The sequence below is a fragment of the Molothrus aeneus genome, chromosome 14 (genome assembly GCF_037042795.1).
Source record: "Molothrus aeneus isolate 106 chromosome 14, BPBGC_Maene_1.0, whole genome shotgun sequence".
NCBI classification, from domain to species: domain Eukaryota; kingdom Metazoa; phylum Chordata; class Aves; order Passeriformes; family Icteridae; genus Molothrus; species Molothrus aeneus.
The window spans coordinates 12,984,239-13,054,822 of NC_089659.1; the positions used below are offsets into that span (position 1 = coordinate 12,984,239).

Below are 70,584 nucleotides of genomic sequence, written 5' to 3' on the forward strand. Positions count from 1 at the left end.
TGCAAAGGGTATATAGAGAAAACAAGATTTAAAACCAATGCACCATTGATCTGCATCAACTCTTTTCAGGCTCTTCCCCCACCTGCAGGCAGGGAAGTTCTGAGAAATACTTTGACCTCCTGCTCAGAAGAGCACCCCAACTCCAAACCAGTTCTGGTTTTGCCTCCTAGCCAGCCCAGCATACCTTGCCCTCCTCAGGAGCTTTCCCCATCAGCTGGAGACATCTCCCTGGGACAATGTCTCTCCTGCTCATGGGGTCACAGTGTGTAGGGACAGGAATTATTGAACTGCTGACTCTGGGACATGGTTGTGTGCTCCAGGAGAAACAGAAGAAGATAGGAAATAAATACTCTGTTTTAATGATTGGTTATGGAGACAGAGGTCATCACCACAGCAAACAGAGTCTCCTCTGGGGAAAGATGAGGGTTGCTGAGCCAAGCTGGGTTGTTCCCACGTGCTGTGTGCTCACCGAGATGTTTGGGAAGTGCTTTGTGCCAGTGAGCTCTGCTGTGTGTGCGTGTGTCTGGTGGGGCACAGGGCAGCTCTTCCTGTGCCTGGGCTGGAAACATTTTAAACAGGACACTGAAGAGTAGCAAATAATAAAAACCACACTCAATCTGAGATTACTGGATGAATAATCAGTGGTGTTGAAATACATGAAACTCTGTGAGTCTGGGCTCTCAGTGCTTTGTCTGGGCTCTCAGTGCTTTCACCAGTACCCAGTGGATGTCCAAACACAAACAATGAGCAACCACAGCAAAGCAGTGGGGTGAAGGGCAGTGACAGTTTGTTCTGTCACTGGGCGAGGGGACAGGGACTTGCCAGTCTCAGGGGTGCTGTGGCCTCTGTGTGTCTGGGCTGCAAAAAGGAGGTTTTGTGCCCAGACCCCCTCGCCAGTTCCTGGTTCCCTCTCTCTGTGCCTGCCTCTTCTGCTGCTGGTGGGCTGCAAACCTGGGTGAGCTGGCTCTGGGGGGCTCCCAGCCACACACAGCTGCCCCATCTGTGCCCAAGTGCTGTGTCTAGAACTCACCCAGAGCTTTTTCCATGAAGCAATTGGTCTGGGACCCCAAGGCCATGGCAAGATGGTTCACACTCCCTCCAGTAACCTTTGGAAAAGGCCCATAGCCTGCTGAGCCATTGAGCTGCCAGCTCCAACCAGAGAAGCAGGTTACAAAACAGAGACAGATGGTCCGGGTTTAACTTGGGCACTTTTTCATTACTTCTATCACGACACAGCCATCAGGGGTGTCTCTGCTGCCTTTGCTGTGACTGAAGGGCTGGGCTCCCTCTCACCCCCAGCTCAGTGGCACCCTGTGCCCTTGCTGAGATCTGGGGGCAGACCTGATTCTCCCTGCCAGGACTGGAACCAGTCTCTGTATACACAGCCAGACTGGGAGCAGTGGTGCAGGGGCTGCTGTGTTCAAAGGGGAGGGGAGGGCAGGGGCTCCAATCTGCAGGGTGAGAGCAGTGTCCTACAGGGATGAGGAAGGAGGTAGGTCAGGCAGGGAGGGATGCAGGGAGCTGCTGGAGCTGCTGGGGATGAGGACACATCAGTCTAAGGCCACCATCTGTGGCCACATCATGGTAGCAAATCTGCCATTCCCCAGACCCCTGGCATCAGCACTGACTACACAGGTGCCCTGAAGGACTTGGCTGCCAGATTGCACAAAAACCCCACCCCAGGCTGGTGTCTGGGTTTAGGGTGGGCAGCAAAGGTTCCTGGGCCTTGTGCAGCACCCTCAGTGTGCAGTCCCACATGCTGCAGGGGATAACTGCACTGGCCATCCCATTGTCCTGCAAACTGGGAGCTGCAGTTCCTGGAGCTGCCCTTGGCCATGGCTGGCTGGATCCCCCCACCCTCAGTCTGTGCAGGGCAAATCTGCAGGGGGGAGCTGTGCCACTCGTTCTTCAAACCTCACTGGTCCAGGCCAATGTCCCCTCAGTCACAGCTGGAGTCAGTTGGACCCTGATTCCAAATCCAAATCATTGTTAAATAAAACCAAGAGGGATGTATCAGTAACAACTGAGAGAGATTAATTCCTTGCACGGGTGGAGAGAAAATACATGCCAGGCAATGTCTGTTTTCTATCAGCAATTTAAATGGCTCTCTGGATGTAAGATGAGTATGTCCCCTTACTGGGGAGCACCACACTGCACTTGCAGGGCTTTTCCCTCTCTCAAGCCCAGCTGCTGCAGAAATACAGGCAGGCAAAATTGTCTGGGATCAGGAGTCACCAGCCCTTAATTTTTAAATAGTTTAGCTATTTTAAATGCTGACAGTGTTGTTTTTTTGACCACAAACTTTGCCCAGCCTCCCGCTCCAACTCCACCTGAAGCAGACCAGCTGGCCACTGGCACATTGCTGCTGTGGTGGCACCATGGTGTGACACATCTGCCCAGGGACACAGCATCACAGAAAATCCTTGTCCAGAGCCCTCCCAAGTGCTGGCTGCTCTCGTGCCCCTATTGTTGGTGGCTCTGAGTGACACCTGGCCGTGGGTGTTCCTGGCTGGCATTGGAGCTGCTGCTTTGTGCTGGTCATGGTGCCTGTGCTGGAGTTTTGCCCGCAAATTTCTTGTTCAAACATCGGCTGTACTAAATTTGTACAAACCATTTCTCATGCTGTCCAGATGCCACTGCTTCTAAAAATAGTCCAGTCTAGTCTGTTTTCCCAGATTCTTGCCTTTTATCAGCAATAGTTTTAATAGTCCTTGCAATATTTGTCATTTGTCCATGTCAGGCCAGCAACTCCTGGGAATAGGAGCCAATCTCAGTTGTCCCATACTCCCATTCACGCCCTATACAAAAAAAAAAAAAAAGAAAGAAAAAAAAAAGGCCATGAACAAACTTTTTTCATTGGAAAGCAGAAGTTTTTTATGCACACTCAACTGGAGCTGGGTGGCAGAGGGTCAAATCTCAGCTTTCCCTGCAGAGCTCCCCAGCACAAAAAAGCTGCTGTGGGTCCTTCCCTTAGCACTGGTGCAGCACCTGAAGTGGGAGCAGGACATTCCTGAGGATCCCATGGTGAGCTGTGCTGTGTTACCAGGACAAGGAGAGCCATAGGATGGGATGGGATAGGGTGGGAGGAGATGAGAGAACATGACACGACATGAGATTGAGTGGGCTGGGGGTGAGCTGGCGTGGAGATGAGGCTGGGGTAGGAGGGGGCACAATGGGGTGCCAGGCCAGCATCTGGGGACAGTTTTGTCCTGCTGCCAGTTTGGTGGGAAAAGCCGGTGCGGGCTCAGGCGCGGAGCGGGGGCTGTGTGCGGGCAGGGCTGCTCCTGCAGGCTCAGCCGGGGCACTCGGTCCGGTTCGCCGGGTCCCTCCGCAGGAGCTGCTCCCGTACTCTGCCCTTTATTCTGCTTCTTCCCGGCGCGGAACAAACAAGCACGGGAACAATGCTTCCCAGGAACCCCGCACTTCCTGCGGGAGCGCCGGCTCAGCGCTGCGAGCGCCGCAGAACCGCTCTGGGCTCTGCCCGTGGAGAGAGCCCGAGGGGGAGCGGCCCGCCCGGCCATCCTGACAGTGGTTTTGGTTAAAAAAAAAAAAAATTAAAAAAAAATTGTGACTTATCCTCCATCCCCCAAAAGAGCGTTTGGATTCCCGGTGCGAGGGCAGGAATGCATCGGTGTTTCAGGGAAGGCTCAGAAAGTGCTGATGGAGCATTTGGACTTGGGGACTTGCAGAGTGGAGGGAACACGCGTGGTGAGAGGCTCGTTCCCACAGCTCCTCTAAAAAACTAAAACCCGTGCATTTTGTACATTTGTGGAATAGGCTGCATATAAATTATCCATAAATAAGCTTAACATTAGTGAGCAGGTGGAACAGGGCAGGGTTCAGGAAATTATACAAAGAGAGTAGACAAAGAGCCAGGCTGAGATTGCTCTTTGTGTTGAGGAGCTGGGCTTACTTCGTGCAGTCACAACGAGTTAGTGCAAGGCACAAAGGCGACAATTTTGGGTTTGATTAAACTCTCTGACAGCATTCATATGTTAAATGATTATGTGCTGCTATCTGCTGCTACAGCATGCATATCACAGGAGAATCCCAAACGAATCCGTTGAGGCCGGACTGCAGTGTCACAGGAGATGTAATTAATAAGCCAAACAAGAACAGGGTAAAAAAGCAAATTTGTTGTGGTTCTTACTCAATGACCAGGCACATCAAGTCAGGAAGAAATTACTAACATGGAGCAACACAGATGTACATTCTGGCATTTGAAATTCTAACCCAGATGCAAATGTTGTAGTCAGGATCCTGTCTCCCACCTTCAAAACTTCAGACACACAAGAGCCACGTGGCATCCCCGGTGCCAGCCAGAGCCTGCGGGGGCAGGCCAGGGCTGTTCAAAGGCATTCTCAGCATAACCATTATCCTGCCCTTATGCTTGCTGTCCATTCAGCCTTTTGTGAGGTGCCACGGGGAATTGAGTGACATTTGAAACAGGAGCAAGGATTAGACATGTCCCCCCTCCCCTGTGGGTCACACAATGCCTGGCAGAGAAGCCCCCAAAGATGCTGCCAGACAGAGCTGCTGCACACCTGGATCACCTCCAGCAGGAGGGGAGAGCACCCACATGTGCTGCCTTCAGCCCCTGCCTCCACCCACCAGGGAAAAGATGTCTCTAGAACCCTCGATGGTGGGCAGCAGGAGGGGAGTGGGCAGGTGATGGGCTGCAGAGCCCCAGGTGTCCCTGTCCCTGCCATGGCCCATCCTGACTGGCATTGGCACAGATGTTGGAGCCATCTCATTTACATTGGCACAGCCATAGCACGTGAAACAGCCACATCCATGCAGGCTGGGGATGCCCAAATCTCTAGAGGGCAGCCAAAATTGGGTTATGGGGGCTGTGGAGGAATTGCCCCAGCTCCCAGGGCCCTGGAGCACAGCTGGGTGGCTGCCCAGGGACACAGAAATTCATGCACCAGTCTTGTTCTGCTGGTTGGCATCTACCAGGTTTAGACTGTGGAGGGATTCACCCAGGGCTGGCTTAGAACCATCTGTGTCCTGATCCCCAGCAAGGTGCACAGGGTCCTGCAATGTCACCCTGCCACCACTCCTGCCCCCCAGGATAGAATCACAGAGTGGTTTAGGATGGAAAAGCCCTCTAAAATCATCCAATCCAACCATTAACCCAGCACCACTGCGTTCACTGCTAAACCACGTCCCCAGGTGCCACATCCACACACCTTTTGAATGTTCAGGACAAACACTCCCCCAAAATCTTTTCATTCCCATTCCACTCTTGCCAACTTTCTTCTTGTAAAGCATTTTCACCTCCCCTCAAAGGAGCAAAATGGAAATGAAGAGTGCATAAAGATTTTTATCTGGAGCCAGAGGGCTTTGGGAGCGTGTCTGCCTGCCTGGTGGCAGGGAGGGCAGGCTCCATGGGGAGGACAGGCTCTGTGGGAAGGGCTGGTTCCTTGGGGAGGGCTGGCTCTATGGGACCCCCAGCTCTGCAGGGAGCCCTGTCCAACTGCAGAGCTCGGCACAGGGCTGGCCAGTGCAGCAGATTGCAGTGCAAGGTTTTATTGCCCAGTCAGCTCACTGGTATCAGTCAGCTATTTGGCTGAAGGGGAGGCATCCATTCAAAGCCAGTTTACAGCAGAGGCTTTATTTTTATTTTTAAAGCATCTGGAAATTAAAAATCCCCTTTGGCACTCATCCACTTTGGAGAGAGAGCCAGGCCTGTTGTCTGGCCAAGCAGCCCTGCTCTGGCTGAGCTGGGTGGATCCAGGGCTGGGACATTTTTCTATCTCGAGCAGGAGTGGGGTGTTGGCTTTCTTCCAGCAGCCCCACAAACTCCCCACGCCGAGTGCTGGTTTGGTGCTCACACCATGTGTGTCCCACAGTGGGATGTCACCCAGAGGCATTCAGGGTGTGCTGTGCCCTTCCCCAGCCCAGGGACACCTTTGAGGAGGTGCCTTGGCCAGGACAAGAGTGATGGGATGGGTGGTGTGTGTAGGGTTCACCTCAGGTGAAGGGCAGCCATGCAAAACATGGGTTGTTTATTTCCATCGTGGGATGGCTGCAGGTCTGACAGGTGACTCTGCCCAGAACTGGCTCAACCTGGTGGCACAGGTGTGCTGAGTTTATAGCAGAGCCCTGGCAGTTCTCCATGAGCAGGGTACGCCCTCCAAATCCACAACATTTTATTGAATTTTTCCTTGGCAGGGTGGCAAACCCAAGGCAGGGTCGCAAACCCAAGGCAGGGTCATCCCTTGGGTCAAGGGATAGTTTGGAGAATAAAAAACCAAGGTAAGTAAATCTAATGCCTGCATGCAGTTATAGTTACACAGACCTGGTTTGCATCCTGCAGGCAAACAGCAGGCACTGGAATTGTCCAGCCTGCTCTGGCAGCTGGCACCTCTGGCTGCCCAGCCCGTGTCCCTTCACCACTCCTCAGCAGGAAGGCTGGTTAGTCTGGAACAAGGCAGAGAACAGAGTGATGACATGGATTTATCCATTCTGTGTCACAGAAAATTAAGAAGCCCCTGTCCAGCAGCTTGGGATTGCCACTGTGGAGACTGAACCTGCTGAGTGCATCGGCTGCAAGCCAGAGCAGCTTCTTTTATCCAAAAAGTGAGTGAGGTGAGCAAAATGGTGTGTTCAGCAAAGAGCTGAGGGTCTCCAGACTCAGCTTTCACCTCCATCCCAGGAGGGCCTGGGCTGCCCTCCTGCCCTTGAGGTGGGAGCTCCACAGCCTGGGGCAGCTGCAGCCAGAGAGGTGTTCCCTGCCTGATCCACACCTGGAGGGAAATGAGGATTATTGCTTGTGAGTGTCCTTTCTGGCAGGAGAAGAAGGGAATACCCATCAGGCTGGGAGAGGGGATCAAACAGGCAGAGAACCAAAGAACCTCTCAGCCTATCCTTCCCAAGCTGCCCTGTCCCCCTGGCTCCTTGTTCCAGGCACAGCCCCCATCTCTGCTCCATCCCTCAGCACTGCAGTGCCTGGGCTGCCCCTGGTCCCTCCCCAGGTCCTGCTGCACAGGAGATGAGGAAGATCAATTCCACCAGTGGCAGAGGCCAGTGAGGGCCAGGCACCAGGAGACACGAGCAGAGACTCTTCTCTAATCTTAGCTAAGCCCTTGCAAAGCCCTGCTGCACAGACACAAACTAGACTTCTTCAGAGCCTCATAAAACTGAAGAAACTGTGGCCAGACCCTTATGGCAATGGCAACACGCCCTCTTTAGCACAAAGCCTATCTTCCCACATTGGATTGCAAGTCCCCCTTTCAAAGTATGGAAGCATTAGATCTTTGCAAAGAAAGGATTTCCTGAATTATTCTAATACTGAAAAAAAAAGTATTCTTTCCTGGCTCTTGCAGGCCGTTGAAGTACTTGGCTGAATTTTTTTTCCTTAAAAAAACCCCAAAAGCCAGGGTCATGATATAAGAACAGGATCTTGTACTTAAAAGGGACATGAACCTCCAGAGCAGGCTGTGCTACCAACTCTGCCTCTAATAATAGCTGCCAACTTTGTGAGCATTGTACATTGTTTAAAGAATCTAATCAAGTTATATATTCCTTTTGAAGTCAGACAACTTTGATTTAACAATGGCTTCAGAGCTTTGAAAAACCCAATCTTTTCTAGTTTGTCTTTCACGATAGTTCCTTACCTGTCTCCCATTGCTGAATAAATCATTATAAACATAAACCAGATGCCTAATGCTAACAATAACTTTAGAGAGCCCTGCTTTCCCCAAGATGTATGGGCAATGACTAACACACTTTTAGCCTCCAGACTTAATTTAAAGCATTCTGGAATTGTGCACTGGTGAGATGAAGGCTGCCCAAGACAATAACTTTTACATTAAATGTAATCTCTCTCTTTAGCAGCAACAAAGTCAAGGCTGTTCTCCTTCAGCCCTGGTGTCTCAGCTGGCCATGGGCTCTCTGTGAGCCTGGAGGCACTGGAAAAGGAAGACCAGGTTAAAGAAAATGAAGTGTGTGTGTTTGAATGCATGGGAGTAGCAGGTTATGTGAGCATGCAGCTGCCAGGCACTGCTCCTCACAGCAAAGCCAGTGCTGTTTTCAGCAGAGGTGTGACAGGGACAGTGCTGAGTCTCAGATGTGACAGGGACAGTGCTGAGTCTCCTGGTGTGACAGGGACAGTGCTGAGTCTCAGGTGTGACAGGGACAGTGCTGAGTCTCACGTGTGACAGGGACAGTGCTGAGTCTCCTGGTGTGACAGAGACAGTGCTGAGTCTCAGGTGTGACAGGGGACAGTGCTGAGTGTCCTGGTGTGACAGGGACAGTGCTGAGTCTCAGGTGTGACAGGGACAGTGCTGAGTCTCAGGTGTGACAGGGGACAGTGCTGAGTGTCCTGGTGTGACAGAGACAGTGCTGAGTCTCAGGTGTGACAGGGGACAGTGCTGAGTCTCATGTGTGACAGGGACAGTGCTGAATGTCCTGGTGTGACAGGGACAGTGCTGAGTCTCAGGTGTGACAGGGACAGTGCTGAGTCTCCTGGTGTGACAGGGACAGGGCTGAGTCTCAGGTGTGACAGGGACAGTGCTGAGTGTCCTGGTGTGACAGAGACAGTGCTGAGTCTCAGGTGTGACAGGGGACAGTGCTGAGTCTCAGGTGTGACAGGGACAGTGCTGAGTCTCCAGCCACGCCGTCTCCCTCTGGCAGAGCAGCAAACACTCGAGCTGCCCTCAGCCTCTGTCAGCAGCTGAGCTGCAGCACTTTGAGAGCTGGAACTCACCTTTCCTGAAGACAGATCAGGGCTGTGTGGAGCAGTCAGGGGCTGTGCTGGTGGAAGAGGAGCGTTCCTGACCCAGAGACCCCGGCCTGCAGAGCTAACAGCTGCTCCAGAGCTGCTCCACAGGGAATATATTGCTTAACAGAGGAACACATTTAAATGCATTACTAGCACAGCTAAATTAGTGTCTGGAGATTGAGCTCTGGCAAAGAAACAAAGTTTTGAAAGCTTCCTTCAGTATTCTTTCACTTTCCTATGTCTGTGCACACTAAGCCTGCAATTGGGTTAATCCTGCAGTTTTATTTTCATGATTTTGTCAGCCCTGTTCTACAAGGTTTACTGTCTTCCTTGGTTTGGTTATTTGAAGCCATAACCAAAAAGTAGAGAGAAGAAGAAAGGGTGGGAGGAAATGAATATTAGATAAACTCTTCCACACTGAGGTGCTTTGCCCGTGTGACGTTGCTGGCACAGCGTGGCACAGGGGGAAGCTCAGTACAGAATTTCCTGACACAGACTGAACTAAAAGGAGCCATTGCTAAAAATATACCAAAAAGGAGGCTCATGGGGAGCTTGATGAGGATTATTTCTCCTCTCTGAACTTCACAGCAATACCCCTGGTTTTTTGAGGGACCTTTTGTGACAGTCTCCCAAGCAACCCGGTCACACCAAAGTTCAAGGATGTGTTTGAAACCCTTGTAAAGATACCCCATGAAAAAGAAATGCACCCCAAAACAACCAGAGGGAGGTTTTCCTGAAGGTCACCCTTTTCATGAAATTTGTGTTACCTTTGCATCACAGCTTAGCCTTTCCTAATTCCCAGCTGCTTGGTAAAGCTTCAGCCCAGGACTGGTTTTTTCCATTCTAATTTTCAAGTGAAGCCTCACCAAATTATTTGATATGGAGGGCAAGGTAAAGCACAGAGTGGCTTGAGGGGAGGAAAGACTCCAGACCCAGCATCTCCCAGGAAACTTTTGCCACCTGTTTCATTTTTGTGCTCAACAACAGGAGAGCTCCTTGCCAAACCAGACCCCACCAGCTCTTGAGCCACACTTGCAGCACCACCAAATCCATCTCCAGAGGAGGCACTGGAATATAAAATACTGTAATTTATGTACTTTAAGCCATATTTTTGATTATGGTGGATAGCAAGAGAACCCTGCAAATCATCTTTTACAGAAAACATTAATTCTAGATGATGTTTTTCCCTTATAAAGAATGATTTACCTGTCTCTGTGGGGTTGTACTTTTTGTACAACAGAGCACATGTCTGTTCTGGTTCCATACATATGAGGCAAGCAGCTGTCCTGGGGTATTGTGGGGTTTCCATGACAAATGGGAATGCTTTACAGGCAGCTTTCATTTTTTCCTCTGCAAGCCTCAGTACACTGGCAGTTGTCAGAGTCCTGTGAACTTTCAGATCTATTATGCCTTCACCACTACAAGTGCTTCCAAATTAACAACCAGCCACATTTCCTCTCTATGAGCAAGCAGGAAAATGAAGAGAAAAAACAGAAATTATTACATGACAGAATACCTTCTCCTCAGACCCACCTAGCAATCACTTTGTAAAGTGATCTGAAAGGTTATTTACATTGGGATACATCTAAGGGGATGAATAAGAGCAAACACTCCAAAAAGGGATCACAGCTGTTTCCTTTCCTATCCTTGCCTGTCTCTGCTCCCAAGCAATCGCCCTCATGCTGGTGTCAGGCAGAATCCTCACAAAATAGTGAGAAATACGCATTTTAAGTAATCTCATAAATACATTTTTATTTCAATTTTTAGCTTGTTGCTCTTTCCAATTCCTGTTTACCTTTGAAAAGAGGTATCTTAAATTTGTGCATGGACAAGGGCAGGTGTTGCCTTGGGAAGGCTGACCTAGAACAGAGGCTGGACAGAGTTAAAGAATAAAGTAGGGATTTATTAAAAGGCTTCCATGGATACACCTTGGGCAGTGCAAAAGCCCAGCCAAGGCTATACCCAAGATGAGCCAAAATGGTCACAAAATGCACAACCACTCACAGGGTCTCTCACTTTTATAAGTTGTGCTCCATTTGCATCTTGGAGTTAATTGTTCAATTCCAGCTTTAGCCCATGCAGTCCCATCCTGCTTGTTTTTCTCTCTTCAGTCCATGTTGTTTGTGCTCTTGGGCTGAGATTTGGATCGATTGTCCTTGGTCCCCAGCTAGAGAAGGAATTGTTTTGTCTACCTGCTCTGTGAGCAGAGCTCACCATCCCCTAATGTGAATCTCAGAACTACACTCTAAAGCAGCACAGAATCTGAAAAATATAGAAGCTAAAACCTGAGGCATCACAGACACATGGAGAGCAATCCATTCTGTAGGAGCAGATCCACTGCTGCACTGGCAGTGGCAGGAGGAATAGAAAACCAGGAGGAACAGAATAAAAAGCAAGACAGCACTGGAAGAGGAAAGTTTTCTGGCAGAGCTGTCCCACCATTGCTGACACAGGCACATGTGGTGGGATGCACAGCAAAAGGCTGGAATACTGGAATCACAGCCCAACACCTTTTCTGAGTATGACATCAGGGTCCCAGGTGTCCATTTGGTGCATCTGGCACAAAGATCTTACATCTAAAAAAAATGAGAGACATTAAAAAATTAAGGAAATTCACTCTTTCACAGTCTTTTCTCACAACTTTGAAATCTTCCTGTTAATTTCTCCAGCTTTTGACAGTGCCTTTTCAAACCATGATCAACAGCCCCATCTGCTTGGCAATGAGAAGTGGAGTCTCAGTCTTTGATGAGGACTTGCAGGGCTCCAAGACCTTCCATGGTCACTGGTGGGAGATCACATTCAGGCAACCCCAGGGATCCTCCTGGTCTGGCAGCCTATGGATAAAATCTGTGTGAGTGACTTAAAAGCCTCAAAAAATTGCCATGGTGAGTAATCCCCTGAGATTTGGTGTTGCCCTCATAAACACAGGCTGTCCTTTTTTATATTTAAACATCAAAGGATGCCATTTGCTTTTAAAGTGATGTTTGGTGTTAATATTCTGCTCCTACAGGCCAGTTGGACCATGGGGAGGATGCACTCATCTCAAAATAAAGGTCTGCTTTGCTGACTGATAGGCTTGAAAAATTGTGCAACAAATGCTGATGGGCTCATTTATATGGGACACAACTGTCCTGGAAATGTGCACAAATGTTTTATTTCTACCTTCACTGAGAAGAAAAGAGAATGTTGTGGTCCTATACTTTTTATAACTCTTCCCTCACCCTGCTTCAGGGTTAAAATTTTGCTATTGTGGGAACATTTTAGCCCTGAAGAACTGCAGTGGGGGAGCTTTCATCAAGGGGACTCCTTTATGCCACAGGTTCAGCCAAAAGGAACTGCCAGGGTGCAGGTTCAGGCCAAATTTTTCTGTCTAAATGGTGATGCAAAAATCAGAAAAGTAGCAAATTTTATTATGCTTGTACTTCTGGGGGAGACTGTGGATCTTCAATGACTTTGGATGTCCTGGGGACAAAGTGTCCAGGCTTTGTTTCTTCTCATCCCTGTGTCTTGCACAGCTCTAAGAGTTGTGTGAGAGGAGATCACAGCAGAGAGAAAGGAAGATACAAACCCCTCTTTTCTTAGCCTCTTGGCTAAACTCCAAGTATTTTAAGCATTTCTGGTAGGGGTTGATTCCCCCAGCGAGCCCCAGAGCTCTCATCTCTGAGGGCTGTAAATCAAAGCCTGTTCACAGGAGATCAGCACATGCCAATACTGCTTTAGGCTTTATGGCATGCACACTTCATACATGGATAGCAATGGGCCATCCCTCCCTGCAAGCCCTTTAGTGACCTCAGGGTTGTGTTTTGATTTAGTGGACAGGGGAGAAAAGCACAATGGAAGTCGTACAAATGAGTACATGCAAAGATCTGTTCATCTTGTGAGACCCCTTGTAAATAATTTAACAAAGATCTTTAACGAGTCTCACTCTAAAGGAAAAAGTTGGTCCACTTTAAACCCTGTTTTTCCAATTTGGATGTTTAAATCAATACTGCAGTCTTTTAAAACAGCCAGATTCTGTAGAAGTTGCCATAGACAGACAGACACAGTGTTCTGGTTGCCAAGTGTAAAGGAGAAAAATGTGAGAAACTCTGTAACAGGCAAACATGGGGTAATCTCCCTTCCCCCAGGAGAGCTCATCCAAGCCTTGGAGATAGTTAAAATATTAAAGCTGGAGGTTTTGCCCTTCCCAAAACCACTGTTCACTTGAACTCTGCAGTGATGCTTTTCTCCACAGGAAGATTCAGCAAAGCTTTTGATAATTTTATGGGAACACCTCATTGCATATTTTAAGTATTCCCTTTACCATCTCTCTTCCAGAAGGACACGAACATCTCCAGTAAAGTGCAGCTGGAGACAGCACATCTCAGGGCTCTTGGGTTCCAGCCTGCAGTGGCACAGCTGCTCCAGGGCTCGTGTGAGGAGCGTGGATCCTCCCCAGGAGACACCTGATCCCCAGGGAAGGGAGGGCAGGGCAATTAATCACTGCAAAACCCTCTAACGAGGCTAAAGGAACAGCAATGGCCCACGCTCCAGTAAAACCAAGCGCTTTATGTGACTTGAGATGCAGTTGGAGGAATCTGGCTAATCTTCTGCTCTGCTAGTAAATCATTCATTGAGGCCATCTGTGAAATATGAGAAGAGCAGCTTCAACCCAAGGTTCCTGCTTAGCAAAGCTCTCACTGGCTTGGCCGGAAAGAAGCTTTCCTGATAAAGCTGATAGCTAGTCCAAGCCCTCATGATTTCCAGAGGCAGTAATCCTGCTGGGGAGATTAGAGAAGCAGCCCTTGGAAGCCCTGAAGTGTGGCCGTGCACTACGGCAAAATTAAAGGGAACAAAAAAAGGTAAAATCTGCAGCACTCGCCAGGGCCTAGCCCTGATGTGCCCCTCGATGCTCTCAGGCCCAGTGGCCTCTGCAGACAGGGCTGACCAGCAGCCCCCAGACAAGTCACAACCTCTCTGGGACACACAGCATTTATGGAGCTCTGGAACAGCACCAAGGAAAATACCCAGTGCCTTGATGGCCAAGATTGAACCGGGGTTTTCTTCAAGAAGTGTGGATGCCCATCTGAAAAGTGATATTCAGCTCTCACAGCTGAATGCAGAACCCAAAACTCCCTGCTTAAGGAAAGTCCATGCTTGAATCAAATGAGTACAGTGTGAGGTCGTGTATTAATTCATCCAAAACAGCCCTGCCAACTCCCCACACCAGGCTGCCTGTCTGTGTCCTCCACCCAGACTTGACAGATTTTTAAGAAGCAGTCAGTCTTTCTCCACAGGCATAACCACTAATCTGGGGAAAGAAGAAAGTTCTTGGGTAAATATTTCATATGGCAAAATAAACAAAATTTTCATTTACAAGAGAAATGGGCTGAGCACCTAAGCAGAGCATTCAAGGACATGAGTTACAATCCACCTCCTCCGGGAATGAAGACAATACAGTTTTTAAAGGCTTTATTTTTTTATATCTTGTAGCTTCCAAACTCTTAGCATCTGCAATTCCCAGGTGACTCCGTAGCTGGTAGAACAGAGAGTTTCAAAGTGAAAGATGAGATGCACCAAATTCTAGAGCCAAGTGTTTGAAGGGAAGTGAAGCAAAGGCCCAAACAGGAGACAAAATAAGAGCTCAGCAGGGCTGGAGGCAAAAGCTTCCAGTCTCACCTGGTGCTGGACTCTCAGGGAAGGTGAGGTTTGCTCACAAGGAGGCTGAGCACATCCCTCCTTTGAACTGTGTCCAGTCCCTGCTGTATGAATCCAGGCATTTGCATTGTGTTTGGGTGCCTGCAGAACTACAGCCATGGAAGGGAAAATCCACCCCCTCCTGCCCTGTGCTTCAGCTGAGCAAAACCATGCTTGGTTTAGTGCTGAAGCCTTGGTCCAAATTACAGCCCTCTTGGTGACCAGGGAAAGCTGGGCAAGTGACTTTGTCTTGGAGCAGCATGGGGGACAAACAGCAGGAGCTGCAGCTCCCAGAAGACAAAGATCCTCTTTGCCATGTGAACTTTAACCAAAGTTTGGTGTGATAATCCATCTGTGTTTGTAAGATTTTAACTATTCTTTCTGTTCTTCCTGGCTTCCTGGTGTTTGTTCCACTGACCTGGGGGCAGTGACTGTCTAGAATATATCAAATTTTCTGCCTTCTCCATAAAATCTCCTCAGATCTAACTGAAACAGCATCTCATTGACCATTACCCCAGCAAGCTTATTAGTGATGCATTTTCTGCTGTGGAGCAAAACAGGTCAAGACAAGTAAGAGTGAAAGTTGTTTTATTTTGGTTTTAAAAGTAAGGGGTTCTTCCTTGCCACTTCCTAAGTATCTAACTGCTGAAGAAAGTATTTCACCCAGTGCATCAGCTGAGGCACTAAGGAAGCACTTCCTCTAGTCTTAATTAAGTGTAATAAGCACTGTAAATGCCCCTTCCTGTAGTGCTGTTTCTGTTCTTAGCACATTCTGTACCATCCCTGGGAGTCAGGGCCGTGGGGGCACAAACTGGGGCTTGGATCCCTGAAAACAGAGAAAGTCTGGAAGGAGCAGCAGCAGGGAGAGCAGCTGGCATCCCCAGGCCAGAGGTGAAGGAAGAGAGGAGGAAGGTGAAAACCAAAGGGTAACAGAGAAGTGCTCAACCTCAGCAAGACCAAGGACATACCCTCGCTGTGGCACTGGACCCAAACAAACAACCTGCCCACCCCAAACTCAAATAAACAGCACCTCATCTTTCACTTTGAAACTCTCTGTTCCTACCAGCTACTGAGTCACCTGGGAATTGCAGATGCTAAGAGTTTGGAAGCTACAAGATATAAAAAAATAAAGTAAAGGAGGAGGAAGGTGAAAACCAAAGGGTAACAGAGAAGTGCTCAACCTCAGCAAGACCAAGGACAAACCCTGGCTGTGGCACTGGACAGTGCCTGAGCAAAGCTGTTGAGGAGATGTGTCCCAGCACACCAGAGCTCGTGCAGGAAGGGAATCTCAGTGTCAGCTTGGCTCTGGGGTTTTCTGTTTGTCAGCCAGGACTTGTGTTGTTCAGCAGAAAGCTGCCCTGGCCTCCCTGGCACAGCAAGATTTGTGCATCCTCCACCTTCCAAATCACACAATGCAGGCTGCAGAAGCATCTGTTATAAATCCTCTTCTCTGGGCAAGGGCAGGAAGCACAACTTTCACAAGACTCTCTTAAATTGGAGAAAGTCATCCAGGCCTTTTCTTTGGAAGTGCTGCACCCCTCCTGGAGCCCTTTGTGATCTAAGCTGTTTAGAAAGTAAATGAAATGGAGTGAGCCAGAGAGACAGTAATGGTTATTTCTCCAAGAAGGAAAAGCTTAATTTTACCATGGGGATCTTGCCTCTGCCATGACTCCTCCAACAGCTCACAGGAACACAGGAGGAATTAACCAGCAGTGAGGACTGGTTCATCTTGCAAATTTGTAAAGAGTTTCATCCTAGTTCCTAACAGCAATATCCTTGATCCTGAAAAATAACCCCAACAAACAAACAACCTGCCCACCCCAAACTCAAATAAACAGCACCTAGTCCTCAGCTAGATGCACTCAGCTTCTCCATAGCTTGTAGCACCCTCCTTTTCCATCTAACCAAGACAGAATTAGGGCTTGTAACTTCCTTGGAGGCTTCCCTGGGCTGCAGCTGAGATTGTCAGTGCACAAAGAGCAGTGAACATTTCACAGGCAGCAACCCTGGAGGGGCTGGTCCCAGAGAAGATGAGAGGACAGGGAGCAGGATGAGGATTACCAGGCTCAGAACCATTTGTGTTTGCTCAAGGTTGGTATCTGTGCAGCTGACTGGTAAATGAAATCAACAGGATTTTTCCATCTAATCTAAGCAAGCAGTTGGGTTTTATTCAAGTAATTCTTCTAAGGGACAATAATGTCTTATTATGACTAGAAGGTTTATTACTAGAATGCTGCACTAAATTCAATAATCTGAACTCACCAATATCATCCCTCTTGTGGGAGCTTCAGCTCTTTGAGAAGGAGCCCCAGAGTTGCGTGATCATCCCTAAAACCTTCTCCCCTAAGTTCCAGCTTTGGAGAACAAGTTGTTCATCATATGCTGAATTCAGCCTTGGAGTAACTCCAGTGAAAACAAAAGGAGTAACAACAGGAATGGATTAGGCCCAATTGCTTTCACATTTCTCCAACTTGCATTTTCAATTCCAGTACTAAAGGAGGAGTAAAAAAACCTGACCCAACTCATGGCACAGAGACAAATACACTCCAAAATGTAAGCCTGCTTTGTGATGTGACCTCATGCCCTTTGGAAAGTGCCCCAAGGAGGGCTTCCCAAAGCCTACCTAGGGAAAAAACTCTGCTATCATCTGGCAGGAGTGATAGATATTCCTGTTTCTGCCACTGTATTGTACCAATTTTTGCAGAATGGTCAAACTCTGCAGTTCTAGGCTGCTACATTTTGACTACTGACCTTACACATGTCTGAAAAAAATCAGTATCTGCCAAACTGAGATATAGAGCCATGAGGATTTAATTTAATTTCATAAAAACATATTGAGGAAGATTAAACAGTGTGTTTTCTGTACCAGCCCCATTTTTCAGAGGGAGCTGTGCTCAGATCAGGGGAGGGCACAGTCTCACCTACAAACTCTCATCTGAGAGATCATCACCTTGGCACCTCTTTGGTTAAACAGAAGTCAACAAGCAGAGAGGAAGTGGAATAAGGACAGAGACAGAGAACCCCAAGCTCCCCTGCTGACTGTGGAGCCTTGCTTGCTTGTAGTGCTTGCTGCACCACTCACTCATCAGCTTTTAAGTTCCTTCTAACTTTGGCCTGCTGTTTCCTGCCAGGGCTGATGAGCCACGAGTGCAGAGTCTCTTCCTCTGGGCCAGTTCCTCAGAGCCACTTCCAGTGGCTGCCACATGAAGTGAGCTGAAGAAAAAAATGTTGCTCTTGTTTTGACTGGAGGTATTCCCAGTGAAATTCCCAGTGTGTTATAAAGGGGGTAACACAATTATCCAGTGATCAAAGAGCTAAACTGAAGTCAGAAATCCTGGGTTCAATTTCTAACTCACATTCAACCAACACTAACCACATGACCTCTCTGTGTCTCCACACACTCGAGGGTTTCAGTAATAATGATGACACTCAAAGCTACTCCCAAACAAACAAGAAGTTTATGAAACATCACAGAAGCACAAAATACTGAGACCACATTTGACCCACAAGCTTCACTAGGTGAGTGCAGAGCTTTGTCCAACTGACAGGCTGGAAGTGGAGGAGTTCAGCTCAGCTGCTATCTAGCTCAGAAATCACTGCACATTGTTTGCAAACTTATCAGGAGTGACTTGAATTGTGAATTAGCTTCAGCAAGGCAGCTGGCAGGCTGCTGAGGCATACAATGCCTGCTGAATCTGCACTTCCTGCTGGAGACGTGCAGAGGAGAAGGCAGACTATGAAAGAGCAGAGAAACCCTCCCAGCTCCAGCCAAACCTACGTGCAGCACAGGCCCAGCAGGGCCAGCCACTGATCCAGGGGCCAATCCAGAATTCCCAGCAGCAGCAGTGCTGGCAGCACTCAGCTCAGCTCAGCACTTGCTGTGGAGGGAGCCCAAAGCCCTTTGGGAAGGTCATGAGGCTCCCCCACCTTCCCCCAGCTCTTTTCCAGGCTGGGTAAGGCCACAGAGCTGGAGGGCAGCACTTGGACCATCCCAGCCCACACTGTGACCCTGCAGGCAGCTCTGACACACAGCCCAGAGCTGGTGCTGCCCCCTTTTACACCTTGGTTTTCAGCAAATAACCAAATCTCTGTCCAAAGCAGCAGCAGACACAGCGAGTCCTGTTCAGGCCAGCCTTACCTGAGCTCTCACCTGGCCAGGGCAGCAGAGCAGGGCTCCATGGCTGATGCTGCCATGCAGGCAGACATTCCCTGGGTGCTGCAGGCACAGAGCTGAAGCTGCTGTACCTTCTCCAGCATCCAGGTCTGTGTGTGCCCACTCAGAGAAACAACAGGAAGATGTGCAGTCTGATGGGAACACTGCAGCATCAGCACTTGGGAAAACCCCAGCTTGTACACTGCAATCCCCCAGACCCAACCAAAGTGTGCCACAGCAGGGAAAAGAGCCAACGTGCAATGCACTGCTAGGAAAGCTCTCTTACTGTGAGCAGGGCCATTCACTCATTTCAGGCTCTCATGTAAATTTGATCCCAGTCCCCTCTAGCACAGGATTGAGTTATTCTTACAGCCACAGAGAACTTCTTTTAAAATCAGTTTTAAGGTTATTAGCATGAAGAAGTCCAAACCCTCACTCTAGGAAGTTGATGTTGACTCTGAAAGAAGAGGTTACCTTGTAAGTGAAAAGGAAAAAAACCTCACAAGTTTCTAGCACAGAAGCTGCGGGGTCAGTGCAGATCAGAGCACTCCAGGCAGCATCACCGCTGCTCTCCGAACAGCTCCCTGCTCTTTGCAAGCCGCCAGACGCCATCCCGTGGCCATCCCCATCCCCACAAACCTCCCAGCCCGCTCAGGGAAGCTCTGTTTGCTCGCTCCGAGCCCTCCACGCTCCATGTTCTGTGCTGCTGATGTAAAGCAAGGCTGAAAAATTCTGCTACTTCCCCAAAATGCGCCCAGGGAGGCGCAGGCTGCAGGATGTGCCGGGGCAGGTTGCTGCCTGCATCCAGCTGTGCCGTGACCTCTCTCCCTCAGTGTGAGCCTTCTGCCGGCTACAAGGACAGCCCCAACCCTGCAGGAGAACCAGGGCACTCTCCACAGCGAGAGTGTGCCCCAGCCTCTGCCAGCCGTGGCCATCCCACAGGGTGACACTGCTCCCCTGCTCAGTCACGGTGCTGTATTGTGGGGGTCCCAGCTGCGGGTGTCCCCGGGTCTGCATTGAAGGCACCTGAGATGGTAGCTCATGTTCAGACTCAGGTGTTTGTTATTTCTTACCAGTAAAACAGTCTCATTACTATGAGTCGGGCAGTTTTTCATTAGAAGGCACAAAATGGCCAACAGTCTCTTGTTACAAGGTCTTTTAAGACTCAACTGTCCAATTAAGAGGTGACACCCAGTATTTTCCCTTTTAACCCAATAACTGATCCCACAGAGCTGCAAGGGGGACTTTTCTGCCAAATTACAAAATGCCACCCAAACCCAAGAAGAAGAAGGAAGAAGCATGAAGAAGAAACCCAGGATAACACCCTGTGCCCTCCAGTTGCTTCCATCCACAACATACTAAAAATCCAAACCCTAAATTTCTCACCAAGTGATACACCTACACTACTGTATAATCTATTTCATACTTTTGTGGATTCCAGTCTATCTTGAACTCTGGGAAACTTTCTACTGAAAGTAGACCTGACCCTATGAATGAGGGTCAAAGTCAGTGCTCCCCTGGGGGTCAGGGCACCCCAGAGCAGACCGAGAAATATTCCCAATGTGCTCTGGGTTTCCACATTTTATCTACAGTCCCTTGTGCCACCAGCTCCCTCGTGCTCTCCCACAGTGCCCAGAGCTTCTGGAGCACCTCTGTCCCACTCCTGCACCCTTAATTCCCCACTCATTCCCCCAGGAAGGGCTTTGCCCCCATGCAGGACACATCTGACAAACTGTCAATCCCATGTGCTCACTTTCCAGCTGAAGGCACAAAGCTGAGCTTCCAGCCTTGCTTTGGTTGCCCAAAAAACACAACCACAGCCTTTAAGGGTGATGCAAACTCCATATGAAGGGGGTGGGAGGGAAGCTGTGCAATCCCACAGAAATTCAGCTGCCCCTCCATATCCCTCCTTGCTGCCCATCCAGCTCACCCTACCCATGCTCCTTCTGTGTTTTAATACAGGAGAGGGAAAAAAAAGAGGAAAAAAATAAGTGACCAGAAGCAAAAAGAGTCCTCAAAGGCGAATGTTTTCTATTACAGCACTGGTTCTTTCAGGGCCTTTGATGTTGCTTCTCCCACACAGAGCTGTTTCTTTCACAGTCTGTTCTTGCACATGAACAAGATGTTACACGTACTCTACACAGCACATCCTCAGCTCTTATTCAAAGTATATTTGTCCCAACTCACTATACTTTGTAACATTTTTCAAACCAGAACTCATGCATCATAGGCAGAGAGGAATTTTTATTCTAGTTCCCCTTTTCATATTTAATTTTCTTCCAAATTCTTGGAGGTTCTGGTCATAAATTGGAAAGTGTTGTCATTAACTAGGGTTGAGAGAGAGCTGTTAAGTTCATGGCAGTAGATTAATTTTTCCAAAATGTTAGGGGCTTGTAGAACTTTGTCAGAGGCTAGATCCAACATTTTTATTTAGATACTGGATTAGATAACTTCCATTACATTCTTTATTTTACTTGGGGCCACAGTTTTTAGTACCACCTGCTTCCTACCTGCCTATCACAAGCCTTAACTTTTGCATACTGAAAAAATTATTGAGCACACATTGCATTGATAAACGATTACAGTTCTCATGATGAATTTAAATTGAAAATTATTTGAGGGAAGGAAAATATTTTTGTTCTAGCACAATGGGGTTTTCATAATCTGTGTTATAAACTGTCCAAACACAAGTAATAGCTGGGAGCTTCTGCCAACTTACTCAACTTTGGTGGCAGTTCAAAAGTGGTGCCAGAATGCAGGAGGTTTCATTAGGTCATGGAGGGGTTAAAGCTACTCATCTTCTGAAAAAAATCTCATGTCATTGTCTCCAAGATTCATTTAACTCATATTGTCAATTAGGACTTACTTCTGCATAAACTATATCCAAACGTCTTGCAGAATCAAAATACAATGGAAATTCTTCCAGAAAATATCACATCTGAAAAATAATCAAAAATACCAAATTTTCTTATACCCCAAGATAAGAGACAGGCAAGAGACCCCCAGGAATTTTACCACAGCTATTCAGTAAGATAGGCAACCTATAGTAATTAAATCATAATTGTGTTTATATAGAAGGTAATAAAATTTTATGGCCCTCAGAAATAAGCTAAGGAAGAACAAGAGTGTTTGAACTCTTGTACAGTGTAAGATGATGCTTTTTGGACAGACAGCCTGGTGTCACTCACTGTCCTGTTGAATCACAGTGACTGTCACTGCAAACTTAGGCAGAGACCAAGAGAGACCTGGCCTGGTTGGTTACAGATGAACAAATTTTGTGGTCTTTCAGTAATAAATTCTTACTTTACAGTAAGAAGACTTTGGAGGTGGAAACACATTGGGTTTTCTTGCTGCTACTAAAAATATGCTCAGAAGAATATTGCCTGTGTTTAGAAAAGGAGCCTGGTATCAAACCAGCCAAATTGGTTCACTAAAAATAGGCATTTCTTTGTTCTGTGTTTTCAGGTCTCATTTCTTTTAAACCCCCACAGTCTTTTGTGATCATCCAAGCTAACTTGCATTCTTTGTTAATAGCAAGAACCCACCTCCTTTCCATCTCCAAACTTCATCATGCAAGAACAACAAACTAAAAGCTCCAGGTTTAAAAAGAAAATGCTGGCCCTGCCGTGATAATCAGAGGCAAGACTCAAACCATAAGGCTTTAAGATCTAAGAGCAAGTAATAAAAAGCAGCTTGAATGCAAAAAGGGCTTGGATTGAAACAAGAGACTTCCGCCAAGTGCCCAGTCCACTCTGAAGGGATAAAGGATAGCCTGGAGGTGCAGGGACCCTTTGCAGTGGGTTTCTGTGCCTTTGCATTGTAGGAACAGCAGCCCTGTCCCTGCAGCAGGAAGCAAACCCCAGCTGTCACCCTTAAACCAGCTCTGCAGCAGAATTACTCCCTCAGAAAACAGACTTGCCCTAAAAAAGATCTACCTCTGATTTTAGCCTGATGACAAAGGTCCTTGTTGCGACCTTTGGGAATTAGATAACCAGCCCTGAAGGAAACCCAAACACCAAACCCCTGCCCTCCCCAAAACCAGCTGGAACTGAGAGAATGCCACTCCAATTCTGATGGGCAAGCACAGCTCCCTCTTTTTGGAGTGGATTAAGGAAAACAGCCCTAGACTTGCCCACAAGGAACCTTTTCCTCTAAGTCTGAACAGAGCACCATGAAAAATCTCAGTTGTCTGAAGAATGCATTTTTTCCTTTGAAAATTAGCTGAGTAAGATTAACTCAAGGCTAAAACTCTTCATTTATCATTAGGGGAGCACGTCACTGCTTCCTTCTCACTGGGTCTTCTGTTACCTCCAATGACCCATCTTACACTGAGTTTGCTAAGGATTACTTCACAAGCCTCAAGAGAGAGTAAAATACTCAATGATGGGCAAAGGCAAAGATCCTTCCCATCTCCTATGGACAGCTGCCATTCATGTAATAGCTTTGGAATACAAGGGGCAGTTTGTATAGCTCCAAAAATATTCCTTGGCCTTTACTCCAAAAAAAGCAAATGCAACAGGCCTACGACTTCATGAAATTCTTGAACTCATGTTAATGCAAAGCTTTTTTATTATGAAGTTACCAGGAAAATTATATGCTGATGAAATTCCTTCCAGGAAAAACACGTTCTCATCTTTGTTGTCACACAATGTATTAGCAGGGTCTACAGATAAGAATGTGAATATTTGCAAAAAATCATTTCCCTGGGCCAGTCTATTGTGTTTGTGCACCAGAACCTCAGTTCCAAATCTGCCTGAGCCTGCTCAAGTTCCACCTCTGCAAACAGCCCCCAACACAGAGCTGCCTGAAGAAACATGCCAAGATAAAGCCTTGCATTTAAAATGTTTTTAGCATTTTGAATTATTAAAATGATTCTCTATTTTTATCATGACTTACAAAATAATTTTTTTAAAATCTCACTTTAGTGCTTTTATGCAGGATAGAGTTCCTCGAGCCATTCAAAAATGAGTTTTCCAATAAAGTCTGCAGGACTCAGATTTACATCCTCACCCACTGACAGTTTAATTACTTCCATTGTAGGAGAAAGTATTTAATCACATACAGTCAGAAGAACAGCCCCTTAAATACAGGCTTTTGGGCCCATGATCCCCCAATTTGAAATTCAATGAAGGAGAATGAAACATGCAAACTGTGATCCATTTCCTGATGCAGAACACTTGATATTATCAAAACATACAGAGTTCCACAGCTGACACACACATTTTTCTAAACCATTGGTAAAATTCTTCCAGCATTTTAAACCCATGAAATGAGGATTCAGTGTGCTCTGGATATAATCTAAAGGCAGTGCTGGTCAATGAGCTGTGCAAAGACCATTGCTGTACTGCTGTGCTAATTAACATATTAAAAATAGTCCATCTAAAATGCTGCTTGAATTACACAGGTATTTTAACTTAGTTCTCAACTATTACAACATTAAAGGTAACTCATCACTGCGATTCTCAGCAAAAGATATGCACTAATGATCCCTTTTAAAAAGAAGGAAGTGGGGGAAAGACAGGAATTCTCAGACACTCATCACGGCTATTCAGCCACAATAAGTCTGGTGAAGTCATAAAAAACAGTTGTTAAATGTCAATAGTTATACATTAAAGCTGACTACTAGCACCAGCTGGCCTTCTTTCCCAACTGGTGTCTAATTCCCTCGGACAAAGGCAGGTAACAAATCCAGAAATGCAACTTTTAGTCAGTTTTAGAGTATGCTGCAGTATCAATGAACCCTCTAAGCAGTGGCAACTCAAAGGCAGTGAAGAGCAAGAATCAATAACCAGCATGTTAGAAAACTTTGTTTCAAAATTATCAAGTTGTGCTAGGAGTGTGAAAGAGAACCTGGGCCCGTTACACAGCAACATCCATTTGTTCTGAAACAACAGACACAGCGAGAGTGGGCATTACGGATATATTTTATATTTTATAAAAGAGCAATGTCTTGTACAAGACCTTCCAAGAGTGGGGAATAGCCAGAACACTACAAAAAACTGCTGTAACAAGAGTGACTGTTTGTGCGCTTGCTTTATGCAGCTTACATTCGAATGTTTACAGAGGCCAGCACTCAGAAAGGACTCTCCACTAACAAACAAATCTGGAATACATCAATTGTACAGGTAAATCAGCCAAAATGAAGCAATAGCTATGCTCTTCTCAGGTTTAAGAAAGCATGCAAGAGGTTTCCCCCTCCTGGCACCCCTCAGATTTCCACATCACAGTACCAGTAAAAGCACGGTGGAAGGGAAGCGGGGCACAGGTAAGGGGTTGGATTTCATCACAGACTGTTTATCAATATTTTGCAAATGGAAAAGCAGCCTTCCTTAAGCACCAAGAAGGCAGAGAAGATACAGACATGAATAAAAAAATAATTAAGCGACTTAAGACATCAGAAGTTCAAGAAATAGCACTGTGCATATACAAACAAAATTAACATTCAATACTGTAGAGCTCATTTAAAAATGGCACCAATGGACAATATTTTACAATATGCACATTTATTTGAAGTGGGGAACTAATGTTCCACAGGTGGAAATGATCATACAAATAATAGTGCCACTGTTGGCCCATTCTGGTACTTCTTACAATTTAATGGAAACACTTTTAAAAATAATCTGGTATGTACATGTCTTCTGGATACCCAACGGCTTCTTCAGAACAGAAAAAAACTACAGTTCTCCCCCTCCCTTTTAGCCAGACAGTATTGCCAGAGATTGTGCTCACATCTAAAGCACATAACCTTACTTTAAATTCAGTGCTATTTTCTTTCAGAAAGATCACAAGTTGTACTTTTAGGTAACAAAAGCATTTATGTTACAAACATTCAAAAATGGAAGCTTATGATTCTGGCAGACAACGTTGCGTATTAAATACAAACCAGCCAGCAATTACTGAACATAAAAAACTTATTCAATCATAAAAAAATACTATAATTCATCACCACAGACTTTTTACAGAGTTATAAATAATAAATAGCATAACACAGTAGATTACAAACGGATTTATTTTGCCCCGTTATAGTCTTTAAAAAGTAAAATATCTGTTTCTACCTCAGACTGACCAAGGTACTGTATCAAGACTACTCATAGCTCAAAGGGAACTCCTTCACCAAGCAGTTTGCAGAGCTTGTATCCAATCCAAAGCCTTCCCTAAGGAATCCAACGTTTGCTGAGCTGTTTGCTCTGCTCATGACCAGGAAAGGGACAAACCCTGCCCCGAGCAGCTGCAAAGGGTCTCACCCTGGCTGCCCCTCAGAGCTGGGGCTGCCCCAGCACCTCCGCACCTCACAAGGAACACAAAGGGAAGCAGCACCCCCGACAGGCTTGGTAAGCACTCTATAAACAAGCTGTACACAAAGGACTTTCCCCACCCACCCCTCTGGTTTACATTCCATAATTTTGTAACAATGTCCCCTAAGGCACAAAAATACTTATGACCTCAATGCCACAGGAGACATCGATGGTGCCATACATGGTTCTCCTACACAGTAGTTTAATTAACTTAGTTATCTGCACTGTATGTCTTCAATCGAGGTGTGGATTATTTTTTTCTGGCCAAATCTTGCTGAATAATGACCTTATTTCATACAATCTGTAGGACAAATGTTCTGGGAAGAGAACTATGCAGCTAATTTAATTGTTTGCAGAGTATTATTATTTCTTCACTGATGGCAAAAGTGACAGTCATTCGTTATTTTGCTGTGGGGTTTTTAGTTGAATGTAATAGAGTGAGATTTCCACACTCAATGTGGTCTTCTATAAATGAATTCATAAAAATGACTAGCAGCACTAAGGAAATAAAATATTTTTTCTCCCTTCCATAAAGGAATTTGAGGCTAGTGACTGAAAAAAAAAAAAAAAACAAGAGTAATTTTACTCAATAGTAGAAGTGCCAGAGAATAAATTAGTATTTTCAAATCCTTCCAAACCAAGTTATTTCCCTAGACATAGCGACCGTGATAATGATAGAAGTACATTCCTAAAAATTGCAACACTAATAGGTAGATACCTATTCCTGGAATCAAAAAGTGTATGCAAGTTCCTGAAAGCAAAAGTTAGTATAATATCAGCAGACATCTTGTTTAAAAAATAAATTTGCAAAACCAGACATTAATATGGTCTACAATGTCCATTAAATGGATAAATAAAAAAAAAAATCACTGGAAAGTAGCCAAGGATTACAGTAACAACAATTTTTCCTTTTAATAAACCTCATATGAATGGTTCAAGGATCAGAGTTCATTTCTCTGTACGAGTGTACAGGAAGGGGACAGCACAGCCAGACACTGACTCAGGACTTGGTAAAGTCACTTGGGTGAGAAGTCATCCATGAGAATGAACGAGGAGCAGGAGTTGGAGCACGTCACTGGAGACTCCGTGGTGATGCTGCCTTTAGTCAGGGAATCGGAGGAGGAGCCAACGCTGCTGCTGCTCCCGTCCAGAATATCCGAGGACAGGCTGGGGAAAGGGAGAAAGGTCCTTTAGTGCAGGGCCACGGGGCTCTGAGCAAAGCTTCCCCCTTGGACAGGACTTGTAGGAGACCTATACTACCACTCAGTCTTTACTGCAAGACTGGCAGCCCTGAAAACTCCTTGTTTGCTGTAGCATGTTAGAGATATTCCTGCTCCTCATGGGAACGAGGAGCAGAATTATTGGGTTTTTTTAACATGCAGAATCAATTATGAAGCTGGTTTTAATCATAGAAAGGAGGTGACAACAAGTAAATATAAAAACTTATAGTAAAGGAAAAATAATAAATTAATCAGTAATGCAGCAAAGATATCACTAATTAGCTGGTATGCTCTTTAACATGGCACTACTCAAAGCAAGATTGAGACCTATTTTTCTCACAGAATTCCAAGGTTTGGATTTTGCAGTCTAGATACAAGATCCCAGAAGGCACATAAATTGATGCTTTTCCAATTTAGGGGGAAGCAACATGAAAAAAACCATCTAGGCAGTTTCAAGTCTGTAGTGAAAGTCTGAAATTACAGCACTAACAGCTGATATTTTTGAATACTTAGTCTCTGACTCAATTAAAAAAAATTTGGTATTTTATGATTGTAATAAAGAAAGATAAGTCTAAAAATCATGAACTTAGGGACAAGAACAATTAAGTACCCACACACATTTTCTAAGTATTCAGTGAAGTGCCACAGACACCGTATGATCACTGCCTACAACATATTGTAACGATGAACTGAGGTAACTTTGCTTATGAATCTACAGGGATTTGTAACAATTATATTCAGTGTAACAGCTTTGATACCCAAAATCTAGGCTAGAGTCTGTTCAGGAAGAATTGATCAAAGGAGAAGGACCATTGTCACAGGACACCACCACAGGAGAGCTTCCATTATTACACATCCACAAGATACAGACAATGTATTTTTTTCCTGGAAAAAAAAACAACTAGAAAACTTGTGATAAATGCACATTCCCTGTTCTGGCATTTCAGGGCACGTGAAATATTTTACCATGAACTGAGATCTGTCAGATGTGTAACATCTGGAGAAAGCATGTTGGTTGTTCCTTGGAAAAGTCTCTTTGGCTGACTTTCAGTTTCCATTTCACCTAAGGAAAACAGTGCAAACAATCAAACTCACTTGAGTCTCTGCAATATACTTTTAATATTTGCCTGCTGTAAAAGAGAAGTTTGACCTACAACACTCCAAGGTTGCATTTGTAACACCAGTTCTCTAATTCAGCCAACCAAGCACTTGGCTAAGACATTAATTTGATGATAGCTTTTGTTAGACCATCCAGTCCATCCTTAGCTAAAATTCCATCATCTGAGGGGCTACAATGATCTCAAAGACATAAAACTTGCTACTTGTACTGCAATCAGACAAAATAATCTAAAGCAAACTAATTACCATGACTTATTTTAAGTAAACAGCTGAGATGAGGTAACTGATATAAGTGAAAATATGAAGTTTAAAATTGTTAGTGATTATGAAAATAAGAATGACAGCTGGGTTCAGTTTCACCCTCCCCTGTACAATGAATTCTGATGCATGGGTGCACCTCTGCAGGAAAGCTGAATGGAATAAATCTGTCATGTGGAAGCATTTCCACTTACTCATCATGGATCAGACTATCTTTGTACCTGTAATCATCTACAGACATTAAGAGATTAAATATGATGGGGAGAATTCATGTAATCTCTTTAGTATAATCTGCAGTGAGAATGAGCTGGCTCACTAATAGCTGCTCTACAACACACATTTGAAAATATCATGAACTTGAAAATAAATTTTAAAAACCCAAACCCTCTCACCTACAGTATATTCTCATTCTTACTTTGGGGAAAAAAAGCATGAAATGGGAACAATTTTTCTGGCTTTTACCTACACTGGGCAGCAGTTGCAGAGTCAGTTCAAAAACCTGACAGAAGCTGAACATTACACCAAACCAGTCTATACATTCTGCAACAGAATCACACTGCTACATTTATAGAAGACTGGCAACTTCCAAAAGTCCCATTTCCTTCAGCCCACAGGGATACATTCCTATCTTAAGGCAAGGAATAATTGGTTCTAGCAAGCAGAATGGGCAAAAAACATTTATAAAATACTTGGTCGTGCAGAAAAACGAACAAAACACCAACACTTTTGCCCCTTAAATTTCACAGAGACAAATCTGCACTGCTACAATACATTGCAGAGTCCACCAATATAAATCCCCTATGGCAGTGAAAAGTTCTTCTGTTCATGGCTTTCCTTCTCCTACTGTAAATCTATGGCTGAAATACAGAAAAAAAACAGGACCACATATTTAGGAAAAGAAACTAAGTTCATTTATATGGATTAGATGTTCCAAAATTAAGCAGCATTTTGAAAATTCCTTGATATTTCAAGAAAGATAAGGAAAACTCATACCTCCACTTTGTAAAAGATGTCCCATGGGAGCACATGGATTTGGTGAGGAAAGGCCAGTCTGTCTACCTGCACTGCTTTTACAATTTGTGTAAAGTGCAAGTGTGGAGATTTATCCCTTATTGATCATTTAGTTTGATAAACTTCTGATCAATTTTAGTGCCTCTAAAATTCACAGAAAATAAAAACCAAGATAGAACTGACATCTATGAGAAAACTTCTCTCTCTCCACTGTCAAATCAGTATCAGTTAGACAACGTTCTTTATCTGACAGGACAAGCAGTACTTAAAAAAAAAGTCAAAGAAAACCAGTAACTTTTCTCAAAGCCTAAATGTAAGTCTTGTACAATAAAAGGATGTTTTTGGTGCAGTTAAGAATGCCTAAGTTAAAAAAAAAAAAGCAGAAAGGACAAGCACAGCTAAAGCTACACTTTAAGAATATCTCATTTTTACAGTTCTACTGTGGAGATTTGTTTGAGGATGTTACTTGTAAATCTCTAAAAAGGAACAGTTCCAGGAAAGAATGCATTTTCCTCCTTCAGGAGGAGAGGGCACTGATCTATTCCATTTCTCTAAACACTCACCTTCTGAACTTTCAGAGTGAAAACAAACATTCAGTACTATGTTTAGAAGATACTGCATGATAAGCAACATTCCTAAGATGATCTGAAGGGTGTGCACTGTTTAGTGGTGCTTGGAGGAATGTTTTGAACATTTGTAAGCTCTGACATTTAATCTGATGTATAACAAAGTTTGCCTCTGTCAAACAGTAGCTGTTTTTTAAGTTTTTCATTCCTGTGTTTTAGATTAGCTACTTTACATTGTATTTTTGAGTTATGCTAGGCAAATTCCAGTTCACTGTGGATACAAGTGCATTATATTTACAGAATAACAACAACAAAAAAAGTATCCAGCTAGAAAACTACATCCATATCATCCATATTAAGGTAAGGTAAATACACATACCTTTTCTTTTTATGGGGCCAAGAACACTGGGCCTGATACAGTTGATTGGACTTTGACTCCTCCTGCTGAAGAGAGAATACTGAGAGTCAGGCCTGTAAAGGTTCCAGTTTGCATCAAATCAACACAACCACAGCATATTAAGAATTCTTTAAAACTATTCCTGCACAACTGGAATTCTTGTGGAATCTAAATGCATAGATAACAAATAAGGGCTGCCTATTAGAGCAAATTAGCTGCCACAGAAAGCTGTCAATTTTCTAAGGTTATCTCCTTCCCTTAGTGAATCACATCCTCATTTCAATCCTTTTCCAAATTTTGCAGTGTATTTATGTAAAAACAATCTGCTGACCAAGTTAATTTCAAATACCTGAGGACTTCCCCCCAAGTTACCAAGTCCAGTTTAAAGCTGACACATGCTCTATAAGAGCACACACATAAAGCTGCCATTGGTAAAGGTTGAACTGTCAGAGCATTTTTATATGGCAATGCTCTGGCAGTTGTAAAACTGAAGTCTCTTTTAATGCCTTAACATCAACTTGAATTAATCTTTGGCTTAAATTCCAATGTTAGCAGGACAGAGACTCATTTCTTACTTGCAGAATCGCCTTGTTGGACTGGGAATAGGGCTTGGAGGTAATCCATTACTGCTCACAAACATTTGCAATGATGGTGAAAAACATTGCTGCAGGAAGAAAGTTCAAATAAAGATAATTGAGAATTTCCTTTAAAATACTCAGATGTGACACTCCACCCCCCCAAAACAAACATCCCCTATTCTATTCCCTTTTTATTCTTAAAGAAAAGCTAGCAACAGATTACTCAGACTATCAAATATAATCTTACAAGTATTAGAATTTAACTTAAAAAACATACTGGCCCATGCAATTCGGCTCAGATTAAGCTAAAATTGAAAACCACAAGAGAAGTAAAATTGAAATCGACACTGTTCTCTAAATAAGAGAATTGTTTCTGTTCTTTGTTACATTTAGAAACAGCAGTACAGTACTCAGGACTTACTTCTTTCAAGGGGCTTTTGAAACAAACAAGTTGAGTTTACTCAAAATACATCTGACCTGAAAACTGACAATATTCCAGAGTAAAACAGAATATTTAGCTCTGTGATTCTGCAGCTAATTTGAGTTTAGTCCACGAATGCTTCTAGCTAAGCACAAAAATCTTTCTGTCAAGTTATCTGCTAGTGCTTTACAGTCAGAATTCCAAAGGTGCAGAACCAGCTGGCAGCATCAGTGTTTTCCCAGGAACACATTTACCCAGCCTCATACATGGCTGCCACATGCACCAGTCTGGTGGGAGCACAGAGATTGCTCCTTTTCTGTACAAAAGCAGAATCACACAAGAGGTGCCAACAAGGTCAAGCAGCTCATCTTCAAACCCAATGCCAGCTTCTCTGTGCTACATTTCAGTTTTCCAATCCTCACTGGAAAGGTAGTTTATCTAACATCCAGCTCTTTCTCTGGCATCTGCCACCAATTTTCAGTACAAGTTCAACACACCCAAGTCCTCCTTCAGAGAACATTTGTGCCTTCCTTTCCATAACTGATGGACACATTTTCATCTCTCACCATACAGATTTGGAGTCCAATTTTGGTGCTTGTTCCCCAAAATCCCCTCACTTCTGCACCTGGAGATGTTGTCTATGACTATTTTCATGACCTGTTCCAGCTTGCCTAGAACCAGAACCCCAACCCACCCAGCACAGCAACTAAAATCATCCAGTGTTTCACTGCTTAAACTCTGCAGGCTCCCAGATGGCAACCATTTGATTCTAAGAAACCAACAAAATATGGATTTGGCTTTCTTGGTGCTTGTTCAGTTGTGTTGCTCAGGGGTTTTTTAAACTATGAAACAATTTGTGAAGTTACAAATCCTGACAGTTTAGCTTGGTCCAGAATTCTGAAATATTGTCTCAGCCTGGTATTTCACTTATCCTACCTTTCCTATTCCTCTTGTAGGTGAAGGTGCAGGTGAAACTGGAACGAAGTCTATTCTCTTTGGGGAAAAAGATTTCTCAGACTTGTCCAAGTCATTGTCGCTCTGTGAATACAAAGTTTCAGATTTAACACTGGCACAGGACATTACCTTGAAATCCAAGGCACAACCTTCTAATGGAAAGTCATTGGGTCAAATGCACAAAGTAGCTAAAGCAGATGGGCTTAAATTCTTCTTAAATTATTTTCACAGTTAATTCCTCTCTTTCCCTTAAATTCGTCATTTGAGTGTAAAAGTGGAATTAAATAGGAAACATCTATAAAAAGATTACCAGGCTCAAGCTTTCCTCCCATGACTGGCTTATCTGCATTGCTGTCTGCACTTCCCTAGAATACAAAAAACCCCATCAGTAGCTACAAAGAGGATAACTCTGGCTATTTTATCACCTTCTTTCAGTAACACTCACCTTTCATGTGCTGCTTCTCTGTTCATTAAATCCACTCCTTCCTCCTGCAAGAGATAAATGTCCTAAGTTTTCCCATAACATTTGACTCATCACAGGTACTTGAAAGAACTCTTGTGATTCCATTATTTGCCATCAGGATTGAAAAATGAACAGCAGAACCACTACACAGAGAGACAGGACAGCCACCAGTCCAGCTCATTGCTTCTCTCAAATGAAATACTTCTAAGATGCAAGGTAGCTTAAACACAACAATAAGCCTTGCAAGGCCACTTCCTTGTTGGAATTAACTCTTAAGAAATATTCAGTTTTCTTTAGTACTTGAAATACTTAATAGGAAAGAAACCCCCACTTCAATATCATACAGTACTCTTCATTCTGTTACTGAACACACAGATAAAAACTCCACTTACCCTCCTGATCTGATGAAGTCGGCTGCTAGGAATACGAATAGGAGATGATGACAAAAACTGGGGAAAAAAGTGACAGCCACAATGATTAAATCACACACAACGGCTTGCATGCACACTGTTTACCATCAGCTTCATTCTTAGGGAGTTCAAAATGAGCTGCACAGCTACATGTGGATGACTCAAACAATGCTGCAAAAAACAAACACTGACCTTCAAGAGAAAAGACTTGTTTTACCACTCACAAATTCCTTGTATCACTCAGCAAGTGGCACGGATCTGATTTGCAGGCAGATACTGCTCAGCATCTCCAGTGCACAAATAGCTACAGATGCCATTTACACAAGGGAGATACTACAAATGAAACTGTGATTGTTACACAATTCCCCACTGCCCAGGATATGACAAACTCCTGCAGGACACCTTACTCAACCTGCTGGCTATTGGAAAGGAGAAATCTCAGTGCTTCAACCCAGTCTTGAACAACACTCCCTAAAGCTTAACTTCTGCAAGTTTTCAATTGTGTGCAATTTTATGCATTTAATTTCTCTGGAACTCCAACACCACATATAAATGGGCCAACAGCTCCCACTCAGGATGGCCGTGTGTCCAGTGTCACACCTACTGACATGCTCCAAAATTCTGGATTCTTAAGAAGTCTCACAACAGAAGACTTGGAATTAAAAATCCCTGTCACGTTTCCTGAACAGAAGGCATGGAGGAAACTTATGTCAGGACTTCAAGGTTTTGAGAAAAGCAATATTCAATCTTCACTATCCTCAGACATGACAGAAAAATTTCAGTGGAAGGAGCACATAAATCCCTCACCTGATGAGGAGAGGGTAGAAAAAAAGAAATGGAACATTTCTGAAAAGTTAAACAACTGCAGTAGTGTACACTACCAGAGAGCAACAAATAAATTTCTCTTCTTTCAGTGATTTTCTGAGGTCTAGTGTTCTGCCTTTGCAAAAAAAGAGCACTATGTCAAACAGGTCAACAAAAACTATGACAGTCCATTTTCAGAACACAGTAAAACACTCTTTCAAGACTTTTAATTCTGAAAGCATGTTACTCTTCTAACAGAGGCTTAGATTAACTTTAAAATTTTACTTAATATGGGGAGTCACATAAAATGTCAACTACTCTTGTCTTCTTGGGGACAGTCAACACACCAGTATTATTTCAGTATACATTGCAGTGAGGTGAAAAAATGCTTATTCTGCAGCTTGGAAGTTTGCTAGGATACTTAGTGCAAATACAAATCAAGTTTAACTTCATTTCTCTACTCCAATTATTCCCTGTAGTGTGTAAACATGACATGCTTAAGATTCCTCACCATTCCATGGCGGCTCATAACTGTTGTGCTGTTCCTGCGAGTCCGCAACACGTAAGGCTGAAACACCTGGGAGTTGTCACTGCAGGGGGAGAAAACAAAGTTTTGTGAACAGCTTTTTTGGGTGCGCCTTACTTAAAGCTCCACAGTGCTGTGACACGCGCTGCAGCCTCCAGAGCGCTGCAAACACCATTTTATTTGAACGGGAGCGCTGCTGTCGCCGGGAGCGCGGCGAGCAGTGGAAGGGGACAAGGGGGCACCGGCGGCCCCGGCCCCGCGGGACAAGGGACACGATCAACAGGCCGCTGAGGGAGCGCCGGGCCTGGCCCAGGCCCCCGGCGGGCAGCGGCGACCCCGGGGCTGGATGAGCCCCCCGGGACCCTCACCTGAGCCCGTGGATGAGCGGGGCGCTGTTCGACCGCCTCAGGCCGCCGCCGTCGCCCGGGGCCGCGGCGCTCCCCGGCGGCAGCTCCAGGTCCAGCTCCATCTTCTCCTGAGCCATCGCGGCGGCGGCGGCGGCTCCGGCTCCTCCGCCCCGCCGCGGCGCCCATTCACTGCCGGCGGCCGCCGCGGCTCCTCGGGCCGCCGCTGCCCCGGCCCTACAGGCCCCGCGGGCGGCGCCGCGGGCTCAGCCCGGGGGCGCGCCGAGCCCGGCGGGGGGGGCGGCCGCAGCAGCGCCGCATCCCGGGGGCGGCCCGGGGGCGGCCAATTCCTCCAGCGGCTGCAGACGGTGCCGCTGCCCGCGGTGGCGGTAGGAGCGCTCCCGCTGCTCCCGGTGCTTCCCTCGGTGCCGACCGCGCTCCGCGCCCGCCGCTGCCGCGCACTGCGCATGCGCGGGGATCGGGGCGCAAGCAGCACCGCCCGCCTCGAACGGCGCAAGCGCGGTGGCTCCGCACCCCGGCACTGCTTCGGCGGCGGGAGAGCTCCCGACAGCCCCCGGGGCCGGCGCGCGCACTGATTGGCTGTGGGAGGAGCGTGTGTGTGTTTGAAACGCCGCAACGGTCGCTAGGACGCGCGCGCCGCGGGGGCGTGGCCAGGCTGTGACCTGACAGGATCCGGGTTCGAGTCCCGCTCCGGTCACAAACCCGGCGCCGTTTGCCCGTCTCAGTGGGGAAAATGTTTTACAGCCTGCTTCAAGATTCGCTCCTGTCCGACCTGAGTCCCGCAGGCTTTCCCAGTGTTCTCCTCAGCCTTCCCTACCTGCTGAAGCACGTACCAGGGCTTTGATTGCAATGAGAGTGGGCTCAGCATTCAGAAATCTGCTGTACAACTCATTATAAGACGTGATCCGAGATCTTGACAGTGTTCAGGTTTGGACTGACTTGTGCAAACCCACTCTAAGTGATCAAAGCATCAAAGTTTGTCTTACTTTACAGTATTTTTCTGCGATAACTGTTGTACATATTTGTCTCACACATGCAGGGGGCTTCAGGGTCTTTCCCAGCACCAAATTTTAAAAGGTCTTAATTTTCCCCCTGGATAAAACAGTTCTTTGCCAGAGTGCTAGGTGTTGAAACTGTTAAGATAGAAAAGTTAGGGTTTTTCAACATTTCAACTACCTTAGTTGGGAATACACCTAGATGAATTATTCTCTCAAACAGTTGAGGGTAGATGCTTCTAGATAACTGATTACAACTCTTATTTCTGTACCTTAATATTTATTATAGTACCTCCTTGCCTTTTTTGTTAATCAAGACTGACTCAAGCATATTCCATTTTTCTGTGTTTGGAGACTGTGTCTCATCAACTGTTGTTGATGCTTACATTTCTTTCACTAAAATGATACTATTAATGAAGAACTTTGTGCTGACATGCACAAAGATGCATGGAGTTAAAAGACCCACAAGATTGTATATAAAATATTTAAAGGATTTTTTAATATGTATTTATATTGAAAAACCCAGAGAAAAAATCCTTATCTTGTATTACTACAGAGGAGAAATACCTTTTACAGTCCTGTGCCCCTTACACTATGGCCTACCACAGCCAATAATGACACCCTTCTGTGAGGTGGTACAGAATTGCCATCTCCTGCAAAGACTGAGAATGTAAATATGCAAATAATTTAACCTAATCTCTAATAATTGTGACCAGTCTGATTCATTGGAAAATTAGGATCTGCAGCTGTGAAAGGAATAGACTGTTAATCACCTTTTGCTGCCACCATTCTCTAAAAGCAATACAACACTTTTACAGAACCTACACCAAAATCCTTGTCTGGTGCTTCAGCACAAGCATGTCACAGCTTGGAACAGCTTCCATACCTTCATTTTCCATGGCTAGAATTGCCTAAAAGGCAATTCAGGTGAAAGTTCCTAGCAAAACTTCTAGTTCCGAATGGAAATCTACTCACAAATATGCTCGTTCTCTTAATACAAAAGCCACCTGCAGGATCTGACTACAGCACTAAACTATGTGGATTTTGCTATTTATTTTTATTGTGGAGATATTATATTATGTCCTTGCCACTAAGGGCAGCAAACAGCTTCAAATGCCATGCACCAGGATACTGTTAAGGAAAAAACCAACAATATCCAAAATGTGGCTGAGAGCTCAAAATCATCTGCTCCATGTTCTCAAATTTTCCAGTGCCAGGCAGGCACATCGTCCTGCTGTCTGACCAGGATTTACTGTAGCCAAGAGAACTTTAATGGGAATATATGTCCAAAGAAAAGTGGGGACTATCAGGGTGACCCTCAAAGGGCTGAGGAGGGTAATGAGGGAAAGGGAAAATTGTACTGTGGAACAGAACTATGGAAATGAGGAAATCACAAGTTGTTGAGTTAGATAACACCATGGCAAGAGGGGTTAAGAAGGGAGAGAACATATTAAAAAGAGCCTTGGGAGGGCGAGGGATGGATATTCATAGTGGGGCAGCAGAGACTGAAAGAATGAGATACGTGAGTACAGTGATACAGAGGGACTGGTGGGCATGAAGTGGGTGATGTTGTGGGGGTATTTAATAGTGTCAGGGAAATACCCCTGTGGGTGAAATAAACACAGCCACAGTCACAAAATACCATCAGCCTTAGATAAATTAGTAAGCATGGAGCCCATGAAAAAAATGTTTTAGCTTTCTATAATCTACCCTCTTTCTCTGGTTATTTCTGTTCCTAAAAACTGCCTGAAACTCTCACTATAAACAGATGAAGAGATGGAGCTCCGCTCCTGAGGAAAGGCTGGGACAATTGGGATTGTTCAAACCGGAGAAGCTTTGGGATGACCTAATTGTGGCCTTCAGGTACTTGAAGGAAATTTACAAGAAAGATGGAGAGAGATTATTTGCAAGGGCCTGGACTGACAGGACAAGGGGGAATGGCTTCAAATCAAAAGCAAGTGGGTTTAGACTGGATGTTAGGAGGAAGTTGTCCCTGGAAGTGTCCAAGGCTGGGTTGGACAGGGCTTGGAGACACATGGGATGGTGGAAGGTGTCCCTGCCCATGGCAGGGGATGGATCAAAATGGTTTTTAAGGTCCCTTCCAATCCAAACCATTCCATGATTCTACGGTTAATGACCTATTAAGGCAAACCAGATTCCCCACTTCTTTCCAAGAGTTAGGAGCCTCAGCACTGTCCACCAGCCAGTGTGGCACTGCCCTTCCAACCTATTTCACCACAACCTAGGTATAAACTAGGGCCACACGTAGCACGTTTGGTTTTATTCTTTATTCCTCGAGCTGCCTGGTCCTGCACAGAACCACCCGCTGGTATTTCTGCGAGCGAGAACATCTCGCTACGAGCTCAGAAGCGGAATTTTCGCTGCGCTCCGATCAGAGCGGTGTCCCTTAGCCGGAGAGCTCCGCAGGACGAGCACGCTCCGGTCCGATCAGCGCCGTGCCCCCTGGCCGGAGAGCTCCGCAGGACGAGCGCGCACCGCTCCCCTCACGTCTGTCCCCTCACGGAGCCGTGCCCGAGCGGCCGCGGCCCGAGCGCTGCGCCTGCGCCCTGAGGCCGGGCCCGCCTGCGCTGGGGCCGGGCGGGGAGAGCGGCCCGGGGCCCGCGGGGCCGCGGGGGCTGCGGGAATCAGCGGGAACAGCGGGCACAGGCCGCCCCCGGAGCCCCGGGATGCGGCCTCGCTGCTGCGGCAGCCCCCCCGCCCGCGGGCTCGGCAGGGCCGGGGCAGCGGCGGCTTGAGGCCGCGGATGGGCGGAGCGGGAGGAGCCGGAGCCGCCGCGATGGCTCAGGAGAAGATGGAGCTGGACCTGGAGCTGCCGCCGGGGAGCGCCGCGGCCCCGGGCGACGGCGGCGGCCTGAGGCGGTCGAACAGCGCCCCGCTCATCCACGGGCTCAGGTGAGGGGCCCGGGGGGCTCCCGGCCCGGCCCGGCCGTGCGGGGGCTCCGGGGATGCTCCGCGGCGGCACGGGGAAAAGCGGGATCCTGAGCGCTGTCCCGGGGCTGGGAGGGATTTAGGGCACATACCAACGTATGGAGGGGTGCGAGGAAGCCCGGGAAGACGTGCTTTGGTTTTACTGAAACGCTTTGTTTTCACCAAGGGCTGCTGTGTGTTGCAGAACACCGTCCGCAACGTCAGAGTTTGGCTGTTCTTATGCATGGAATAACAATCGCGATGATCGGGTCTGAACAAAATAAATCACTGCTCTGTGTATCATTACAACAGTAAATGCTTTCGGAACAATCAGGCAAATTTGGTCAGGAAGGTAATTTCACGGGACCTTGACGTAAGTTTTGCATTTAGTGTACAGCAGTGTGTCAGGTGGCCAGGAATTTTCCTGGCTGGTACTAATTTCTGTAGTATGCATTACCGGAGAAATACCGTGTGCTGTGGGGACAGTTGTGCGTGGATGTTGCCACCAGCCTGTGGCAGGTCCTTTTGCAGGAGGGTTGGGTGTTTGCCAGCTCTGGCTCTCTTCAGCCGACAGGACAGAGAGTGGCAGTGGCAGGCAAGGGCGGGTGAAAGCTTTCAGACAGGTAGGGTTTCTTGTACAGTTTTGTTTGGGTAAGTTTATAACCCAAAGGGCTGTTGCTTGTCTCCTCTGGGCTGTTGAGAAGTTGGGAGATGCCCCATCTGCTACATGATGAGGCTTCCATCCAGCTGTGAGGTGGTCCATGTGCTGCTGCTGTTAGTGGCATGTCTGCATTTTGGGGAGAGCATATTGACAATAAGTTTCATAAACTGTAGTATATTAAATGATAAGTACTTCCTGGTGGATTGATTTTTTTCCTTTTCTGTTTCTGTAAGGAACTGGGAATCAAGAGATTAGCAAATCTCACACACCTCTTTTACCAAAATGGTTAACAGTGTCTGACAGTTCAGATGAAATACTACTTTTTATTCTATCGTGATTTAATGTTAAGTGAATGTAATTTTGATTCGTTTACATAATCACAATGAAACAAGTCCCATTTTACATTTTGATGCAGTATGGAAGGGTTGTGTATGGCAGCTCTCCCCTGGGAGGTTTCTGAGCAGGTAAACGAATTGAGTAACTGAGACAAGACATTTTTATAATCTCAGCCTTTTATAAATTGGAAATTGTAAGACCCTTGTCTTTAAAAAAAAAACCCGAACAAATTAGTTAGTCCATGGTTTGGGCAGATAGAAGGATAAGCCTGAGCTCTTTCCTTGGCACTGTGCATACACTATGGGTTAGGTGTTCATACAAATAAAGCTGAAATGCCATTGGACTAATCTGAGGTGGTTGCAGTGGTTTGCCTGTTAGTTTGGAATTTTCCACCAGAATACTGTTTTTGCAAGATTGCAGCTCTTGGCAAGAAACTTCAGTTTTTCCCAGAATGGCTTTGTTGGGTAAACTGAAACAAAAGCTCTTGCTCTTACACAGCTTGCTTTTTCTCCTCTGCCTCTTGTTTTGACTTCTTCATTTTTTAGTAGGGAATTTGGAAAATGAGTTGCCATAGATCCAGAGAACAGTTATAAGTGGAATATTTTAGATCACAAAATTTACATTTCACAGAACTTTTAACTCTTGTTTTTGTGCCAAATAAAATTGATTTTTCATGGGAACTGTAGTTTTCTGTGAAAGTAAATCTGAGATCTGACCAGTCCTGGTGTTTTTGCAAGGGAGATTAAAGATAGGATTATTTGTAGGTCTTTTTTCTCTCCCTCTTTGCTAGTTAGCACTGAGTATTGGACTCAGGCTGTGGTAATGTGGGACAGGATTGTTCCAACCTGTTTCCTTGACTCAGACCCTGGATTTCAGGATGAGCTGTTTGTCCTGTGTTTGCATGCCAACCAGTGCACTTACACTGAAAGGAATTGTGGCTGGTGGCCTCAGCCAAAACTCATCTCTAAACATCATGTCATGGTTCCCTTCAGCTTCTCCTCTTCCACCTCTGACAAATGGCAGCTGCTTGATCTCTCGGGCGTGAGCTGAGTGAAACTTCTTGGAAAATTGGAAATTATGTCTGATCCTATGTACTTGACATTTTGGAGAAGGAGAGTCTATGCATTTTTCTTGGCAGAAAGTACAGTGCTTATGCCAGTTGCTGTTGGCTTCTGTTTCACAGTATAAGCTTTATTTGTTTTTTATTTACAGCTACCTAAAAGCTGTCTAAAACTTATGTGTCTAACTGGTGTGTTTTAAACTAGAGGATTCTGACAATGGTGTGTCATGAAAGTGCAGTAGGATTATCACTCCTTACAGCAAGGTAGTGCTGTTGGTCAGGTTAGTTTTAAAGAAATTTTATTTTGGGGGGCTTTTGTTCATCCCAAGTTAGCAGCTGAAACAAAAAGATACAATGTCAATGTGAATTCTTGTAATTTGAATCTTATTACAGTCTTACATTTGGATTTGTTCACCTTTGCAGTTCCTCATTGATTTTTGGGCAGGGGGACTGTAGGGTTGTGGCTCAACATTTTTTTATGGTTGCTAGAAAAAAAAGTTTATTTCTGCAGTCACATTCATTAAGTGCTGATCATTGGCTGTTGATAACATTGGTGATGACATGACCAGTAAAACTTGCTTTAGGAATCAATAGAACTGAAATTGCCTTGAGAAAGAAGTTCATTTTGTGTCAGATAAATAATCCTATACCATTTCAATGGTATGCTGCTGTGGGGCCTTAAAAACTGGGTTTACTGTAAGTTTAATTTAACTTCTGCTGGAAAAATGTTCAGAAGATATTAAATGTTTGTGGTGATAAGATTTTTCAAGATGCTGTATTTTTTAATTCTGTTTTATCTGTGGTATTTAAGCTTGTTTCAGTTACTGCTTACAAGCCATTGATACATTTGTTCTGTTGAATGACATTTGAAGCAATATACAAGCAGCAGCCATTCCAAACATAATAAATCCCCACAGTCTAAACAATTCTTCAATTATTCTGAAGACACAAAATGATTAATTGAAATCATTAATTGAAGTAGGTGGGAATTGGAGGATGAACGAGTTGATTTGCACTCTCTGCCAACAAGCTGAAAGAGTTCTCACCTACCTGTCTCTGGGGTGCTTTGTCTCCACAGGAGAGCTGTCACAGCCCTTGGAAGGGAGCTGGTGTGAAGAGGGGCTCTTTGCTAGGGAGGAAATGCCTTTGGCACTGACGGGTTTTTCTTTTTGCAGTGATAATTCCCAGGTGTTCCAGGGCAGCGTCCTGCGCACCCGCAGGAACAGCACCACGGTGATGAATCGGCACAGCCTGGTAAGGAAACTCCTGCACCACCCCACAGCTGCCAGGCAGAAGTGTGCAAACAGCAATAAACAAAACTAGACTGCAGTCTGGGAAACCAATACCACGCTGCTTTCAGAAACAAGGCTCTAGACTGTGACATTAATATGCTGTAGCTGCAATGAAATGTTACTTGTAGATCATTGGGTTTGGAGAATGATTGTATTTCATTGTGATCATAACTTTGCTTGTAAAATAGATGCTCCAAGTAGAGTAAGAAAGGTAGCTTGGTAAGAAAACAAATTATATAACTGTACTGTTAACAGTAGTCAATGTCTTAAATGATTTCTGATGCTTAAGAAAAAAAGTGCAGACAAATACTTCAGCAAGGTTGCATCTGTAACAGAACCAGAATAGTTATGTATAAGAAAAGATGGATGAAAAAGCCTTTCTCCTGCTGGGATGAAAAAACTGAAAGAAAGTGTTATGGTCAAGATTTCTTAATCAAGTCTCTTTCTTCATATTTTTAGGACAGCAACTTAGTATAAATCAGTTTGGGCTTGTGGTCAGGCAAGAGCAGAGAAAAACAAAGGCAAAAGCTCAGTTTATTGTGTTTATTCCTGAAGATCCTCACTTGATGGGCTAAAAAGATGCTAATTCAGGATGCCTTGCCCAGAACTTGCTGGGAAGCAGGAGCTAATTCACTGATGGGCTGCTCTTCTGCCTGCCCCTCATAAGTGTTGCAGTCTTCTGGACTTAACCAGTGTTTCCATCTTCATGGGATGATGCTCCTAACCCGTCCCCTCACACTAATGTTATTAAAAAGTGTCCTTCTTCTTCAGTCCCAGCTGACCAGGTGCTAGCAAAAATACATGAAATTTTACTTACATGAAAATCAAGTTCCCCACTGACTGCTAGATCAGTGCCTTGTCTGCTTTGAAATGCTCCTTTGAGTTTTGATCTGGGTTATGGTTCTGTTGAATATGGCAGGGAGGATGGAATTGGAAAGAATCTTAGATTCTTGTCCTTCTGTGGTCTTAAACCAGGATCATCCACAGATAAATGATTTTGTATAGAATTAAACTTTCAGCATCAAGGACCCTAAGCAACCTTCCCTGATATTCCTCCTATAGCAAAGAAGTACATTTAGTTTTATGATGTTAGAGATATTCTAAGGAGCTAGATCACATCTAATTTTGTAAGTTAAATTTTACATAAGAAGATGATAAAGTGTATTTCAAAACCCTCTTCTTTGTATTTAAGAAACCTAATCCAAGGTTTACTGCAGTGTAAACTGTAAGAGGGTTAAAAGATTCAGTAAGCAATTGAAACTTCTTATTACAAGTATTACAAATACAGCTTAAATTTTATATTCTGTTAAACTTCATAGAAAAAAAGTTGATTAGTGTTTGTCTAATCTGTGTGGTGTTCCCTGTCAGGGGAACAACAGGAGTTGCTAAAATCTCTGGTAACTGGAGCTCATACACCATCAGCTCCAGCTTCAGTGCTGTCCCAGTTGCTCAGCTGAATTCCACAATCTGGTTTTGAGCAGCTTCTCCAAGTCTCAGACTTCAGCTGGTTTATAATGATGGCTGCAAGGGCAGTGCTGCCATTTGGGCTGGGGCTTGATCTGCAGTTTTCTGACACTACATGTAATTGCCAAGGAAGGGTTAACCAGGCTCTGCAGTATCTGCAGTTTATTTTCTTCCAGGAGATACCAATGAGTAAATGTTTTGATGTTTTTTTGATTTGTTTTGCACGGCTGGGGTTTTTGTTTTGTTGCTTAAGCAGAGCAGTTGAGTCTGTGGTTAGATATTTAGGTGCTATTTCAGCAGAAGCTGATGTTAAATTTTTTCTAATTTTTTTTTTTTTTAATCTGGGTATTTTCCCTGCTGGGTTCAAGTGGCTGTGCTGCAGGAGGCAGAGGGCACTGCAGGGCAGGGCACAGGCACTGGGGCAGTCCCTGCTCACCTGGGCAGTGGCTCCTGCCAGCCTGGCACTGCTGGAACTTTACCTGCTCTGGAGCACAGGATCTGACACATTGTATTGGGGGAAAGGTTAAAGTATAATAGTTTGTAATGTTTTTAGTAAGCTTTTTGCTCTCTTAAAGCAATGGGGATTTGAGTAGCATAATTTTAATATATGGGTTCAGTTTAGCAAGTATCCTTTGAAAGTGACAGAGCTTTCTTTCCACAAGAATTAAATCAAAGGATGCAAACAGAGCAAAAGTGAGTTTTACACACTGACAAAGCAAGGATGATGACCTGTTGGAAACAAGATGTAGGATCCTCAGAGCTGTGTTAGTGCATCAGACCCTGCAGAGGAACACTTCATTGTCTTTTTATATTTTTTGTTTTATACTGCAAGCCACTGTTTTTTTACATATTCTATTAATGTCAAACCTTAAAGTATGTGGATCACAGTCATAATATTAGAATATAATGAGTGGAACAAATGCATTTCTAGTGTGGAATGACAGAGTGAATAGGCAGGAATGCACTATTGTCCAAATCCTTTTCTGTGTGTGAGAATCAAGGTCAACTCAAGGTCTGCATTGGCTGGTGCAGCTTGGAGGAATTTTTATTAGGTGCACAGGATTTTTGGGAACCCAGTATAATAGAAAAGCTGACCTAAACTGGACCTTAAAAGTAGCAAATCAAGATATTATAGTTGTTAGACTTTAGTCTTATGTATTATGATGACTAAATTCTGGCAGAAATGTTAGTCATCCTCTGTGTGAGCCTGATAGGCTGAATTCTTTTGTGAGAAGCAGGGTGTGATGTCTTCGTGTTTGTTTTTTTAGAAGGAGGGTTCTGGATGTATGAAGCATTAATAGTCTGTGCTAACTTACCCTGTCAGGCAGCAAAATCCTTGTATTCTCCATGGCACTGATTAGAAGATGGTGCAGTAACAGTTAACTGAATGTCTCCAGCCTCAGCATGATGAAGAGCTCCAGTAATGTTTTGTGAAGCAGATGAAGCCTTATAATGAATGAAGTATAAAAACACCTATAATAATGCAAGCCTTACTTACTGAACACATCCATTTTGAAAAGACACCTTATTTTTTGGAAGGATTCTCATCTTACAGAGAGGTTAAACCTCTATTCAAGGCTTCAGTTTAGAATTTTTGTTCCCTGAATGGCTATGACATAAATAAACTGAGGGCTGACAATGTGAGAGGTGGGAAATTTATGAAAGAAAATGATATTTTGAGAAAATAATCACTTTAAATTACTCGGTTTTGGGTGTGCAGTTTTAGATCATAGCATTCCAGTGAGATCTTGGTGCAAAACTGTCAGCATTAACAGAAGACCATTTTTAGTGACGTCTTCTCTGATTTCACCCAAATTGGTGAAGCTCTTGAGAAACCATAAAGAAAGTGTTTAACTCTTTGTTAGCCTTCTAATAGCTGATTTTTTTCACCTGTCAAAGTACTCATTTATAAGCAGACAACAATCCAGGAACCTTTTTGTACAATTTGTTGTTTTGGCTTTGTATTTCAAGGGATCTATTGGGGAGCTTTCTGGACCACTTAAATGCAAATAAATATTCTGAGTCACATAAAGGAAAATATATATATGCCAACATATATACTAGGGGTAACAGTGTGCTAGTGAAAAGCAGCTCCATTCTGTGGGGAAAGCTGTCAGTTCTAGTTGCCTGGAAATGGAATGGAAGCCAGGCTGATACCAATTAGCATCTGTGAGCTTACAAAGCAGTATAATGTGGAAATACATATTAACATGCAAGAATGCATGTTAACATGCAAGAATGCAACATTCTTGCAAGTAATGTAGGTTATTTATACACTGAGAATGTTATAAGTGATATGGGTTTTTTTTTTAATCAGTTTTTAAATTTTAGTTTGGGGCAACACTAGTTTACTGACATTTCTGTGGCACCTTTCCTCCCTTCTGCTGTACTTTCAATTGTGTGTGACTTTGTTTTGCAGTTTGTGCCATCGTCTCCTGTCCGTATTCCTAGCAGCCGTCTTCATCAAATCAAACAAGTAAGCACAGATTCTTCTAAATGAGTTTTCTATAGGTGACTGGGGTTTTTTGCAGTCAGTGTTTAATGTCCTTCAACTGGCTGTAGATTCCATTTTCAAACTGCCTGCCCAGTTCCACATTTCATGAAGCAAAATGCATCTTACAGCAAGGAGGAGATTTAAGCAGAGAGAGGATTCTTAAAATGGACATTTTAGAAAGGAAACCTTTAATGTAAACCCTTAGGGTAAAGTTTCACCAAGTTTTTGGCAGCAGTGCCAGCATAAATATTCGGGGCCAATAACAAAGTGTTCCTTAACTTGTATTGGCACAAGACTCTTGTGCAGCCAGAAAATGAGCAGGATAAGGAAGCACTCTGGCTGAAAAATAGTCTGTACTCTTCTGGCTGGGCTATTTTTCATCTGTATAATTTTCTTATCCAGATCCCTGTACTTGTGCTGTCACAGCAGGAACGGAGGGGGAAGGGCAGCAGAGCAAACACTCAGGAGGGGGGGTGGTGTGGGGAATATCTGAGCAGGCTCAAATAGCTCTGCTCCCAGCCAGCACACCACAGGCTGAAGACTCCAGCTTTAAAATCAACAACCTCCAACTCTTGTGTCTCCTTCATTTTATATCTCCACTTTTTGGTAGTAGAATGGTTATAAAATTGGCTTGAAGATTCTTAATTTTTTTTAAAATTTTTTTTTAGCTGGCTAGTTTTCAATGGACAGGCTTGATTTTTACAGGGTCAAAAGTTAAGAAAACAATTTAATGCTTCAGGCAGCATTTTTAGGGTATGGTGCCTGAGTGGTGGAAGGCACTTCTGCTTCCTACCTCGGTTATTTAAGGTAGTTGCACAGTAATCCTGAAGAAAATAACTGCTTGCTTTCATTATGTAAATAATTCACTAGCTTGAGTAGATTCTGAAGCACTCAGGTCTGTTGTGCAGCTCTTTTTATCAATATAAAAATGCTTAGGACTAATATGTAAATATCATAGAATCATAAATTAGTTTGGGTTGAAAGAGACCTTTAAAGGTCATCTGGTCCAACCCCCCTGCAGTGAGCAGGGAGATATAATGAGAAATATGCTGAGAGCAAAGGAATGAACTCTTGTGGCTCTGCTCTATTACCTGAAGTAAAACTTGATAATTCAATCTTCTGGAAAATGTTTCTGCATTCATGTTTATGTTGTTCATTTATTGAAGCAAATAGTGTAATTTCCTCATTTGTGTTTGAGCTTTAGATTCACTAGTTGGAATTAATTCCATGTCCTGTATACTCACTGAGAACCTGTGTGATTCACTTCTGATCTCTTTCAAATCTGTGCAAATTATCACACACGTGAAGAAGTTAGACTCCTCCTACTTATGATGAGGATTGTGAAGATGTTTACTTGAACTTTTACTTTGAATTAGGGAACCTACTCATTCACTGAACAAACTGGGTAGCATTCAGTTCATTTTAAGGAATGGTGTCTGCCTAAGAGGAGATTGAGTCATGTTTGTACTTGGTGTTAATGTTTAGTTTAATTTTATATATTTGATCCATTTTAATATTTTATGGAGTTTTTTTAAGAAAAAAACCCTCACTGACTCCTGAATTCATGGTGTGCAATGCAGTGTATTGCAAATGAGATGCTGACAAGTGTCTAGTTAGTCACCAATCCATAGGGTCAGGTAAGAATCCAGCCATGTTTTTGAGGTTTATCTGTACTAGCGTCCCCTTTGTAAAATGAAATTACTCAAGACTGCATAAAGATGCTCCAGTTTGGTAGCTACTTCTTGGTTAGTAATGAAAATAAAGCTGCTTGGGAAACAACCAGCTCACATAAGCACTTCTTACATGATGGTCTCTCCTGCTACATCTTTCCCATCCTCTCATCACTCCTTTCCATGGATGAAAACTTGAGATTATTGTTGCTTGACTGAGTTGAATTAAATTTTCCACATGCCAAAGGGAACTGAAACCACAGCTTTTCTGATTTGCTGGAACAAAGTGGGGGTTTTTTTGACCTTGCTTTTTCATGTGCTAATCTTTTAGGAGGAAGGAATGAATTTGCTGAACAGAGAAACCGTTCGAGAAAGGTGAGCACTAAGGCAAAGCAGAACAGTCACTGCAGCCATCTGTGGGCCCAGCACAATACATTTCTTTTCTTCTTTATAGAGAAGTGCAAGTAGCAATGCAGATGAGCCACTCATGGGAGGAGAGCTTGAGCCTGGTAATGCATTCATGCTTTAATTTGTGTTTCTATCATCAGTATCAGGACACTAGAGACTCTCTCATGTCAACATTTCCTTTGATAGTTTGACCTACAGTTAGGTTGTTATCATAGTACTGCTTTTGATCAGCAATTTATCACACTAACAAGACATAGAATTATCAACTGTTCAAGGTACATGTGGGTTCCTTGGGCTGCTGTGTCAAAAGGAAATTGCATGGATGTCTGCCTATTCAGATTTTCTTCCATGTTCTGATACTCTCCGTGTAATGTTTAAGGCTTTTTTGGTTTTGTTAAGCATAAGCTCATAAATGGCTGCCTAATAATTGTTGATATGATGGAGGATAAGTTTGGGATTTCACACCAATCAGTCCTTTTCTTGTTAAGGTACCTGCTTGTGAGATTTATTATGTGTACTGTTTACAGAGTGACAATGATTTTGAAAAATCACTATCACCAAAGCAAGTAGACTTTGTTCCAGTTTCTCCAGCTCCTTCACCTACACGAGGAATAGGGAAGGTGAGCAAAATGTGGTAATAATGGTTTTATCTTAAGTAGAGCTAAATAAATTCAACCAAATAAGTAGCAGAAGATTAAGCCACCTGCTCCTTTCTACCTCAGCTGCAAACAAGAAACTAGAGAGTAAATAAAACCCCCTAAAACCCCAAACCAGAAAACACCAGCTGCTTATGTTGTGGATGTGAATTTCTGTGGAGTGTTCAGCTGTTATGCTGTGGTTAATAAAAACCAAATAAGTTTGTTTAACCAGAGTACAGTGAAATACATCTGCATGAAAATGGAATCTGTCCAATTTTAATTTTTTTTTCTCAGTAGCAAAAAGTGATGTCTCAGTACAGCCAATGACTGGCTGCTGAATTTGATACTGGATTGTTTATTTCTCTGCAGTGAAGCATCAACTGTTACCACATGGGAGTGATAGAGTATTTATAATAACACAAACTCTTTTCCTCTCAGCAATGTTTCTCACCATCTTTGCAAAGTCTGGTGAGCAGCAGTGGCTTGCCTCCAAGTCCCAGCCCAAGTCCAACAAGGAGATTTTCAAGGTAAGTCACCAGATCATATCAATGATAGAAAATTAACAAAGCTTGTTCATAGTAGGCATTTGAAATACTAGGATTTGTTGCATCCATAATTGATTTCTGAGCACAAACACAGTTTCATATATTCATACAGAGTTTAGATTTTACAGTGTTGTAAAACATTTGTCAAAATCCTCGTGTCATAGCATTGGGAAATGGGCTGCATTGTGGCATCAGTCTTCCCACTGTAGTCTCTATATTGCTCTCATTCACATCTTTAGTAATTGAATTCTGAGGGAAAGGAAACACAAACAGATTTAGGGTTTGTTACTCCTTTGAGTGATGTGGGTATACAATTAAATTTTACTAGGCCCTCACAGTTCAGCCTGTCAGCTGAGATGTTGTCAGTGCCTGGATGAGAGCTTTTCGACTGCCTGCCCCAGTGGTGAAATAATGTAATTAAAAATTTCCTGCTCAGTTCTGTCCTTCCTGGCCTATCTTCAGAGGGGAAAAAAAAGATCTTTTTTTGGATAAGCTTTTTTAATGCCTATTTTCTTAATGGTTTCCACCCAGTAGTTTGTTTCCTGAATATCTTTTGATTCTTTTTTTCAACCTTTCTCTTTCAATGGTGATCTCAGTGCAGCATTTGTCTTCTTTTAGCAGGAGAAGCCAGAGCCCCATTAACTGCATTCGACCAAGTGTTCTTGGATCAATGAAGAGAAAAGGTACAGTATTTGGGTTTGGCAAATACAATAGGCCAACTTGTTAGTTATGTAATAATTCATATAGCTTTCTTCATAATTCTGTCCAGTTGGCTGATACTTCGAAAAGTAACTAGAAATATAAGATATTACACATAATGAAACAGATAAATAATTAAATTAGATTTTACTATTCCATAAACCTTTCAATTCCATAAAGCTAATAATTGTTTTGTTCTAGTTGATCCCCATTGCTGTGGTCATATAGATGTGACAAAAAATCTGATGTAGCCTGCTTAACAAAACAATAATTACAACTATTGGTATATTTAACTTAAACAGAAAACTTTGAAAGTCCTGGTTAACTGAAGCACACAGGTACTGTACATTTAAAATAACTCTTCAAAACCCAAAGCTGATGCACAGGCCTGGTAGGCACCTTACAGCTTTATTAGGAAATGTTTCTCTGTCTTTCTGCATTTTCCTTCAAGTTTAACTTCTGAAAATTTTATTGCACCTATTTTTATATCCTCAAGCTTCACCTCTGTTATAGAACATCTCTAGCTCTGAGACAACTTTTAAAACACTTTCATCAGAGTTCTGTCATAGCCTTTTTAAGCACATATCTATCCTCTCCTCTTCCAGAGTGTTTGGAAGTCAAAGTCAATAGAAAAGTTTTGTGATAATTCTGGAGCTTGTTCCTTTTCCTTATTTTCAGCTTCTCTACTCTGGTGAAGCTGGTCAGTGAAGTGATAGCTGGGTAAACTGAAACAAAAGGATTATTCTTCACTACTGAAGAATAAATATCTGATATCTAAGCCTTAGTTAATTATTCACTAAACTGTACTGAAGCTTGGACAAAATGGCTCCAGAAAATAGACAGTCTTTAAAATTTCAGCATCTAAATTCTATGTTCAACATATGAAATATTGTAAGTTTGAATCTCTATTCTGTTTGCTCTGTAGAAGTACATTGAAAGCAGATTTTAGTTTAGGTGAGATGTAATTTTTACCACTCGGTATCTCTTCCCAAAGGTGTGACAGAGATGGAAGATCACCCAAAAAGATTATTCCAAGGATCCAGCACCATGCTAACCCCCGAGGCTGCGCATCAGGCGGACCTTGGGGCATGGTAAATCTCTGCTCTTTATCTCTTTATTGTCCCTTCAACAGAAGCATTACAAATCTCTTTTTTTCCAGCAGTGAGAATGCTTGAAGTTTTTTGTGCTTGTTTTTGTCTTTTTTTAATAGAGATACCTCATAATGCTACAGCACTGAAATTATCACAGTAAACAGGCAGCAATGTTCCCTTCAATTCTGCAATTTCTAGGCCTGGCTGATAACATGGGATGTTGAGCATGTTTAGGAAAAGACACCTCATGGATGACAGCTTTTGGAGTCTGATTCAAATTGCAATCAAATGTCAGTGCTGATGCTTTTTGGGTGAACTGGGCTTTTCTTCTTTTCCCTTGTTCTTAGTCACAGAGGAACTTGAGTTTGTCTGACCCTCCCCGGAGGGTCAGAGAATCTGGGAGGAGATAAAAAGTACTTTGTTAAAAATTGTAGTGATTGGTGGTAGCAAGGGATTTTGATTTAGTGTTTTAGTCAAAAGGTTAATCATACATAGGGTGTGCCCACACAACTGCCAAGGGTTGTTCACTGTATTTCTGTCTTTTTGCCTCTCAGCTGATGTACAAGTCATGCAGAAGCTTTGAGTAGCAATAGCAAAATAGATGTTTTAAAGGTACTTTAAAAACATCTTTTTTGCACACTGTGTTTACAGTGGGGATAGCAGTGTGGCTTCAATTGCTGCCTCTTGGTGTAGGAGATGGTAATTTAAAAAAAATCACTCTGCTGCCACACTGATGACAGATCAGCTGTAGTTATGAATTTGTGTCCTGTGAAATACATAGTACCATAGAAGATGGACAATTTATCATTGGCTCTCATGGCAAAAAGGCCTCAGGCTGTTGTTTTGGCCCAGGGCTTTGAGGATGGAGTAAAGCTGGAGTGGATTGTTCCATCTGGAACTTCTGATCTGTGCCTTGTTTTGGGTGAGCAAAGGAGAACATGGGCAGAGTGTCCTGTGTGAGCCTGGAAGTGACTGTGTGTGGCTGCAGGGGTATTTCAGATCACAGGGCTTGCTGCTCCTTCAGAGCTGCACATGTGTGTTTAGGATGGCTTTGGGGTGATTTGGGCTGGTTTTGGGCACTTTCCTGAGCCAGTGCCTTGTTTCTCAGCCCTGGTGTCTCTCTGTTTTCAGTCTGTCCTCGCACACCCTGGATGACAACAGGAGCAGTGCAGGCTCCTCCTGTGACTCCCCAGCTGAAGCTGGCACCAGCACAGACTCTCCAGTGTCACTCTCTGACTCCAGATCCCCGTTTTTGCCCGTGGATCTCATGGCCAAGTTACCAATGAACTGAGGAGCAGAATCTGCTGCTGGACACTGGGATACAGGCGGATATCGCCCCGACTTTCTGTTGTGTGTGACCCATTCTGTTCCTCATAGGAACTTCCAGCAATGTCATTACTTCTAGAAAACTTCCAGAATAGTTCCTTGAGGAGGAATTCACCTTTCTAGTGATTTGTATGACATTTACTACAGTACAGAAGCATTTGGCCTGCAGACACGTTGGGTGCTCACGTCAGTCAGCAGGCAGGTTTGCAGTGATGTGATCTCCTTGGCATGAGTTACAAACACTGGACTTGTGTCCTGCTTGTGGAAGACTTGGCTTGCCAGCAGCCTCTGTCCTCCCTGCCTGTGGAGGAGCAGATAACTCACATTTGTCCTCAGCCTAAAACCAATGAAGCAGCTTACTAATTGTTTCTATTCCCAGAGTGTTAGATCTTTATATTTTTTTCCTTCTTCATATGAAAGGGAGAATATTGAAGGGGGGAAATTTATTATTATTAATATTATTGTGTACTGTTATGATTGGCTCTTAATCAATTCTGTGTTCCAGTGGATGTCAGAAAATAACAAGTTGGTAAATTGTCAAATTTATATGTTGGATTTCATTCATGATCATGACTGCTGTTGAGACTAAATCTAAATTAGGTGTGGAACATTCTTCTGGGGTTTTGTATCTGGCATTTGTTTCTTTTTCTTCCCCATTTAGATGATGTATAGGAGTGGTAGATGCTCTGTTAAAGGTCTTTTAATAGGGAAAAATAGTGACAATATTTGGAAAAATGCATTAAATCCTGAGATTGTAGTATTTAGTACTTCAGAAATGCATTATTTTAAGTCAGTATTTGTCCTCATATATGACAGATACAGTGAGGAATCTTGAATGCCTTTTTACAGCCTTAGGCCATCAAACATATTTAATCTGTATTTAATTTCCTGATGTTGCTTCCTCAAACAATGACATCAAGTCATTTCTGCTGTTGAAAACTTCAGATGCTGATTGGAAGCCTGGATCTGGTAATCTGAGATGCTTGAAAAGTCGGTGTGTTGAGACATCCTGATCTCAACTCTGAAGTTCCCCAACCAGGAGGAAGAATTTGCAGAGCCCCCTATGGACAGCTGTCTGGGATTTTGCAGTGACACCCTCACTGGGGTTGTGCAGCTGAACTCCCCCAGCTGAGTCCCTTTTTGTACATGTCTGTGCATCTGTGCTATGTGGTTTCCAACCTTCTCTCCAGAGAGGTTAAGAATGAAGCAAAATGTTTTATTTTTAAACACTAAATCTTTGTAGTGTGTCATAAAGTGAGAAAAGTATGGAAACTTCCTCAAGTAGGAGAAAAACCTGCCCTGAACTCTGCTGTGAAAGATTCACATGGATGAAGCTTTGACTGACAGCAGCCATCAAAATGAGAAAGGGATGACTTGGAGTGCAAAGACCTGGCGACCTGAGGGCCAGTGACCCATTTCTGTGTGTCCTTATTGTAGAGAGAAAATAGAATGTATTTAATAGTCTGACTCTGTTCTAGCTAACATACGACATGGTTTACTTCTGGTATCATTCCTCTTAAATTATTGTAATAATCACCCTGCTGGTTGCAGCCCCTGCCCGAGTCCAGCTGCCCTTTGTCCCTGGCAGAGGCACACGGGAGTGCTGGGCTCTGTTTGCTCTCTCTGCTGAGGCAAAATTTGGCTTTGCAGTTTCAGGTTTGTGCCAAAGAGTTGCTGTGTCACCACTCTTCTGGGGTGACAGCAAGACTCTTTTTTTTTTTTTTTTAAATCTTGCTTATTTCTTAAGAAGGAACCTCCTGGTGTCTCTTCCAGTCTTTGCTAGAAGACACATCAGTATAGGGGGGTTTAATAGCTGAGTGTGGGTCAACTTGTCTCTTTTCTGTTGAATATTTATGCTATTTTTCAAATAAGTGCCAATAAATGGAAAAATAAATGTGTTTTGCTGTTTCTGCACTTTTTTAGATAACCATATTCTTGTTTCCTTCTGGGATTAAATGCTTTCTTTTAAAATCAGAATATCAATTGTAATTTACTTCCACCCAGTCTAGTTAACATGCAAGCAGGTATGAAAATCTTACCTTGTTTTCCTCATGCAATGCTGTCTTGCAGGTCTGTGACAACTCTAGGAATAAAGAAGAATAAACCTAAACACTTTTGAATATGAGTTACATGTGTCCCTAGTTTATACCTAAAGGAAGTTGTAGGGAAATAAAGAAGCTTCTGCCTGCTGGTGGGAAATACTGAAGGTCTTAACTCTTGGGAAGAAGTGGGGAGCCTTTGTGGTTTGCTTTAATAGGGCAGTTAACCACAGAATATGGAATGGGTTGGGTTGGAAGGGACCTTAAAAACCATCTCATTCCACCCCTGCCAGGGGCAGGGACACCTCCACCAGACCAGGTTGCTCCAAGCCTTGTCCAACCCAGCCTTGAACAGTTCCAGGGATGGGGAGTCCACAGCCTCTCTGGGTCAATGAATGCTGTTGGAGGAGAGTGAAATAGTTATTTATCTGTATCTGCTCTTTTCCTGCTTTTGCAAAACAGAAACTGCATTGAAATTGTTGGGAAGCAGCTCAAGCATGTCACCAAGAAGCTGCAGTTCCACTCCCTGGAGTCCAGTGACACATACAGAGGTTTTTTCCACTGAAATGAAAAATTCTGGAATCAATTATACTCCAGAATATGTATCTGGATACAGGGAATCAGGATGTTATACTATGCACATAATCAGCCCTGTACTTGTCCATAACTCATGTTTTTAATATTGCCTCTGCTTCTCTCTGCAATTCTGCCACGAATGGCACCTTCCAAAAATCACACTTAGATCTGGCACTTGCTTGGTCTGGTTGAAAATTTTCCTGCAGGATTTGTTGGCAGTTAAATCAGCTCTTGGGCTGCTGTGTCTTCCTTGACAAAGGACGGGTGTTTTCCTTCCACCTTCTCCGGAGTGACACGGTTGCTGAGGGAACGCCGGTATCCGTGCCAGTGCTCAGGGGCTGCATTTTTGGAATGAACCCTTCAGTGGTTGCTGCATTTAGCAGAGGGATAGATACTTCCCTCTGGAAGAGGTACAAATGCTAGGAAAAATGAGCCTCTGCCTCAGCTAGATTGACTTGCAGGAGCTGTGTGCTGCCAGCGAGGCAGGTGACCTGAATGCTCAGCTGAGCTGCTGCCCAAGGTCCTCCTGAGATCAGGGTAAGAACTCAATCCTAAATTCCTACTTCTCACCTTCTTTCAGAAAACTTGCATGTAAACGATCACCAACCCATAGAAACAAAACAAGTCTCCAAAGCCTGGTGAGACTGAGATATTTCCATTTATAGATGTGTGCTGTGGTTCCAGTATCAGTGCTGTTTGTGAGTCCAGCCCTGCTATTGTGCAATGATTTGCTGGTGAAGTGACTGGAGGGACCTCCAGCACTCCCTGAGCTTGAGAACAGCTTGTGCCTGCCTTAGCAGTCATCATTTCAGAAATGTTCACTTTATGCTGTTGTATTCTTGCATATGCTGGAGTAACTCATTTACTTAAAATAGAGAGCTTCAGGAGTCATAATTAAACTGTGTGAGCTCTTCCTATCCTCTTTTAAGCAACCTTTCTCATCACCAACAGGCAGATGGAGTTTAAGTTGATCCCTCTTTTCCTGGAAGCAACAAGTTAAAATATTTGTACATGCAACTGAGTGTTTACAGTTACAGCACAGTAATTAAAACCTTACTGACACAGAGAGGAGTGCTTGGCAAGAATCCTTTTCAATAACTGGGTGTAAAAATTGTCACCTCGGGTTCATTTTCTTGGAGTGATTGTTTTACCAGTACCAGTGGAGCCTTCCCATTTCTGCATATCTGTTGGGAGCATCCTTGTTTGATAAACTTGAGAGCAGTTGCCATCTAGCCCAGGCCTTGGAGATTCTTTTCCTCTGGCATGGAGCACTCGAGGCAGACACCCTACATCCCAAAGACCCAGACCCCACACATGCTGAGACTGCTTCCACCACTGGGGCTTTGTGGTAGAAGGACAAGAGAGGAGGTGAAAAAAAAAAGCTGAAGGAGAATAACCTTGTTTGACTTCAGGAGCTGGCTTGGGAGCAGAAATTTCAGAAGGGGGGAGGAGCATTCAAACCAAAACCAAAGACAGCCTCCACACCCCTTCGTGCTGGCTCCCCTGTGTCTCTCAAGGAACTGGTGAGACATCCCCAGTGCCACAAAGATTCCTCAGACAAATCTGGCATTTATCAAATGTAAAATTCTTCTGTGAGTTTGGTTTTTTTTTTTCTTTTATTTGCTTCTTAAGAGCCTTAGAAGATGCTTGCTATTTTAAGACTTCCTTCCATGACAAATAATTGTATATAAAATGTTAGGTTTTTCCTGGATGTCAACCCAGGTAGGAAGAGCTGCTCAAGAGGAAGCAGGTTTTGGTGCAGGGACTAATCTTTGGAAATGTGGTTCTCCTGGTTATTTTCTGTCCTTGTGTGGAGAAAAATCAAACCCATGATGTGCACAGCACATGTCAGGGTGTGTGGCACAGAAATCAGGTACCGGGTTGTCTCTCAAGCCAGTTTAAATACAGCTCGCACTGAAATGGCTGCAAGAATCTTCCTGCTAAAAATACATCAACATCGTTTCATTTAAAGTGCATTCACTTCAGCAGTCGGTTTGGATTGTGGAGATTCCTGGCACATTCCTGAGGGAAAGGCGTTGATGGAACACGGGTTTTCTCCCTACTGCAGTCTCTTGATGGTGGTTTTTTGTTTGTTAAAGCAAATGTTCCTCTAATGCCTTCATGTTCATACCTCAAGCCACTGAGTGTGCCATTTTCTAGAGAACACTCTCATTTTGTTACTGTAAATCATATTTTGCTATTGAAAATTTTATGGCTATTTTTTTTCTTTTTTTAAACTGGAAACATGGATTTAAGTTCCATTACTCAGCTATACCTTACCAGCCTTTTTCCTCATGCTGAGGAGACAACCATAGCTGTAATCGTGGTTGTGCTCTTGCTTAAATGATTTCTTTGCAGCCTGTGCTGTTTTGAAGACCAGTGTGGTCACTTTGCCTGCATGTAATCCCACATTTCATCGTCAGCGTGGTCGCCTTTCAGATTTCCTAGAGCTGATGTGCAGCTGTGATTAGCTGCAGTTCATTATCCAGAGCAAACAGCTCGTTAGCGTTCAGTGGAGAGCTTCTAAAGAAGACAAAGATACACCAAAAGTGAGTGAATAAACCCCTTACTCGGCTTTACTGAGATGCTGCGAGTGTCGCCTGCCTGTGTTCATTCCTCCTGCTCTCCTCTGGGGAGGATGCATTTGTTCTCCTTCCACTGAGGTCCTTGGCTGGAAGTGGCTCCTGCTGCCTGCGTGGGGTTCCCGATCCTCACCAGCTCCTGTGGGGCAGTAACGAGTGAGTGACGGCTGCTGGCAGCAGCGAACTTCACTTTCCTTCTGTGCTTTCAGTCTTCATTGAATTTCCTCAGGCAGCACATTATGCTTGCAGGAAAGAGACTCCAGCACTGTTACCTTTGGCTGTTTCTCCTCCAGCTCTGTGAGAGATGGTGCCTTCCCTACCCTGCAGCGAGCAGTGAGTGCCCCATTTCCCAGGGACACGGAGGGAACCTGCTCTCCAGGGCCACTTGGCCCCTCTATGGGCACACAGGTGGCAGGAGGGGCAGTGCTCAGCCCTGCAGGCCTTGTAGGGCATCACTGTTCCCTTCTCTTCTCTCTGCCCAGGGGGGCTCATGCAAGGTCAGAGGGCAAAGCAGCTGAGCTGCTCCAGCCCAACAACTCAAAACCCACCTGGCACAGATGATTCAAGGCTTGGGGGTTTTTTAAGGCCTCCTGTACAAGAGGTTTTTTAAGATGTGATCCTTAAATTTGATGTTGCCCTGAGTGTGTTTGAAGTGTGAGATTCACACTCCTGACAAAGGAAAGGGGCGTTGGAACTTGGCATTTATAAGGAAAGCCAGGTATATTAAGTGTGCATTGACAAATAAGGACTAAAATACAATGATTTATTGCCAAACCTATTTGGCAGCCTCTTTCAAGTTCAGGCTTGTTGGTCATCAGATACTTGTACATATTAGCATAAGATGAAATAACACATGATTGGCTTTGACAGTTCTTAATTAGCTGATTGCAGGATTTCTCTGCTTTTATTTTTGTTGAAGGCACAGTTCTGTTCATGGGCTCCTCCTGGAGCTGCTGCAAACATCCCTGTGGAGCTTTTCAAGAGGAGCAGTGACTGCAACACCCCATTGTCTTCCTGGGGCATGTCTGAGCCATGTCAGCAGCAGCAGCTCAGCTTTTCCCTTTGCAGGGGCTGATTTGGGGCTGATTTGTTTCCAGGTGGTGGAAACACCAGGGCTCCATTATCAGCTGGTGCAATGAACTGATTCCCTGGCAGCCCCTCCTGTCCCTGGAGCTCTGCAGCAGTGCACTGGGTCTGCTGAAGTTTCAAGCACTCTGTGATTCACTCCTCCAGAGAAACACGATCACCTCAGGATGTTCTGATCCAGACAAGTGCAGACAGCTCGGGAAGATCGTGTACCAAGCCATGGCAGTGATGCTCCCCAAAGCGTTCCCACTTCCTCTGAGGCACCCGTGCCAGGCAGGCGTGGGTAAACAGCAGGATCGTTTCTGCTGGATGATCTCAAAGCCCTCCCAACTGTCTGCTGAAAACACTTGCCCATTGCAAGGAAATGACTGTTTGTTTGTGTTAGGAGTCAGGAATGGGAAATGACGTGAACACTTGACTGTTTTTCCTGGTGTTTCTAAGAGTTATATTCAGTGTCTCGGGTCTTATTTCCAAAGGTGTTCAGTGTTTTCTGAAACTCTAGTATGTAAGTACCAGAGGTTTGTGCATGGACATGAATATACATAAAATCAGGAAATATCTTCAAAATCTTGTGTATCCACCTGGTAACATTTTACTGGTGCCCTGCTGTGACTATGCTGTAACATAATTTGATGTTCTCCCTCAGTGCTGAACTGAAACAGTCCCCAGGTCTTGTTTTCATAACTGGGATAAATCTGTGATTCTGCAGTGTGCTGCAACCTCCCTGAAGGAGAAAGAAGTCAGAATTCACACTTGTCATCCTTATTTCACCCAAGCACCAGTTTTATCTACATCTGCTGAATTACTCTGTGCATTTAATATTTTTTTTCCTGCGCTTTTTTGATCAGCTTGGGCACAGGAAAATGTTTAGCCAGGCTGTTGGGTGCTAAGATAAAATACCACGTGGCACTTTTATCTCCCTAACTTCTGCTCCACTCCTTCACCTTTCCCCAGGCAGCAGCAGGTTAAACCACCTGGAGAAAATCAGAATCCAGTGCAGGTACTGAGGAACAGTGAAGCTACAAGAAGAGAGCCCTGCAGTGGCAGGAAAACACTGACCCAGCCATGAGCTCAGTGTTGGAGGGCAGTGCTGCACCTGCAGCAGGCTCTGGCATCCAGCCTTCTAAACCAGCTGGGAACCTTTTTTGGTTTTTTTCCTTAGTCAATGTTAATGTTTGACTTTATCATCTGATGCTGATTGATGCATGACACAATCCCAGCTCTTCTGAGAATCAAACTGGAGTAGCATTGTATAAGAAAAAACATAGTGGTTAACAACTTTTTCAACTTCTCTTTGCTTTTTTTAATAAACACTTTTTTGCACGGTTTCTTTGTATTTCCATGCATAAGCAGAAAAGTGACCCAAAACATGCAGGGGGAAAGGTTTGATTTCCAAACTTTATTATTCATATCAGAGCATACTCTATAGACTTCTTACAAACAAAGATTTGTCTGTATGAATCCAATGCAGTAATAGCTGCCCTTTTAGAATTAACATCTCGACAATGAAATGTCAAATAAAGGGAAATACTTGTTGTATGAAACAAGATTAATGTTCACCTCAAATATGAAACTGGCATTTAAGCAGGAGTTTCTGATAGAAAAGAAGTTCCTGTGGTAGCTGTGGGGGGGAGGGATGTAGAGAAATGCCTTTGCTATTTCACTTAGTTTGGTCTCTAAAATAGAGAAAATTATTAATTTTGTATTAGTATGTGTTCAGCTTCCATTAATGCCACTTCCATGCATCCCTAAGAAATGAAGGATCTGATTACAGAACTTGGTTTTATTGTCTAGTAATTGTGGTACAAAATGACTGTTGCAAGAAATTATTTCCCCAGGTAAGAAAATGAGCACTCAACGACATATTGGTAATGATGAAGTAAGAAATTTAAGAATTACTTCTTCACCTAAAATTCATGGTTTATTTCAGTTCCACTGATGGAATTTTTCATTTTCTTCAATGATCAGTCACAACTCTCACCCCTTGGTATGTATATACAGAAGTGTTATGTGCCAGCCTCAGCAGGTACAACCACAAACCAAATGAGCGTTTTTACAGGAGACAGTTTGCTTTTATAGCGATCACACACTGATGTGAACATAGACTAAAAAGAACAAATGTTGTTTTAATAAGGATTTTTTACAGTAGGCATAGATATAAAAGTTTTTTCAAATTATTTTCACAGGTATCACTGAACATTTCATAGCTGTCTGTTACAGAAGCACCACCAAGTGCTTTGAGTCTTTCATTTATTATACACAGTTAAAATATATTACACTTCTGAAGGTATCTTAAATCACTGAACAGTTTTGCTAGCATCTTAATGAGCCAAATGGGAGTAAAAGGCAGTCCACATTCATGATGTGAATATACAGTAAGGTGTTTGACATCCTATGAACTCATTGCTCATGTTCTCAAAATAACCATGGTGATGAGACCTGAAAGACAAGAATTAAGAACTAAATACTTCTATTTCACTCAAAATAAAACATTTAAAATAAAGAGTTTACCCTGTCACAGGCCAGAAAATATGGTCGAAGTACACAAATGCATGCAGAATGCATTTATGTACACACTTAAATATTAGAAGTATTGCTCCAAATTTTGACATAGTCAAAAATCAATGCTGACATGTGGTGCATCTAATAACTGAATGTCAAAGAAGGTAGAAATACTCCAAACAATTATTGCCCTCTCTGCTGGAAAATCTTAACATTGAACTTTTGACTGGGCTAACTGTAACAGCAAACCCCATTCCTCATGGGGGCCAGTTATGGGCAGTGTCATCCAAATGCTGAATCATCAGTAAGGCAGATCAGTTGAAGGCTCCAAGGCTTTTTTCTGCTCTGTGAATAATAACTGATCAAAGACCAGTTTCAACAAAGATGTTAAGCTTCCTTATCAGTTTGCAGAGGGAGCTTTCAACAGACTCTTTGTTGTGACCTTTAGAGAGGGAGGAAAAAAAAGGCAGCTCTGATAGAGGTTAAAAACTATTAAAAGCAGATGAAAACAGGAAACAGGGGCTAATAAACCTACCCATGAAACACTGAAAAGTTCATCTTAATTATATGCTGATACAGGAAAAAGTACAAATCTGCAGTTTTTAGCCATGGGTTATATTGCACAAGGTGAGGTAGGTGGAAGAACACAGGGGCTCCCTGAATTCCAGCCTTATGTAACATCAAAATAACAATTTATCAGTTCTTGAGCAATCTCGCTTTCTTGCAGGCTCAGATGATGTCACTATAACAGCTTTTCACTGCAGAAAGCTCAGCTAAAACCTACAGATCTCACCATGGATAAAGACATTTCTGAGACTGTTTTATCTCCTGCCACTCCATACTGATGGAACTTGGCTACTTTATGAAAATGGTGAGGGCAGAAGCACTGTCTTCCATTAGATCAGCCATTTATCCCTTAAAGAGGAACTACAGCTCAGCTATTTCTTAAGGTTTGTACTGGTTCAGACAATCAGTGCTCCCACAGCTGCTGGATCCTTAGCTTGGATCAATTCCATCACCTCAGAGGAACAGCAGAAGCTTCTGCAGAACAGCCTGCACCACTTGTACAGGGACTTGAGACAATAAAGGGTTTAACTCATTTCTGTAAATCAGATCCTTCTCAAATATCACAGAGTCCTGTTTGTGTGGTATAACAACCCTTTCCAATTAAATGCTCCACAATCCAGTTGTACTTCCCTGTGGAACAAAGTGGTTTCAACTTCTCAAGAGCAATTGACTTTCTACATGAGCAAGAGCTGCACACAAAAGAATCTGTCCATGAACACTAAAAGCACTGCCAGCAAAGAAGTCAAAACCTTTCAAAACTTCATAGGGAATCTACAAACAGGTTCAGCTTTTGCAAATGTATAAAGTCAAAAGGTTTAAAACTGTAGCTGACACCAGCAGAACCTGGAGTAATTTTCAAAAGCAGAAATAAAAACCAAGTGAGGAGTACTGCAAGGTCCTGATCTGAGAATCCATCAGCATCAGCCTGGGCAAAGAGCCACAAGTGAGATTTCAAACCACTTCAGCAGATGGACCTTTGTGAGTCAGCAGAGTGTGCATGAACCATCAGAACTTGCACCTTTCCCCATCACTACCTCACCTCTAGCTATCAGTTTGGAGCTGCCTAGCTCTTTTCCTTTAAATCCTCATTTCTGCCAGGTAGTGGGAGAGGAGAACTGAGCTTAGTGTTACTGTTCTTCAAATCTGAAACAGTTATAGAGAAATAGTCATAACAAATGAAATGTGCAACTCATCTATGCTAGCTAATGCAGGAGCAAGTTACAAATCAGGAAGAACTGGGCATGGTAGTGGTCTCAGACAGGGTTTACAACAACTTACTGCTACACATATCAACTCCTGATTAAACAGGCACTGAGAATCAAGCCTTGAAAAACAGCTCAGGGGGCTAGAGAGAAACACAATGACACATTCTACATTCTGCAAGAGATTAACTATTGCAATGCAAGGGTAAGAAACAGCACATTCCATTCAGGTGTGTTGGCAGATGACTGTTACTGGCCCATCATCAAATAAAGCTGAAATTAGCACGTAGGGGCCTGTGTGCAATAGGTATCAACTCAAATCTGGTCTAAAACACAATAACTAACTTACCCTGCTATCACCATGGCTACAAATTAAGATGTAAGCTGAGATGCAAAACAAAACCTAATGTGGTGCTTTGTTTCCATCCAGTTTCCCAAGGCCACTGGCAAAGACAGGTAGAGTTTTCCAAACTCATAGATTTTGCAGGAAAATGTTTCTAAAATCCAAAGTACTCACCTAAAACATAAGCAGCTACTAACTTTTGATTCACACTTAAGTGGAGGTAGAGAGGCACCAGGGATTCCATTTCCCCCAATGTAGGTAGCATTAGTGCTGCAACACACACCACTCCAAGGAAGACTGTGAGTAAACTAGGTCCCGACGAGGCAGTTCTGTTTTCTGAAAAGCAACAAAGCACCAATTGTAAGGAAGATCTAAATAATATAAACACTAAATATTCTGCAAAAATGTCTGCAGTACATGGGAGCTGAAATATCCTCAGATTGTCCTTTTTGCTCTGCAGTTTGCAGGGGGTGGAAGCCAAGTCTTAAACCCACCCTTCTAAACCTTCTGCATTCTGCAGTGGAGCAGGCTGCTCCCTGTTCTGATGCTGGAACTTGTTTTCACATGACTTCCCAAACCACTCCCTTCTGGAGGAACAGAGCCTGCCAGGCCCAGTTGCTATATATACACACTCAGGACAGCTGGATGTCTCAGCTATGCTTGAGGTTTCCCTGTGCATCCTGACTCCATTCCTTGATATGTTCCTTCAGTGATCAGTAATCCATCAATCTGAGCACCCAAAAGACCTGCACAGGCAGAAAAGCTCACACCTCCTGAACAAAACCTGCCTGCAGCAGGAGCACAGGTTCCTGGGCCAGATGAGCTCCCCTTCATTCTTTACAGGGTTCAGGGGCTATACCTGAGCCAGTCAGTTTAGATGCCACAAATCAGTAAAATTTGAATCCTACTTTAAAAACTGTGAGAGTGCACCACTCTGACAGTCCAGTATTATCAGAATAAGAAAATGCAAACCACAGACAATAAAGAGTCCTTCACAGTCTTTATTGTCCTGCAATTTAACAGCTGGAACCTACTCAAAGGCCCACTGTGTCATCTTTGAAAAGAGCTGTTAACATGTTAGCTGAATACCTCGAACCAAATCCTTAAGACCCACTGGAAAATAGCCAATGTTTTTACCAACTTCTCCTATTCTCAGTGACTAGCAATATGTGCTCTATTTTAATGCCACAAATCTTATTTCCAGGTTGCAAAACTGCAGTTTCTTTGTTTACTGCTTCTTTTTTCACTACAGCATACCACAGTCAATGAGGTTTTTAAGCAGAGAAACAGCATTTGGAGTAAGATCAGTATCAGATTGTTCAGGATGGCTCAGGCCCTCTGTCCTGGATCAACTATCACAGGAACATTTTGTTCTGTGAGCCCAGAGACCTTTGTGGGTTTGCTTTAACTGTGTATCCTACTAATATCTATTATGAGGGTTTTTTTTTTAATTAAAAGTGTTTCACCAGCCAACAAACTCAGTATAAATAGTGAAACATTCAATTTAACAACATGAATACCCTCAAGGAGGTTCATCTATTTTCTGGAATTGGTTTTTGTTGTCCTGAAAAATATAACAGCGATAAGAACATTTCAGTATGAATCAGTAAAAGTAAGAAGAATGTAGACAATCAAGAATCAGTTTAGATTCATTTGAGGTACAACTTGACACTTTATATCCTATCCCTTCCATTTAACTGTCTGGCCCAGGTTTTCAAGACTGTTGATTCACTTCCTCAGTGTGTGTATGAAACACGCAGAGTTTTCAGCCACCAACTGTGCTCTTCTGTTCTTGTGGGACAGACAAAGGACAGGGCACAGAACAAGGAGCACTTTAGAAGATGTTCTGGCAATATTTCCTGCTCATCAGGAAATGGGGGATTAAGGGTTTGGAACAAACTCACAAGGGGCATATGTTTTGAAAGAGCCCAAGGGAAAAAGTAACTAGCATCCTTTCACAGATAAATTCCCATTGTCTGTATGAGAACTCCTGCTCCAGAGGAACAGTGGATGCACTCTCCAAGGTATGACACACAAACACAGGGCAGCAAAGGGCCTTGATTGATCAACACAGCATAAACAGAATAGCCACAGTTTGGGCTCCTGAATACTGTCATCCTCAAGTGAAAAAGACAGCAGTCCTACAGGTAAGAAAAATGAATTATTTTTAAAAATTATTTTAAAATGTATTTCTTTTTAATTTAAAACTGTTTTTGAGTCTAGTCACTTGAGCTATTCAAAACTGATTCAGAACATAGGAGAGGAAAAAGATTTCAGTTACCTGGTTGACACAAAGTCTGCTCAAAAAAGACACTTTCAGCCAGGTGTTCTTTTATTCGTTTTTCCTCCTCTTCCTTTTGTTGTTGTTGTTCCTTTGCAGATGGAAGCAGAGTAGCAATAATCTCCTTTTTCCCCAATGCTTTCCTCTGGCTCTGCTCAGACACTTGGAGTCGGAATTTATCTATGACACCATAGTAAGAGGCCCGAACGTCTCTGTGACGAATCACACTGCAGAAAAACAACATTTTCAAACAGATGAGCTGCTAAGAAGCAGGCCTGTTGTGGAATTACATCCTATATCACAAAGTCTGCCCTCTGTCCCCCCTCCTCCAGATAAACTGGAATAATCCAGACCTCCATTACCTCCTCCACCACTCAATGTTCTTGAATACCTGATCTTACCTCCTCTCTCCCCTCCCTATGCTTGCTTTAATTCCCAAATATAAATGCTCCTGGCCAAACAGGACAGTTAATTCTTTATCCCAAGCACATCTTTGCCTCAATCTGAGGCCCTGCTGCCAATTGATGAAACATCAATGACCTGAAAGATGTCCCCTCCTCCTGTATCAAAGTTGTTTGATGCTGGCCAGTGATTTTAAAAGGATTGAGGGGACTGGAGTGGCCAGGGAAGGAAAGGAGTTGGGCAGGTGTTTGGCAAGCAACAGTCCAGCTTCTGGAGGAAACCAGGCTCAAAGCTTTGCAATTCTACTTTCTCAGAAGCAAAACTCATTCCCTCTATAGACAAGAGTCAGCTAGGGATTTTCAAAATCAGAAACCCACCACTGAGAGCATGTTTGGAACCTATAAAAAGCACAGTTTTAAAATAGCACTGATCAACAGCAAAACAGACCTCTGAGCAGTGCTGTGCTCAACTGCCTCCTCTCTGCATTTGTGATTCATCATGAGAATACATATCTAGCATTGAAAAGCTACAGCATTTGGGTTTTGAATTGTTATCAGCTCTTAGGGTAAATAAGGTTTTCAACTATTTTTCCAGATGTTTTTTGTTAAAGGTTATTCTAAGTTTCCAAGATAACAGCAGCTGATCTGAAGAACACACATACAAAGAAGAAAGTTGTCATCTCATGAGGGAGGAAAAATGACTGTACCCTTAGAGACACAGAATAGGAGTCTTAAAATTCTTCAAGAAACCAATCTTTGTGATACTATATACATTAAAATGCTGCAAGAAATAGATTTTTGTTTTTCAGTCCTTATTTAAAGGAACTATATCACATCAAGATATCTACAAGCATTAGCACGTAGCCAGTGCTTGCAACTGGTATCTGGTTTGAATGGACTATTCAACACAGAAACAGAGACCGAGTCATCCCCTCAGCAAGAGGCTGCAGTGATGTTTTACGTCACTTCAGAGGCAAAGCAGAGTGCCTGTGACAGCCTTCCAGCAAGTGGAGTGTTGGCTGGGCAACTGCCTTCACTAAAACAAAAGGCTTTTTGCCCCCACAACCCTAATTCATCCAGCTCTCAGCATATCAGTACAGCAGATCAACTCTGATTTCTTCCTTTAACACTTCCTTTTAAATTGGTGTTCCTACTCCTAGTGCCATGGTACCAGCTACCAACCTAAACAGAATCTTTACATAACACTGTGCTAGGAGAACACGTATCTGCTGCCAAGCAAGGAGATATTTTCTGCAGACCCTTATAAACAGATACATTCTCCTGTTTCTTTTTAGAGATCATTGCATAATTGGAAGCTCTGTAGAAGATCTGTTTATCTGGCAAATGGCCACACTTGCATAGTACTGCTCATATCCTAGCAGTAAACACTGTCCTTCGACAGCAACCACTGGAGTTGGATGGGGGGTTTTGCTGCACAGAAAAATCCCCTTGGAACATGTGTCTGTCTTATTTTCCTTTATTTAATAAAACACATTTGTTTAACTAAATGTAATCAAGCTTGTGTAAATGTCTTCTAAAGAATGGAATAGCTCACTGGTACACTGGTATAGTCTGACCTGTTTAGTTCCATTTTTAGCATTGTTGCCCCTGCTTACTGAAACCTTGCAGTTCCATGTTCTAAGCTTCCTTTCTATTTCATGAGTCCTTGGAATTTTTCAAATTGCACCTAAGGAAAACAGTCTATAGGAATAAAGAGCCATTCCCCAAGAACAGTTATTATTTATCTGACAAAGGGTTTCTGTATATGGCCATTTGTTAGACAGAGAGTCCAGGTGGTCTTTTACAGTTTGGAAAATGTCTATTCAAAAAGTTCAGTCTGCTCTTTTAGGTACTTCAGATTTTCTTCAGCTGTATATTATTTATATTCTATTTGCCACAGAAATAATGTGGCAAATAGAAGATAAAAAGAGTTGGTCTATTTTAGCTTTTACACCTACTCTGCTTCAGCTTTCGGCAGCCTACAGACCCTGAACATTACTGTGGTCACTTAGGCAGCCTCCTTCTGTTCTGAGTTACTGGGCTAAGACCTGACAGGAGAGATAAAGGGCAGGCACAGAGATCTGAGGATGGGTGGTCAGGGTGAAAGGTAGGCAAAACTACCTTTATTTACATGGCCCAGGAAAATGTGCTCAGTAGAACTGCATACATTTCCATTTTGTCAATCTGCAAACAAATATTTCTCACAAACAAATCTCAACCCTGGGGGTTTTGCTTTTCTTGTTATTTCTAACAAAAAGGTGCTCAGAGAAGGCTCATATTACTCTTGCTCCTGGTTTACAAACTGGTTTACAAACATTACAAGATGCATTTACTGGCATTTTATTTATGCCCAAAGGCAAAATTAAAGAAAGATGTATCTCCAGTATTGTAATAACTCTGCTCTAGAGGGACAGAACAGCAAAAATCAGAACCACAAGTATATACAGGAGATTAGGAAAACATATATTTATCCAACTTATGTATTATAACATGCATGCTGTCATTTACAACCTCTTAAATAACAAAGGAAATTAAGGTAATAAAATGTTGTATATTAGGAAAAAACCCAACCAACTTCTACTTACATATCAACACAGCACTGAGGCTTCACTGCACCAGTAGCATCCACCACCGCATATTTATTTGGAGTTGTACAAAGAACTGCAAGGAAAAGGACAGGAGTGGTAACAAATCATGAACTAATACATCACCAGTTCATCAACAGATACATGTAGAGAGACGAGTTTGGTTTTGTGGTTTTGTCACAGATATGATTTTTACATTAATTATAATTGGACCGTTCAAGATCATCAACTAGCCCTTAAATAGAACTTAACCTAAGAAACCCACCTTTGAATTTTAAGGCAAACTCATAGGGGTTATATAGAGTCAACACCTGCTTGTGTGTTGACTGGTCATCTGCATAAAATATAAGTTCTGTAGGAAAAACAAAAACAGGAAGATTTCCTTCCACTAACTCTGGCTGTCTTTTTTGTTGCTGCATTGGCACTGAATCCTCCTTGCTGCTTCTTGTGTTCTTATGCTTTTGTATCCTCAGAGACTTCAGCTTTTGAATCGTTTAAGAATTCCAAAGCATTTTGGCAATTCTAAAGGAAAAAAAGGGGAAAAAAAAGAGAAAAGGCAAGAAGATTATTTCCATAAGTCTATACTAAACTAAGGCAGTTAACAAAGGTGCAAAAATATAAAATACGATGCTTGATTATGAATCTACCTCTACTTATGTTCCTTCAAAAATATTGAAATAGAAAAAAATATTTGCACTGAGCTTCCATCTATTTAACAAATTGCTACAAAATAAATGGATAAGCACCTGTCCAGTATATCATGACTAGGGCTGCTTATGCTGGGTCTTTGCAACACAAACCAAACAATGACAGCAGAAAGAAATCCCATCCTTGCCTCAGGACAGCAACACATCAGAAACACGAGGGCAGAAATGAGGAAATGCAAGGACACTGAGGCAGCAGGAGTCACTGTTTGGGCAGGAACCTTTCTGTGGGGATGACCTCCCTGGATGAGGTTTAACAAGTTAGGAATCTCCTCACCTAGGCACCCAGGTACGTCAAATCCCAGGGATTCAGAACAATGGAATGGGGAACGCCTTCATGTCTTGTTTAAATCAAACTCCCTGTTCCAACTGCATAGTTACAGGTCATGAATGGAAAAATGACTGGGATGAGTAACAGCAAACAGATTTGGGATTCACTGTTTTATTAAGAGATGACAGGTTTTCTACCACCACTACCTCTAACCAAAGTACAATCATCACAATTCTCCCTCTGCCACCCCCCACAGTTCTGTTTTATTTTGAGTGACATTCCAGAACTAAAACCAGAACCAATGACCCAACCAAGAAACAATCCCAAATGTAATTCATAAAATAAAATTAAGGCCAGACTCCTCAGCACACATACCATTGACTCAACACATGACAGAGAGAACAAAGTCTTTCTCCTCCCATGAAGAAGGTCACATTTTACTGCAGCTTCTATAGATTAATTATCAAACTGAAGGTGTCCTTTGAGGTCTAACTTTATAGCAAAAAGTATTGAAACAACAAAAAGTTCCTACTGACTCATTAGATGTCATTTCCACTTCCCATAGAGCCTTTTAGAACAAGGTACATTTTACCTGTTCTCCAGCTCAATACACTGGATAGTTGCACCTTAAAGAATTTAGCTTCTGACATTTCTAGCAGCAAATAGCCCAAACACTATGGACAATCAAAAACAAACACTTGTTTCCGCATTCTAAACATCACAACGATCACATTTGCAGGCACCAGATACATATTCCATACTTGAAACATGACACACATTCATGTGTTTACAAAAGTCTATCTGTCATACCATCAGGTTTACAGATTCTGATTGTTATTCACAAACTAAGCTTTTAATTTTATTTATTTAGTTATTAAAATAGCAAATTATCCC

At 43.5% G+C, this 70,584-nt stretch overlaps 3 protein-coding genes and 1 non-coding gene across 5 annotated transcripts in view; 1 reads left to right on the forward strand and 3 right to left on the reverse strand.

Moving 5' to 3' along the window:
- Positions 1 to 24,463: 24,463 nt before the first annotated feature.
- PABIR2 (PABIR family member 2) lies at positions 24,464 to 35,130 on the reverse strand. Its single transcript, XM_066559282.1, has 10 exons — positions 34,948 to 35,130; positions 34,565 to 34,643; positions 33,232 to 33,288; positions 32,822 to 32,865; positions 32,687 to 32,741; positions 32,359 to 32,460; positions 30,999 to 31,087; positions 30,406 to 30,470; positions 28,039 to 28,135; positions 24,464 to 27,019 (listed from the first exon to the last, which is right to left on the reverse strand). Exons 1-10 carry the CDS (start codon positions 35,061 to 35,063, stop codon positions 26,869 to 26,871), a joined length of 855 nt encoding a protein of 284 aa, XP_066415379.1. The 5' UTR covers positions 35,064 to 35,130; the 3' UTR covers positions 24,464 to 26,868.
- LOC136562819 (small nucleolar RNA U109) lies at positions 27,091 to 27,234 on the reverse strand. Its single transcript, XR_010784577.1, has one exon. It is a non-coding gene; the product is annotated as a small nucleolar RNA U109 (small nucleolar RNA).
- Positions 35,131 to 38,568: 3,438 nt separating the features above from the next.
- LOC136562587 (P2R1A-PPP2R2A-interacting phosphatase regulator 1) lies at positions 38,569 to 54,676 on the forward strand. Of its 2 annotated transcripts, none has more exons than XM_066559512.1 (10): positions 38,569 to 38,852; positions 42,100 to 42,178; positions 46,100 to 46,156; positions 48,176 to 48,219; positions 48,299 to 48,353; positions 48,780 to 48,872; positions 49,329 to 49,417; positions 50,057 to 50,118; positions 51,129 to 51,225; positions 52,357 to 54,676. In XM_066559512.1, exons 1-10 carry the CDS (start codon positions 38,704 to 38,706, stop codon positions 52,514 to 52,516), a joined length of 885 nt encoding a protein of 294 aa, XP_066415609.1. In that variant the 5' UTR covers positions 38,569 to 38,703; the 3' UTR covers positions 52,517 to 54,676. The 2 variants fall into 2 exon arrangements, with proteins under 2 accessions (XP_066415609.1, XP_066415608.1); XM_066559511.1 differs by having other exon boundaries at positions 38,572 to 38,852; positions 50,054 to 50,118.
- A 5,537-nt stretch (positions 54,677 to 60,213) lies between these two features.
- MOSPD1 (motile sperm domain containing 1) overlaps positions 60,214 to 70,584 on the reverse strand; it is a 14,050-nt gene continuing 3,679 nt past the window's right edge. Inside the window, exons 2-6 of the mRNA XM_066559596.1 lie at positions 68,981 to 69,237; positions 68,716 to 68,791; positions 65,730 to 65,956; positions 63,623 to 63,784; positions 60,214 to 61,273 (exon numbers count right to left, since the gene is read on the reverse strand). Of these exons, the coding sequence (XP_066415693.1) occupies positions 61,242 to 61,273; positions 63,623 to 63,784; positions 65,730 to 65,956; positions 68,716 to 68,791; positions 68,981 to 69,134 (651 nt within the window). The 5' untranslated portion in view covers positions 69,135 to 69,237 and the 3' untranslated portion in view covers positions 60,214 to 61,241. The remainder of the gene's footprint in view (positions 61,274 to 63,622; positions 63,785 to 65,729; positions 65,957 to 68,715; positions 68,792 to 68,980; positions 69,238 to 70,584) is intronic.

Bases quoted from the DNA above. Each gene is read 5' to 3' on its own strand.
- PABIR2 (XM_066559282.1), bottom strand. From the start codon at position 35,063: ATGGCTCAGGAGAAGATGGAGCTGGACCTGGAGCTGCCGCCGGGGAGC. The intron at 32,742-32,821 runs GTGAGTGTTACT...TTTGTATTCTAG, and splicing joins AGAGAAGCAGCACATGAAAG to GGAAGTGCAGACAGCAATGC. The intron at 27,020-28,038 runs GTAAAATATTTC...CCCTTTCCCCAG, and splicing joins CTGACAGATCTCAGTTCATG to CCTGTCCTCGGATATTCTGG.
- LOC136562587 (XM_066559511.1), top strand. From the start codon at position 38,704: ATGGGCGGAGCGGGAGGAGCCGGAGCCGCCGCGATGGCTCAGGAGAAG. The intron at 48,873-49,328 runs GTGAGCAAAATG...TTTTCCTCTCAG, and splicing joins CTACACGAGGAATAGGGAAG to CAATGTTTCTCACCATCTTT. The intron at 49,418-50,053 runs GTAAGTCACCAG...GTCTTCTTTTAG, and splicing joins CCAACAAGGAGATTTTCAAG to CAGGAGAAGCCAGAGCCCCA.